Raw genomic sequence first — 71,778 nt, 5'->3', positions numbered from 1 at the left:
CATGTCTGTACATGCTAGGCTCGTCAACACCCGTTGTATTCGAACGTTAGAATCTATCACACCCGATCATCACGTGGTGCTTCGAAACAACGAACCTTCGCAACGGTGCACAGTTAGGGGGACCACGTCTCTTGAAATTTTAGTGAGGGATCATCTTATTTATGCTACCGTCGTTCTAAGCAAATAAGATGTAAACATGATAAACATCACTTGCAATCAAATAGTGACATGATATGGCCAATATCATTTTGCTCCTTTGATCTCCATCTTCGGGGCACCATGATCATCTTTGTCACCGGCATGACACCATGATCTCCATCATCATGATCTCCATCATTGTGTCTTCATGAAGTTGCCACGCCAACGATTACTTCTACTTCTATGGCTAACGCGCTTAGCAATAAAGTAAAGTAATTTACATGGCGTTAATCAATGACACGCAGGTCATACAAAAAATAAAGACAACTCCTATGGCTCCTGCCGGTTGTCATACTCATCGACATGCAAGTTGTGATTCCTATTACAAGAACATGATCAATCTCATACATCACATATATCATTCATCACATCCTTTTGGCCATATCACATCACATAGCATACCCTGCAAAAACAAGTTAGACGTCCTCTAATTGTTGTTGCATGTTTTACGTGGCTGCTATGGGTTTCTAGCAAGAACGTTTCTTACCTACGTAAGACCACAACGTGATATGCCAATTTCTATTTACCCTTCATAAGGACCCTTTTCATCGAATCCGTTCCGACTAAAGTGGGAGAGACAGACACCCGCTAGCCACCTTATGCATCCAGTGCATGTCAGTCGGTGGAACCTGTCTCACGTAAGCGTACGTGTAAGGTCGGTCCAGGCCGCTTCATCCCACAATGCCGCCGAAACAAGATAAGACTAGTAGCGGCAAGAAGAATTGGCAACATCTACGCCCACAACTACTTTGTGTTCTACTCGTGCATAGAAACTACGCATAGACCTAGCTCATGATGCCACTGTTGGGGAACGTAGCAGAAATTCAAAATTTTCTACGCATCACCAAAATTAATCTATGGAGTAATCTAGCAACGAGGGGAAGGAGAGTGCATCTACATACCCTTGTAGATCGCGATGCGGAAGCGTTGCAAGAACGCGGATGAAGGAGTCGTACTCGTAGCGATTCAGATCGCGGTTGATTCCGATCTAAGCGCCGAACCACAGCGCCTCCTTGTTCAACACACGTGCAGCCCGGTGACGTCTCCCACGCCTTGATCCAGCAAGGAGAGAGGGAGAGGTTGGGGAAGACTCCATCCAGCAGCAGCACGACGGCGTGGTGGTGATGGAGGAGCGTGGCAATCCCGCAGGGCTTCGCCAAGCACCGCGGGAGAGGAGGAGGAGGGAGAGGGGTAGGGCTGCGCCGAAAAGGGAGACGTTCTCATGTCTTGGGCAGCCCCAAACCTCAACTATATATAGGGGGGAAGGGGGCTGCGCCCCCCTCTAGGGTTCCCACCCCAAGAGGAGGCGGCCAGCCCTAGATCCCATCCAAGGGGGGCGGCCAAGGGGAGGAGAGGGGGGGCGCCACTAGGGTGGGCCTTAAGGCCCATCTGGACCTAGGGTTTGCCCCCTCCACTCTCCCATGCGCCTTGGGCCTTGGTGGGGGGGCGCACCAGCCCACCTGGGGCTGGTCCCCTCCCACACTTGGCCCACGCAGCCTTCTGGGGCTGGTGGCCCCACTTGGTGGACCCCCGGGACCCTCTCGGTGGTCCCGGTACATTACCGATATCACCCGAAACTTTTCCGGTGACCAAAACAGGACTTCCCATATATAAATCTTTACCTCCGGACCATTCCGGAACTCCTTGTGACGTCCAGGATCTCATCCGGGACTCCAAACAACATTCGGTAACCACGTACATACTTTCCCTATAACCCTAGCGTCATCGAACCTTAAGTGTGTAGACCCTACGGGTTCGGGAACCATGCAGACATGACCGGGACGTTCTCCGGTCAATAACCAACAGCGGGATCTGGATACCCATGTTGGCTCCCACATGTTCCACGATGATCTCATCGGATGAACCACGATGTCGGGGATTCAATCAATCCCGTATGCAATTCCCTTTGTCTATCGGTATGTTACTTGCCCGAGATTCGATCGTCGGTATCCCGATACCTTGTTCAATCTCGTTACCGGCAAGTCTCTTTACTCGTTCCGTAACTCACATCATCCCGTGATCAACTCCTTGGTCACATTGTGCACATTATGATGATGTCCTACCGAGTGGGCCCAGAGATACCTCTCCGTTTACACGGAGTGACAAATCCCAGTCTCGATTCGTGCCAACCCAACAGACACTTTCGGAGATACCTGTAGTGCACCTTTATAGTTACCCAGTTACGTTGTGACGTTTGGTACACCCAAAGCATTCCTACGGTATCCGGGAGTTGCACAATCTCATGGTCTAAGGAAATGATACTTGACATTAGAAAAGCTCTGAGCAAACGAACTACACGATCTTGTGCTAGGCTTAGGATTGGGTCTTGTCCATCACATCATTCTCCTAATGATGTGATCCCGTTATCAACGACATCCAATGTCCATGGTCAGGAAACCGTAACCATCTATTGATCAACGAGCTAGTCAACTAGAGGCTTACTAGGGACATGGTGTTGTCTATGTATCCACACGTGTATCTGAGTTTCCTATCAATACAATTCTAGCATGGATAATAAACGATTATCATGAACAAGGAAATATGATAATAACCAATTTATTATTGCCTCTAGGGCATATTTCCAACACCCTCTCCATTAGGGTCAGCGGACGCCGAAGCCGGCAAAGGTGCGGCTGGCGGCGGAGGAGCCGGCGTCGTAGAAGCCGGTGACGCAGCCGTTGAAGAGGCCGAGCGGAGGCCGACGAGGCCGGTAAGGCCGGCGCAGAGGCCGGCGAGCCTGGTGAAGCCGACGAGGCCAGTGAGGCCGGCGAGCCCGGGGAGGCAGCGGGCGGCGGCCATAGCGCCGCACGGCCGAGGGGCGCACCACGCCATGGCAAGGAGCTAGGGCAGACAGGGTCGGCCAGAGAGGGGTCGTGCGCCGATGAAGACGCCAGCTGTTGTTCCTGTTTAAACGAGAAACAAAACTCGTCAAAATAAACATGCGGAGATGTGATGACACAGTGAGAAAATGGATCATAGCATCTATAGCCCTTTGTGTTAGCTGGGTAACCAAGGAAGACACACGGGAGGGAACGAGGAGCAAGTTTATGAGGGAAGGTGGCGGCAATACTAGGGTAACAAAGACAACTGAAAATACGAAGACCGTCATATGAGGGTGGAGACCCAAAGAGAAGGTGGTGTGGTGTAAAATTCCAGCGAGTGCGACATGGACGAAGGTTAATAAGGAGGGTGGCGGTAGCGAGAGCGTCGGGCCAGAAGTGAGGAGGCATGTAGGCATGGAAGAGGAGGGTGCAGACGCAATCGTTAAGAGTGCGAAGGATGCGTTCAGCCTGATCGTTCTGCTGTGAAGTGTAAGGACATGTGAGCCGGAAAATTGTGCCATGCGTGGAGAGAAGATTGCGGATGGTAGTGTTGTCGAATTCTTTCCCATTATCAGTTTGCAAGGCAAGGATTGAACGACTAAATTGTGTAGACACGTAAGAGTAGAAGGCGGTAAGTGTGGCAGCAACATGAGACTTCTTACGCAATGGAAAGGTCCACACAAAATGAAAGTAGTCATCCAGGATAACAAGATAATATGAAAAAACAGTATTACTAGCAATGGGAGAGGTCCAGACATCACTATGGATTAACTCAAAAGGTAACGATGCAACTGTGGATGAAGCACTAAAAGGGAGGCGCACATGTTTGCCTAGACGGCATGCGTGACAAGAGTGCGCATCCGTTTTATTACATGTAAAAGAAAAATCCGTAATTATTTGACGAAGTGCTGTGGAGCTAGGATGACCAAGACGGGCGTGCCAAAGATCGACGCCAGCGGAAAGAGGGATCGGTCCAACATGTGTGGATGATGGTGGCTAGTTACATATCGCCGGGGCTGTCACGGCGGTGAAGAACCATTCGGGTGAGGGCGTCCTTAACAGAAAAACCAACTTCGTCAAATTCCACAGTTACAGAGTTATCACGAGAAAACTTACGAACATAGACTAATTCTGAATAAGTTCATGAGACACAAGAACATTATTGAGATAAAGTGGTCTAGAGGTGGAGGGAAAGCTAGTGGAACCAACATGAGTGATAGGAAGACCTGCACCATTATCGACAATGATAAGAGAAGAAGTGTGGATATGAGACACGGATGAGAGATTACCCGGATAAGCGGCCATGTGCGAAGATGCACCGGTCTCCATGAACCAGTCACCACCACCGGAATATGAACTGGGCGGGGGCTGTTGGTGAAGCGCAGTGAGCAGGGCCGGGTCATAGGAGACCGGTGTGGTGGGGTAGCCCGAGTAGCCAGTGGATCTAGCGCTAGGGTTTGGCCCGCCATAGCCAACCGGAGCGGTGGAGTAGTAGGGTTGCGGGACGACAGGGCTCGGCTGCTGCCCGGCGAAGAAGGTCTGGTGGCCGGACGGCCCGGGCGCTAGAAGACTCGGAGCGGGCGGGCGTGGCATTGGCATGTTGTAGGCATGCACAAACCCAGACCAGGGGTTGTGGCCGCCCCCTCCCTCCCAGGGCGGCGTCAGCTGATGCGGCTGAGGAGGCCCGGCGCGCTGCTGCTGCTGGCCGTTGCCGCGGCCGCGGCGCCGTTGGCGCTGCTGCCGTGGCTGTTGTTGGGGAGGAGCCACGGGAGCGGCGGGAGCCGAGGGCCGCGGCTGGTACAGGGCGCCATAGGTGCCGGTCGGTGCAGGAGGAGCCGCTGGCCGGGGCTGGTAGGGCGCCGTGAAGCCAGGAGGCGCGCCCGTGGGTTGTGCAGGGCCACCGCGCGAGTAGCCGGCGGCGAAGGCAGTGTGGACGGTGCGGGAGCGAAGATGCTTCAGCCGGCGTTCCTCGAGACAGAGACACGCCACCCCCCGCTCGATGGTAGGGTTCGCCATGAGTGTGAGGTTGGAGGCGGCGTTGCCAAGGTCCTCATTGAGGCCGGCGATGAGGGTGGAGAGGAGCAGCTCGTCGCCCACCTTGAAGCCGATGTCGTTGATCTCATCGGAGAGGGTCTTGAGGCGCATGTAGTAGTCGTCGACGGAGGAGTCGTTTTGATGACAACCGAAGAACTCTTGCTACAGGAAGATGATCCATTGGAGCTTCCTGTCGGTGAAGAGGCCGACGATCTTGTTCCACACCGTGCATGCATCATCCTTGTCGCGAACGACGGTGTGGAAGATGTCCTTGGACACGGTGAGGAAGAGCCACCGGATGATGGTGGCATCGATCGCCAGCCAGTCGGCGTCGCGGTTCAGGACGAACAGGTTGGCGGTGCCGTCGATGTGATCCTGCAGGTTATACTCACGAAAGAGGAGATTGAAGTATGTCTTCCATGCATAAAAATTCGCCTCTTTGTGGGAGAGGATAAAGGGAACGTGACGTTCGATAGGAACATCACGGATGTAGGCAGGGTCGGGGAGGGAGGTGGTGGAACCGGCGGAGGATTCGAAGGTGTTCGGCCGAGAACCGGCGGAGGAGTCGAGTGGAGGGAGCCGTTGAAGAGATCGGACCCGGACGTGGCAAGGGGTCGGCCGGCGTGGGGTTAGGGTTTTGGGTGCAGCGAGCGGCTAGAGGAAAGCAGCGAGGCGCGGCCTAGGCTTTTTAGGGTTGGGGCGGGCGGGTTTAGCGGCAAGGCTGCGGGGCAAGTTGGGACGGGTGAAGGTAGGCAGCGGAGCGCGGCAGAAGAGGGCGGCGTGGGTGGGATCGCGAAGCAGGAGGGAGGCTACGGCGGCGGGTATGACGCCTAGATAATCAAGCTACAGTAATCTTCTACTAATGAGGCCACGTCATCACTGTTACTGTTGTTAAGCTCGCGATGATTCAAATCATGTTCGAATTCAAATTCGAAATCAAATCAAACTATAAAAGTTTTCAATTGTCAAAACTAAAATGTTCTGGGGTTGGCAATTAAATCATAAGTAATATTGGTGGAGAAACCATCTTATAAAATAATTAAATGTCCTGAAACTTTTAAAACATGGCAAACTAGTAATTTAAAATGATTTTCTAATTTGTGAAAAATCCAAAACATTTCAAAAGCCTCCCAAACTTTTTGTGGCAGGGCTCAATTTTTCCTAGTATTTGTTTTGTCCACCTCCACATATTTGCAAAGTCATTTGGTGGCGTATTTAAATGCAATTGGAGGCTGTTAAAAGAAAACAATATAAAATAAAAGCAAAAGATAAAGATAAAAGGAATAGAAAGACCCCCTGGCTCCTCCTGGGCCTCGGCCCACTCCCACCTAGCCAGCTCACCTAACTCCGTCGATCGCCTCCTTTCCCTGTACAGCCGACCGGGGCGCTCCCGTTCGTCCCCGTCGGACCAGGCGCACCTCCCCGCGCTGCCACGCCGACGGGGAGGGATAAGGACGCCGCTCCCCGCCTCCTCGGTCCCCACTCCCCCTACTCACCTCGCCCTCTGCCTCCCTCTCCTCCTCCCTCTCACCTAGATCCCCTTTTCCTCCACCACACCCGACGCCGTCGTCGCCGTGCCGCCGTCGCACACGCGGCCACCGCCTGCCTCGCACTGCTGCGTCGTATCCAGAGGGACCGCAATCGTCTACTACGTCGTCTCCAGCAACGAGTCGACACCGAGGACCCCTACAGCGACGGGATCGAGGACATCTTCCACCTTCGGTCGCCGTGGATCTCCGTCGGGGATCATCGTCTTCGAGCCTTCCCCGAGCTCACTGCCCAGCCCGTCGTCCTCACTGTGAGCCGCTACGCCGGTTGCGCGCCTCCCTTTTCGCTTTGGCCATCCCCATCGTTGAGTCTATCGAGCTCCGCCCGTAGTCGTCGCCCCGCTCATCATCGCCGCCGTCGCTCGCGTCACCACCGTAGCTAGAGCGCTTGCCCGCCACAACCGAGCACCGCACCCGTCGGCCCTCGCCCGCTTCCTGCCGTGCCTGCCGCAGCTGCGCTGCTGATGCTGCCCTGCATCTGCTCTGCTGCTGAACTGTTGTTGCTGCGCTATGCTGCAACCTAGCGCTCTGCCTCCCCTCGCCTTGCTCGCCGCGCGCTCAGCTCACGCACCCGCGTCTCCGGCCCTTGCCGCGTCGCTCGCCCACGCTGCCCACACCGGCAACCGCAGCTCCCCGCGCGCCCGCAGCCTCGCGCCGGCCTCGCACCACGCGACTGCTGCTGCGCGTGCACTCCCTGGCCTCGCCACGCTCCTCTACCACCGCTGTCGCCGCCCGCGTCGCCAAGGACCGCCGCCCCCCTCTTCCCCTGCGCTCGCCCGCGTCCGCTCCAAGCCCGCTGTCGCCCGCTCCCGCCCGGCTACCCTCGCGTGCTCCGGCATCGCGCCGGCGCCCAGCCGCGCCCGCTCGGCCCTCGCTCGGGTCGGGCGCTCCCTCCCCTACGCCCGTTAAACCACCCGCCCCGTTAGGCCCCTGGGCCTCTGACGGCGGGGCCCCACGCCCTTTTCTGTAAATAGAAAAACAAAAAAAGATAATAAATATATAAATTAATTAACTTAATTAAAGTTTGTTTAATTAACTTAACCTGCTAATTAACTACCGAATCTGTAATTAGCTAGATATGTCAATGACAGGAGCCCCCCCTCGTTGACCAGTCAAACGTTGACTGGTCAACTGGGCCCCCCTGGCCCACCTATCAGCCTCTGTTACACTTCTGTGTATGCAGAGCTGGGTGCACCTAGCATTTAGTCTTTAATTTCGAAATAATAATAAATCCAGAAATTGTTTAAATCTTTGAAAAATCATAGAAAATAATCCGTAACTCGGATGAAAAAGTTTTATACATGAAAGTTGCTCAGAACGACGAGACGAATCCGGATACACCCTCCGTTCGTCTGTCACTCATCCCTAGCATAGCAAACATGCAACATTTCCCCTCCGATTCGTCTGTCCGAAAATGCCTAACTCTGGGAAAACTTTCCGGATGTTATTTCCCTTCGCCGGTATCGTGTAGCACCGCGTTAGAACACCCCTAGCCCTGCGTGTTATCGTTGTCATGCATATGTGTTGCATCTGTTTGCATTATATTTACTGTTTCTTCCCCCTCTTCTCTCTGGTAGACCCCGAGACCGCTGTTGATGTCCCTGTGATCGACTACGTCGACGACGACCCTTCGTCCCTTTCAGCGGAGCTTCCAGGCAAGCCCCCCCTTTGATCATCCCGATATCGCCCATTCCATTCTCTCATGCTTGCATTAGATTTTGCTACTGTTATTGATTGCTCCTATTCTGATGCATAGCCTGCTTTTGTACCTGCTATTGTTACCTACCTGCTTATCCTAAACTGCTTAGTATAGGTTGGTTAGTGATCCATCAGTGACCTCCACCTTGTCCTTGTTGCCCCTGCTTCATCATCGACGACTTGATCAACGTGATCGAGAACCAGAGCCTGACACCACATGTCGGTGTGGAACGACACCTATGGGATCACAAGAATCCCTACTACGGTTGCCGGGGCGCGGGGTTGCGAGAAGAGCAGGGCTAGTAGACAGCACAAGGATCGTTTACCCAGGTTCGGGCCGCGAGGATGCGTAAAACCCTAGTCCTGCTTTGGTGGGTGTATTTTAGAGAGTTCTTGAGCTCTCGAACTAGCTGTGATCAGTGCGTGGTTCGAAAGAGCCGAATCCCTCTCCAGTATGCCATGGGCCTCCTTTTATAGTCGAAAGGGGCTGCCACAGTGGCACACAGGAGGTGGAAAGGCGTATAGTGCCCTGAGCTTATCGCTCATATTACAGGACAAGACGCATTTAATGCGTAGCTTAGGTGTCCCCTTGCTTTATCGGGGACGGGGGCGAGGCCCGTCCCGTCCGTCACCGCTCCTTCTCGCTTCGACACGCGCCCTGGCCAGTGAGGCATGCGGTGCCATGTAGGCAGGCAGGCAGCTGGGGTGGCGCGATGGTGGAGCCTTCACGAAGATCTGCATGCCGCCACACAGGCGCTTGACGAGTTGGCCCGGGAGCTGCATGTTGCCACGCAGGTGCCTGCTCAGCTGGTTGAGCTGGCAGCTGCATCCGAACGACGGCAGAAACTTGGTTGGCGCAGGCCTGGCGGTGGCCTGCTGGCATTCTTGGCGAGGGCCTTGCCGCGGCGCGCTGTCGTCCCCGGCAAGGACCTTGCCGGGGGTCTGGTGGCCTTCCTCGGCAAGGATCTTGCCGAGGATCGTCGTCTTCTAAACCTCATCTGATCTTGAATATGTCTTCACAAAGATCTGCATGCCACCACAGAGGTGCCTTCCCGAGCCCTGGCCCCACGTGGATGATGGTGTTGGGGACCGTGGGCTCAAGGGTGGCTTGCTCTGTTGGTGTGGGGCGAGCCGCCCCGGTAAGGGTCTTGCCGGGGCTGCCCCGGCAAGGGTCTTGCCGGGGGAACCTGCTTCGTCCCTCTGCTCTTTGTGGTCTTGGCCTTGGCGTCGCTCTAATTATCTTGGGCTTCGGTCTTACCTTGGCTCACCTCCCCTGTTCTGCTTGGTGTGACCGCGGGCGCGGCTCCGACTGCCCGTGCACAGGTAAAGGGGTACAAAAGTGCACCCCTCTTTTTTGTACACCGACACCACACATCACATCACGCCCCTTTTTGTTGCTCGACTCTGCAAAGTTACCATCGAGTGCCGAGGGTGAACCTCATACATCACTCCTGATGAGATCTCTGTAGTGTAGCTATTCGGTCGTGGTCATCGAGGGTGATTTCCTCTTTCACCATTCTCGATATGGCTCTGTCATGCAACACCTCAAGTGTGAACCTCGAGGGTGGTCCCTCTTACGTTCACCTTGATGATTACATTGAGTGGAATCCACCGGGGGTGATTCCTCGGGTTTTCCCCTTGATGTCTGGACACACGGTTACCTTGACTTTACTTGAGACATTGGTGGAAGTCGGGCGGGCCCGGAGAGCACCCGAGGAGTTGTTACAGTGGCGGCTTGCTGTTTAGCGGTATCACCCAGGAAGGGGTGATAGCTCCGGACTTGTCCCGACAGCCGTCACTTCTTTTAATAAAGCACTAACAGGTTTGGGTATTTGTTCTGAGTTGGCCTCTGGCCTTTACGCACTAACCACCACGCGAGAATAGTTATGGGCCTTCGCGTCGCAGTATCAGCCGAAGCTTTGTCAGACATCCAGTTTAGCATTGCGGCATGGCTGGGCCGACACCATCCTGTAGTGGTGGAGCCTGGACCCGCCCTGCACGTAACGACCCGGAGTGCAGCGGGCGATGGGCCCAGACCCCGGAGTGCTTAGGATGTAGAACGGCGGGGACCTCTCTGCTGAGCCTAGGTAGGGCTACGACATGTTGATCTTCCGAGGCCGGGCATTGACCCAGAAAAGTGTGTCCGGCCAGAGTGATCGAGCGTGTTGGAAAACGCGGTGCACCCCTGCAGGGAAGACATATATTCGAATACCGTGTCCACGGTAATGGACGTTCAGACTTATATCCTGATCTTTTACAACTAGAAATGGATACTTGAGATATGTTGCTCCGGGATTGCTTTCTCGCACGGAGTCGAGGAAGGATCTCTGGGCATTAATGTTACAACATGCTTGTTAATTAAACTGCTATTATTTACTCTTCTACATGCTGCAAGATGCTTGGAGCTGCTTGAAGATGCTAGTCTTTGATAGGCTAGGCCTTCCCCTCTATTCTTGCATTCTGCAGTTCAGTCCACAGATACAACCCTTCCCTTTGATACCAATGCATACTTAGGCCTTGTACAATGAGAGGTGCTTAGAGAGATGCTTAGAAAAATAAACCAGATTTTTCTGAAGCACCGGTGCCTATTTCTACAGGAGAGACGCTTAGTTAAGCATCTATCCTGTACAAATAAGCATCGGTGCTTAAGAAAAGCCTGGTTTATTTCTCTAAGCACCTCCTCTAAGCACCTCTCATTGTACAAGGCCTTAGTATAGATCTGATGCTTGCGAGTACTTTGGATGAGTACTCACGGTTGCTTTGCTTCCCCTTTTCCCCCTTCCTTCTCCTTTCCGGTTGATGCAACCAGATGGTGGATCCCTGGAGCCAGATTCCACCGCTGACGGATACTGCTACTTGGAGACCGCCGCCGACTAGGAGTAGTTAGGAGGTCCCAGGCAGGAGGCCTTGCCTCTTCGATCGTTGCTTCTTTTGTGCTTGCCTTCTTAAGGCAGTCTTGTCTAACTTATGTCTGTACTCAGATATTGTTGCTTCCGCTGACTCTTGTGCTTTCGAGCTTGTATTCGAGCCCTCGAGGCCCCTGGCTTGTAATATGAAGCTTGTATTATTTTATTTGTGTCTAGAGTTGTGTGGTGATATCGTCCTGTGAGTCCCTGATCTTGATCATACGCATTTGCGTGTATGATTAATGTACGATTGAATCGGGGGCGTCACAGCGGGAGAGCCATCGACGCAGGGTAGCGATGGGGGGCTAGCGGCGGCGTCGGCTGGGTAGCGACGGCGGCGCGGCGCGTCTAGGGCTAGGAGGATCGAAGGGAGGCTGATACCATGTAGAAGATATGTGCAACTCACGATATATTGATCGGGTGCATATGCACATATATATAAGTACATGTCGGCGTTCTGGGAACAGGGGTCCTCAGACTTGCCTGTCTGCGGCCCGCGGCATGGCTAAGCCAGCAGGCCGTACGGCCCATCTTCATCGACAAGGCATCCGAGACCCTCGCGAGGGGCCAAGCCTCGCGAGGCGGACGACGCAAGACTCCTCAGGAGTGGCCTGGCCAGGCAGGCTCACGAGGAGCGGAGATATCAAGGCGGGGCAAACCTCACGAGGCTCTCGTGACGTGAGCCATGATGATCGGCACCAGGCGGGCGCCAGTGCGCGCAGCGTCATTGTTTCCTCTTTGGTGTTAAGGACCCCACCAGGCCGATTGGGCGCAACCCCCACTCATCAAAGGAAGGCATGCTCGCGGCAAATGCGGCTTTGTTCTCGCAGCGGTACAGCAGGCAGCTATTCCTGGGCATGTCGTCCGGCAGAGGCACACCCGACAGGATCGTGAGCACCGTTTGCCGCATCGCAAGAGGAAGCCCCTTCTCCTGAAACCTCATATGATCCTGGCTGCTGAGCAAGTCCCACATCGGGCGGGAGTGGCGCTGAAGCGGAGCGACTCGACGCTTGATGAACTCCTTCACCACCATAGGCGCATTCACGCCGCGGTCCTTCAACCTCCTCAGCCTAGCCCAGACAGGGGCAAGGCGGGGGCTCGCGAGCTTCTGATGGCCCCAGCCGGAGTTTGGAACAGCAGGTCCCGTCGGAACTTGGAGCAGAGGGCTGAGCACGCCGGCGTCAACAAACACCCACTGTATGCGGAACTCACTCGTGGATGGAGGAAGCTTGAAGTCAATCCCCGCGCCCGCAGTCGCGGCCACGACTTGGAATCCCACGCACCCCGAGCTCTGCCGGGGACCGGTCAGATGCAATGAGAAGAAATGGCGAAGCAGGGCCACGGAAGGAGCGATGCCCACCATGGCCTCACACAAGAAGGCGAAGACGGCAAGGAGGGTCACAGATTGAGGGTCGAGATGAAGCATGTGGATCTGATAATGCTCGAGCACCGCGTTGAAGAAGGCGGAGAAGGGAGGAATCATGCCAGCCCAGAGGGCATCAATGAAGATCGGGACCTCAGTGGCTGCCCGATCCATGCGAGTGCGGGACGCGGGCCAAGCCACCGTCTCTCCCCACTCGTTGAAGCTGGAGGCAAGCGTGGGACGCACCTTGTCCATGGCCTCGTCGTTGAGCACCCGAGGCCGACCGAGCGCAGGCTCAAAGGGCGGAGGCGCGGTTGGCAAAGACAGAGGTTTCTCCCCCTTTTCAGCCTGTTTTGGCGCCATGGCGATGAAGCAGGCAGAGCGCAAGTCAGATTGGAAGGGCAAAGCAGGGCCTCGAGGAAGCAGGGAGATTGGAGGAGCCGGGCGTGGGCGAAGGAAGAATAACTGTGCGAGAGGCGGGGGCTGCATAGCCAGGCGGATTCAAGGGCAGCGTGGGGAAGCGGAGACGCCCACGTCCAATCAACCGCCACGCGTCAGCCGAGGCCGCAGGCTTTGGGGACCCGCTGTGCTTCGAACTTGACCCTTGGCTTCGCCGCGAAGCCAAGCCCGAGCGCACCTTGGGCCCGGGGGCTACTGTCAGCGTTCTGGGAACGGGGGTCCCCAGACTTGCCTGCCTGCGGCCCGCGGCATGGCTAAGCCAGCAGGCCGTACGACCCATCTTCATCGACAAGGCATTCGAGACCCTCGCGAGGGGCCAAGCCTCGCGAGGCGGACGACGCAAGACCTCCTCAGGAGTGGCCTGGCCAGGCAGGCTCACGAGGAGCGGAGATATCAAGGCGGGGCAAACCTCATGAGGCTCTCATGACGTGAGCCATGACGATCGGCACCAGGCGGGCGCCAGCGCGCACAGCGTCCTTGTTTCCTCTTTGGTGTTAAGGAGGCTAGCGCAGGTGAGGAGTACCGAGGCATCAGGCAAAGGTTGCTATATTGGTGCAACGAGACCAAGACCAGCAGGACGGCAAGACGGAGGTCATCGTGGAGCCCAAGACGGCGTCACCACCAGAGCCTTTTACAGGCGAAGACCACTTTTCTCAGGCTAGCTTGTACTAGTTGTCCCCCTTTAAATTTGCCCGCCGTTGTTGTCTCCCTTCCCGCTCAATATTTGGGAAGAGGACCAGGGCCCCTATAAATAGGTCTAGCCACCATAGTAGTAGGCATCTCATCTTGGACTGGATCCACTCCATCCTCGACGCACAAGCTAGTAGAGCACAAGAACACCTCAACCTCAGGAGGCTGTTCTTTCCTCTGTACTGTTCATCATCAGCCCAAGAGGCAATCCACCACCACCACACTGGAGTAGGGTATTACACCACAACGGTGGCCCAAACCAGTATAAATCCCGTGTCTCTTTGTGTTGTGAGTTCGTCGAGTTCGTCCGCGAGATCTTAGCGAGCTAGGGCGTAGATCGGTGGGAGGGAAAGGCTTCGCCCGCACCCCAGTGTTCGAACCTTAAGGGTTTGCCGGAACCCCACATCCGACAGTACATAAGGGAGCCACGTCCTCAACTATACAAGGAAGGAGGAGGGCTTGTTGTACAAGAAATACACATGCAATATCTACACCTCAACAGAATTTTTTCCATTGGATAGGCTAATGGTTTCTTTTTCTTTGAAAATACTCCCTCCGTAAATAAATATAAGAGCATTTAGACAACTATTTTAGTAGTCTAAACGCTCTTATATTTGTTTACGGAGGGAGTACAAAGGATTGGTTCATATTCTATACAGGAATAGGCCTCTATTCGTTCAAAGCAAAGGGCTCAAAAAAATCCTACAAAATTCATGTAAACCAAAGGGGATTTTTTTCCAAAATGGCAGAATTCCTGCTTTCATTAAGAAGAAGAGAGCTGCTCAGTTAATTAGGAAAAACCGAGCAAAAACCAGATTGCCTACTTAATAATGTAGAACCGGGCGAGAACCATGACAACCGCTGAGCGGCACACATAAGAAACCCCACGCACACCACTCCAAAGAGGGTCTCGTTGAAACAGCACACAGGCGTCATCGACATCACTCCTCCAGAGGCACCATCACCATCTCTAAACTCTGAGCAAACGACTTGGACTTCGCCATAGGCGATCATCGACCCAACCCACACCGTAGCGGACGTGTGAAGATGAATGAAGATTCGTGCCAAAACTCAGCCACTGCGATCCAGAGAGCGCAACTCCGACTCTGAAGGAAAAAACCAGGCACAGCTGGCGCCACAAAAGATGCCGAATGAGCCACCTGCAGCCGGTCATCGTATACCACAGGTCCCGCCATCGCAGCTTCGACTCCACATCAACAAACAAACCGAGACAATCTCACGGACATGCCGGAGAAGACCTGACTACCGCAACCATTGCCGCGTCGCCAACATCGCCCTCAACATCATCTTTGTCGTAGAAGTCTGGACGCCACAACCGTCACCAACCACCGGTCCTACTTTCAGCTTCGTGGTTGTTCCTTTACCTGTTGTATCCAGCCTTAGGTGTGTTGTGTGGTGGTATGGTGTGGTGTTGAGTTGTTTGCGATGATTGTAATCGGTGATGGTTGCTTTATAATACAAAGCGGGGGAAACCCTTTTTTGGTAATTTAGATATACGATGTTTCATGCTTTGTTGTTACTATTCCAGTTCAGCGAAGTTTAGCCCGGATTTCTCATATTTGGGAACAGTTTTGGGGACATGGAGAAGGGCATGAGAATCGAGAAGAACTGTTTGCAAACCAAAACTGATACTTAGCCGGCACATTCAACTTGAGAAATGAGAAATTATAAACTTCTTCAACTTGACAAACAGCAACAACAGAGCTCAGAGTTAAGATATGTACCTCTGTGGACATGGAAAACACACCACAAACACATCAAGATCTCAAAATAAGAGCTGTTCATCAAGATGAAAAAAAGAAGTTCCTAATGCACCATGCTGGTTACGATGTTTAACTCTGAACTGAAGTCGGGAAAGTTAACAAAGCATAAGGAACTACGTATTACATTTGTGCTTTCTGAGGAGTTACTCGTTATGCCTGGGCCGACTCGGATTCAGACATTAGTGCTACTAGTTGAATGCCCGTGCGTTGCCATGGGCTAACAGGTGATCTATCGCAAGGCCATTCAGCTTCAACGCTTCAGTCATTGAGTCATTTGTTACCGCGCTATAAATCCTCCTATGTTTTCTTCAAGTTCGTAGAATTGTCGTAGTCATTCGCATCCACCTACATACTAATTTCTATCATCCCTAACCTACGAACAAACAAATGAATATATCATGAGTCGCTCTGCTTCAGCTATTACATTTTCACCTTGCTCCAAATCCATATGCCTTCTGTCTAACTCGCCAAATTACCATAGTCATTCCCATCGTCCCTGACTTCAAATGGCTTGCAGCATTGTCATCCACTCCCTCTGACAAATTCAACAATCCCTAAAACAATTTAGCAATGTCATACATCAGAAATTGCAAAGTCCTCTCCTTTTTTAGCATTGCATTAGAGCTCATAGTTTCACTCGTATGAATCCTCCTACCTCAAGGTTAGAATAAAGACTTTGATGATGAGATTTATGTATTTATTCATAACACAATTAATTAAAAATATAAGAACTGTGATTGCTTTTCACTAAAATAAGGCACCAACTGAGTCCCGCTCGATCGAGAGAATCGTTGCGGGCAGCAATGCCAAACATGGCTTGAAGTTGGGACGGCAACATATGGCTCTCAGGTATAATTACACCCGAATTTGTTTTTTAAAATAGTAATTTGTAAGAAAGTCAAAAAAAATCTGAAACTGGGTGTGGTCAGACGGGAGATGAAGCTTGAGGTGCGGGTGCGGCCGGGTCGCGGTGCGTCCGTGTGGGGAGGTGCGGCATGAGGTGCCCGGCGGCTTGGTTCTGTCGTCTTGAGGATGTGCAGCGGCGTGGTCGGCGGCTGCTGCTCGGGCAGTGCGGCAGCCCGGGTGGAGGCAACGCAGTGTTGAGGTGCTGGGCGCGCGGGGCGGCGCGGATCTGCAGCTCGGAGGTCGCGAAGGGTGAGGGTGGTTAGATCCAGCCGGATTTGACATCGGTGGCTCGATGGAGGGCTTGCTGATGCATGATGTGCGGAGCTCGAGAGGTTGACCCGGGCGAAAGCTTGTCTCCGGCGTGTCCGGAACCGGCGATGGCGACGCTTTCAGGCGTCGTTTCCTTCTTGTTGGCATCCTCGAGGTACTCTCAGCTCCAATCTTCGCAGCTTCAGGGGAAACCTTAGATCCATGGGATCGGACGATGACGGTGCTCTAGCATCGTATCCCCTCTCGAGGGCTTCGTCTTTGGAGCTAGGCATCATCCAGCGGGACCGATGGAAGTTGGTGGAGTTGGCGTCGAGGCTTCTGCGGCAACGATGATGGGTGTGTGCGATGTCGGAGCCGCGACAATGGTTGCGATAGTCGGCTCTTCTTCGGCGTGTTCGTGGGCAGATTACCTCGGGTTGTTTTGTTGCGGTGAAGTCGGAGCTGTGGCGGCGGGGCCCGTGTGGCGACGATGACAGGCAACAGGTGGTCTGTTCGGTGGTCTTCCGCGGCGCCAACCTTGCCTAGTTCTCCTTCGGAGCTATCTTTCAGAGTCGGAGTTGTGCTGTCCTTGGCGCGGGTGGCTGAGTTTGGCGCGGGGCTTCTTGTGTTTCACATAGCCTCTACGATGTGGGTTGGGTCTACATTTGTCTTCGGAGAAGTCGGAGTCGCTTGCTCGGAGATTAGGGAGGGTGATGACGCCTGTTGGGGAGAAGTGATGACGATGACACCGGTGTGTGATGTTGACGAGACTCTCTATGTGAGGTGGGTGTGTGATTATGAGTGTGCCGCTCAGCGGTTTGTGACGGTTTTTGCCCGGTTTTCCGTTTATTAACCGGGCAACTCTCTTCTTCTTTATTAATGAGATGAGGCAAAGCTTTTGCCTCCGTTTCGGAAAAAAAAATCTGAAACTTTTTGTGAACAAAGTAGATTTATTGTTGCGCTCGTATAAAAACTTTCATGAAGAAATGACTTTCATGTTGTTGTGGGCATAAAAAAATGAATTTGTCGCTATATACACTGTACTGTTCACTCTATTTGTCAGAGAATATATATCAATTTTGTCAGGATTTTTTAGGGAATGTTTTGTTGCAGAACATTTTTGTACGCCAGAAAGTTTGTTAGGAAAAGTTTTGGAATGTTTTGACTTTTTCTGAAATTTTTAAAAATAAGATACGTAACCAGGTGTAATTACCACCATGTTCGAAAGCGTATTTTCCCTTAAAGTTGCCAATACAAACCTCACAGTCCAAGGAAGAATACACCAACCATGCGCATATGATGATGGTGTCCGCCCCGACCACAACTGCTGCACAACCTCCTCTGGCAGCCATCAGCAGTGTACCATGCCCACCTCGAAGCTCTCGTCAAGCTCATACCGCACTTGGCTCTTGGACCAGAACACTGCCGTGGGGTTGGGGTGGCTCACGTCAACATAGATAATTGATGTCTTACACACCTTGATCCAAAAGTTTGTACCCATCCATTGGCAGTGAATGCAAAACCAGTGAGCTACTCACAGAATACTCAACCATATTGTTTCTCTATCAAATACATATCAACCCAACTAAATGTACAATCAAACATTGTCAATTACAAGAAAATAACATGGATTTTCTCAACCATGACACAAAGTTTTGTTAACACTAAGCATTAATGGCACTGGTGCGCTCCTCGGAGATCATTAACTCTTTTTTATTTTTCAGTGTTAGAAAAAACATAACTACCAACAAAACAGCCATCCTCTTCTTCCCGACACAAGAGCTACACAAATCTGACAAGAAGCTAAAACTCTTGCATCGATCAGTAATGGTAGTTACAACCTAATGGGTTTTTATACTGGACTTAAGACAACTGCAATTTAATTTAATTTGAAAAAAGAATCACATATAAGATAATTACTTTCCTATGGATCGCTCAGAATATAATGGGGATAGTCCGATGCTTACCACTCGCACACCCGCTTGCCCCGCTCAGAATCTGGACTGGCTGGCAGACTGGCATCACTCCACGCTCGCCATGTACAAATGATGTATATATGTTTCCATCCTGTAATACAGGATGGGTGCTCGATACACTGTTCAGTTTTGACATGTTCAATGTTCATGCAATTGACTTTGGTAAGAAACATATTTGACTTACGGTTTTAACTTTTAACAGAAAGGAACACCAAAAATAGAATCACACAACTAACTGAATTTTCTTGGCACGAACCACATATTTACATAGCAATAGAGATTCAGATTCAAGTTGTAGCCTTGAACATAATCTTTGATGGGCTCGCCCCTCCTGACCATTGACAGAACTTGTTCATAAGGTGGAAGGCTGCAGCTACTGCTGCACATACATTTACAAGATACAGAGCATATATTATCTCTCCGCCATTGTCTATGTCGAGATCATAGCCCGTGTTGGCAAAGAAGATCCTTGAGATAACGACTCAGGACTCTAGATATGCATGCACAGTCTGGAATTGAACACTGAACACCTAATAATCTGTGCAATATGAGTTCAGTATTAACTTGTGGAATTGCAAAGTTGAACGGCTGGCAACTTACCTGACTTGTCAGTTTTCATTTCAAAATTCTTGTGATCTTATGGATCAAAAGTGTAGGTACCAACCAACATCGCATAAAGGAAGGCCCCACATCCACACATCATCTATTGCCATCCAAAGACAAATTAGTAGTGCTTCAGCAAATAAAACATAAAATATTTAAACAGTTGCGCCTAAAGACTATGCACAAATCATGCCAACAAAAGGTGGATGTAAGATTCAGAAAGCAAGTAAAGCTTTTATGGCCTAGCAAAATGAAATAATTAGGCAACATATGGCAGAGTATGCATGAGACAGTTTAAAGCAGAAAGAGAATGGATTATACCTTGCGACCATATTGATGAGAAATATATGCCAGAGTCCCAACAGTTGATGTTGGTTCGGAATGATGAACCCATGTGGAAGCCCATTAACATACAGTTGCAAGATATACACTTTTCAGTTAACCTTCAGTAATTATTTTGCTGATAGTGGAACCCGGTCCATTGATTGGATCGTAAGGAACAAACAAAAATAAATAAATTATTTTGCTGGGTTCATTCTTGCTCACGATAGTCACGATTCGTCAAAACAAATGTCTGCATTCACATGAGAGCTATACACTACAACCCTGTGTGTATGCAAATATTTATATTTTCTTCTCACGTTCGGCCCAGCTAACCATGTCATACTAATGCATATCCATGGTGGCAAGAAGAAACGATATTCATATTAGGAAGGTCATAAATAGACATGCATGTGGTGTCCTTCAAAAACATTAGCCATGTTTCCATCAGAACAGGGAATAAAAACATCACCTACGACAGAAACAAGATAGTCCAGGGCTTCGTTTTGGGTGGAGTGTTTTTTGGAAGAGGTGTAGTTCACCATCAGATAAAGGCATCCTTATGCACATACGCTATGTTAGGGAACTTTGTATTCGATGCAGTTAATCTTTTTCACCATCATAGATTTCACCTATACCAATACATATCCGAGTGTGCCTGGGAAACCAAGAGCTTTCATCACTAATGTTGTTCTTCTACATGTATAAGTACAGTGTGTTGCTACAGAAGAAAGAAAAATCAAATCGCAATGACAAACAACATGGTAGAGATAACTGGCATCGTTCTCTGGCTCTGTTATGCAAAAGGTTTTGAGTGGATTAACAGAGCAGGCTCCTGACATGATAAAATTACGCATAAGTAAAAATGTTTAGAAGCCCTCCAATTGATCATTGAAAATCTCCCTTTGAAGATGTCAAGTGTATGTATGTGGAATTTTTGCTCTGTTTCTCCACTCCCAAAATATTACTGCATGCAGGCCAAGTTATTGTGGGGATTAATGCTAACCTTGGTTTCCTCTGATTCAAAGAGTCAAACTCTTCAGGATTACTATGCACTTTGGATTCAGAACCAACAAGGCTACATGGAGAATCGCCAACAAGATCCAAACTGAAAGCCAACAAGATCCAAACTGAAAGCTTCCCGGCATACCAGTGACCACCGCCAAAATTTACCGAATCTTATAATGGAGAGGACAATTTATTAGTGGAGTGGATTTGGATGCGCCACTGATGCGTGCACCGCACAGTCACAGTCACCACCAATAGTTAATGCGATTCTACAGGGAACAAGCAAGAGAGCAATCATGTGAACAAGCAGGAGATCGAGCAATCACGTAAGGTACGAGCCAATGATCGTTACTTACTTTTGATGCCATCAGCTTGCTCCCTGATGATTGAAGTGATGTTGACCATTGTGGCCCTCGCCGCCTCGTCGTGCATCATCTCGAACCTGCGGTCAATGGTCCCTGCAAGCCGGCGATGGTGGTGGCATACGTTGATTTCTTCTCGTTCGCCATTGTCGCCGCATGCAGCACCAAAAGATGGGTTGGCGTCGCCATCAGATGGGCTCAATAAGGGGATCGGCCCAGGCTGTTGCGGTGGCGGAGGCGAGCAGATCGTACAAGGGCGGCATGCACGACGGCGACCGAGACGGGCGTCAGACGACAATGGAGATGGGCAGTTCATCGGGGCATACGAGTGTGGGGGCGGCGGCGGCGGAGTGTGGGGGCGGTGGCGGCGGCGGTGATTTTTCTCACGAGATCGAGAGGAGGGATCGGGAGCGAGAGGTGGGGGAGACTGCGAGAGGGGACGTGGGACGGGAGTGGGTCGTGATCGTTTTTTTTAAATCGCGTTGAGGAAGGCTGCGAGGGAACGTGGGTTGCTCCTGTGATCTTTTCTAGCGAGATCGTACGAGGGAGGTCTAGAGACTAGTTGGAAAGATGCCTCCGATCAGCCTTGGATCCATTTAGTGCGCGTTTTGGCTATGTCGCCTCGGCCGACTCGGATTCAAATTGCTTGCCGCCACATCTCTGTCTCCCGCGTCCTTGTTTTTTTGCTGGCCCCGTTCCCCAATTCCCGATCAATCTGACATCGCCTCCGATCAGCCTCCCTCGACCCATCTTCTTCTCTCTCCCGACGCCGGATCGGTTGATCGTTGCTCTGCCGTCTCTGCCGTGACCATGGGTGGCACCACGGCGCTCCCGCCGTCTCTGCTCCCGGGACGCAGCGCCGCCGCCGACCTCCACCCCTGCTCCTCCCGCGTGCGCGTAAACCCTGCCCTGATGGCGAACCCCGCCGCTGATGCCAAGAGGCCGAAGCGGCCCATGCCCGTGCGCGACGGGCAGCCACTGGCGAAGCGCCTACACGGTGCCTGCTCCGGGGGCCAGCTCCTCCATGCCGCGGTCGCCGCCAAGATCAACAGCAGCAGCCTTCCGTGTCCCGGCACCACCAGCAGCGGCGAGGATCCGAGAAGCCCGACGGCGACCAAGAACCCCGTGGCCAGCTCGCCGGAGACCGCGACGCAACCGAGCATGCGCGAACTGATCCAGAACGCCCGCCTCGCCATGGCTCGTGCTGCCGCCCAAGGAGAAGAGGCCGGCCGTCGGCGTGACATCGAGCGCAGCCGGGCGGAGGCCCGGCGGAAGGTGGAGCAGATGGTGGACACCGTGCAGTTCAACGACCCGTGGATCGATCCCTCCGACGTGACCAAGTCCCCCGAGGAGCTGCTCCGAGCAAGGCAGGAAGCATGGCGTTATCAGGCTCAACTCATTGCGATGGCTCATCAACGGGACATGCATGGAGGCGTTGCTCAAGCGATGCTCAAGTGATGGAAGCAAAGGGAAGAAGAAATCATCAGCAGTGTAGTGCAGGCTTGCTGCTTGGTAGTCTTACATCAGAGGAAGCAAAGCAGAGGAAGCAGAGTCGGCATTGGTACTCTTATTAATTAGCTGAGAAAAATAGAGGAAGCAAAGTGTGTAATCTAGTTTGCAAGTGTGTAGGAGTATTTCACCGGCATGTTTTCCAGTAGCGCGAGTGAGATTCTTAATTTGGCCACTAGTTACTGTGCATTATGATCACAATTGATCAATTAATGCAAGGGTTTTGTTTCATGTAAAAACATTGGATCAGATCAGTATGATGCATGCAAGCATCTGCCACTAGATCTCTTTCTATGTTTCCATCTGTTGTATGTTCCCTCCTAATAACAAATTTTATTCTTGATCGAGGAAGATTACTTCTGTGCTTGAACTATTCCTCAAATGATAGCTACTTTTCAGGAGAAGAACACATATGTGTGCTCGGTCTAGAAAAAGTTTACACCTCACAATGCAGAATTTATTTGTCGCAGGCGCCGAAAAGCATGTTTTCTGAAATCCTGAATCCTGATGCATACCTGCATCATTGTTGCCAATAGCTCATGTGTATACTTCCTGTCTGAACTTTGCATAATGTCCATCCATGATTTTACATATGGATGGCACACACATTGTAGAAAAGGTGCAATAGATATGACCATCACGACCCAGATATGACTAGCAGCCATATGCGAACTTACAACAGAATGTGGCGATGTTGAAGAGAACATGTACTGTAAAGCTAACACTTCGAAACAGGGAGAAATAACATGATATATTACAATTGTTCATCCCGTAGGTTAGCCCAATCTCACTGTTTATTAATGCAATGGCCAACCACAAGTAGCTAGTCTGGTTTCACAACAACTTTCTCACACAAACTTCTCCTATCAATGCATCAAGACACAAGGCTTTTTTCTCAAAAAAAAAAAAAGGTTCCCTTGAATACCTAAATCTACAAACAAATTATGGCTCCATAAGCATAAAATCAACAGATAACTTAAATTTTTTTTGTCAGCACAGCTTTACAGATAAATACCACTAACCAAATGTTCACAAGAAATGCCGGGCAGTGGGCACACGAGAAGCGCCGAGTAGGATCTTGGAAGCGTAGGCATTAGAGGGATTAACCTGAAGCTCACAGGCATTCCTCTCTAAAGTTTGCAACTGCATCCAGAATAGTGATCTCAGAATCTCACCTGGATCAAACAAGTTTCTGAGATCATAGATGGCAGGCCAGAACTTGAGAACCATCAAACTCAACTCGACAAGCAGCAATCACAGAGTTGAAGAGTTAAGACCTGTAGTTGCACATACTTACAAAAGAATGCATCGGTATTCATTGTTTTCCTGGTCGAAGATTATATGTGTGTACCATCCCCAATAGCAGTCAGAAGCCATTATCCCCAAAATTGCAACCTGTCATGTCAGAAGACCATTGGTGTGATCTCAGTCATGGTTGTTAAACAGTCTTTGACCTCTGCTTGTGTTGTGCAATCTTACTAACACACTAGCATTATGATCTCTTTGTGGTATACGCTTTGATTCTTTTTAGAGCATTTGTGATGTGCTTCCTCTGTATTCATCCTTGCACTTTGAGCTAAGGTTTACCAGTGAAGGAAGCATTGGGGATAATATTCTGAGATGCTCCTTTCTGTTTCATGTTTTCTCTTTAAGCTCTTGTTCCCCAAATGATTGAGTAAGTTCTTGGCCCCTAATTTTTTTTTAATTCCTCAAGTAAATAAAACCATGTCTTCGCAATCTTTCTTCAAGTCTGTATGACATGTAAGAAATGTGTTTCAAATTACGTGTTAGATTTCCTCAGCTACTCTACTTGAAAAGATTATGAGTCGTAAATTTGTTCTTCTTCACTCCATCTTCACAGTTTCTTTTTTCAGTTTAAGTTTGTTCTGTCTTCCAGTAGTTCCTCTTTTCTGCTGTGTTTAAGTCATGTACTCAGTCATATCCAGTATATTTACTCAGTTTTGTCCAGTGTTCTTCAGTTTATCAATTTCTCTTGAGTCATATTCAGTGTAATTGTTTAGTCATATTTATTTATTATTTTTCAATCATTTTCATTGATATTTAGTTAGTCATATTCATTGCTATTTCTTCAGTTGCTCAATATTTCTTCAGTCATATTCATTGAGATTTAGTTAGTCTTTTTTTTTGAAAATGGAGGCGTATCCCCGGCCTCTGCATCATAATGATGCATGCAGCCATGAGATTTAGTTAGTCATATCCTATCCTATGAACAAAGGAGGCTTAAGAAACACAAAAATAAACATTTTATATGTGCTAGCTAAGAGGGTCATTTTGCAGACCGAGCTTGCAAATGGGAGGATATATTCAGTGAACAACACATTACAAAAGATGAAACTTTGTAGGAAAATCTGAAATATCAGCACAAATCATAATACCATTTCCAGCACAATTAAGTCCTACAAGTAACTTAATTAATTACATCCAGAATGCAGTTGGACGCTTGTATAGTTCATTCATCTCATGTGCGTCTGTCATCTCATAGGCGTGTGCCCTTCGCCTGGTAGCTCTCAGCTCTCCATCTTTATCGTAATTGAGACCGAACGTAGTGATATGGTACACACGGTGGGCCGCGTACTCATCCTCGTCCTGGTCGTCGGCCGAGACACACTCGAGCAGGCAGTAGCTGTCGTGTGTCGTCCCCCATGAAGAGGAGCGTGGCGCCTAGGTGCCTCTCGCGGTCTGCGTGGAACAGCCGGTCCTTCCCCAGCTTCCACGCCGGCATGGTCTGGAGGGCACCGGCGGCGACGACGGGCACGGCGTCGCAGGAGCAGACATGGCCGAAGCCGCCCTCATGGATGCAGAGCCCCATCCAGGCATCCAGGTCCCGATCAAAGTATGCTTCGCCGCTGAAAGGCATGGCCCAGTTGCCCCGGCACGTCCACTCGAGGCTCCTGGTGTTCAGCGAGAACGTTCTCCGCCTGGCGGAGACGAAGAGCGTCCGCCCGTCCGGGTGCACGGCCAACGATTTGACGTCTGGCGACTGGAACGATGGGAGGTGCGCCGGCAGGAAGGTCCAGGCCCATGCCTTGCACTCGTCGCCGTTGGGCGGCGGCTGGGCGTCGAGGACGGCCAGGGAGGACTCGACTATCATGTACAGCGCGCCGGCGACGGATGCCAGCAAGGGCGGGCCGCAGATCTTGCGGCCGTTGGGGTGGGCGCAGAGGGTGATCCCCGACGTCTCGACGTCGTAGACGGGGAAGTCGGCGGCGCCGTAGGCCGGCATGGCGAGTATCTTGGTGCCGTGCGCGCCGAAGAACGCCAGACGGCCGTGGTGGCCCTCGAACCGCGCCACGGCAGGCTCGGGCAGCTGCTCCGGCTCCCGGCCCGCCGCCTCCGCCTGCGGGCTGAAGGTGCCGACGTCTATCTTGCGGACGCTGTATCCTCTCTCACAGTCATCCACCACCAGATACACATGGCGGCGCCGCGGCTGCCGCCGGCGGTCGCGGTGGTTCCCTCGCTTTGCGGTGGTGTTGTGCCCGCATGGCTGAAGCGGCAGCGGGCGCTTCGGCATGTCGTCCCTTGCTCCTGACGGCGAGTTTGATTCAGTTCCCCTTGCTCCTGACGGCGAGTTTGACATCCTCAAACTCAGGCCAGTAGCCCTTCACCGAATCGGAGACGGGGGTATTATTATTTTTTTCCATGCCATAGCCGGCACTGTGGTGGACTGGTGGTAACGCGGGCGGGACGAAGCGTCTTGCGTTCAGGGTAATGTTGGAGTTTTTTTTTTTTGGTGTTTTTTATACCGGGTTTTCCGTTTTTCTTCATTTCTTCATCGGCATTTTGGTTTTTATGCGTTTCTTCGCTGTTTATTTTCTTTTTTTCTTTCCTTTTTTTTCCCTTTTCCAACACTTGTCTAGTTTCTTTCAATGCACATTGTACATAATATACGTGTGAACCGTTTTTTGATACACAGTGACCATATTCCAAAAACATGATGTACATTTTCTTCAAATACTTTAAGAAAATTGAACACATGTTAAACATTTTCCAAATACATGTTGATTTTTTAATAGTATGATATTTTAAACTATGGGATTGTTTTTTTACATTGTATAAACCTTTTTTTTAATGTCACAATTTTTTTTCACGTGTGAATATTTCTTTAAAATGTCACATATTTCTGAATTGTACTTAACATTATTTTTATACTCCATGACCATTTTTCTACATTGTATAAACATTTTTTTAAATGTCGCGACACATTTGATTGAAACACATGAACACTCTTTTTAAATGTTAGGTACATCACTAGATAATAGACCGTGTGTTGCAACGGGATATAAATATTCTGGTATGTTAACCCGTGATTTACCAGCTCATATTAATGTGATTGTGTAAATAAATATTTACCAAACCCTGCTTGTGATTTACCTACCCGTATTTTAGGATTTTATTTTGTAATCACTTATTGGTTTATCAAAGAAACATAATTTTATTTGGCGAATCAAACACGGGACAATTAAGGAAGATTTCAAAGGAATGATACTTAGGGAAACGATGGATGATTGGATAAAGCACTCTGCTTGACAGAAAAAAAAGACTATTATTTTTTAAGTAGTAGATATATGTTTTTTAATTACATGAACATTTTATACTGTGTAAAAATGTTTAAAAAATTCATAAACATTTTTTCCAAAACACATGAGCATTTTCAAAATGGTACGTACATTTTTTAATGCTATTGACATTTTATTTGAAGTATGTCATTTTTTTCACATTGTATAAACATTTTTTTGAACACGTAATGAGCATTTTCTATATTTAATGAGATTTTTTTGAAATATAGGTAAATCTAATAAAGGAAAATAAAATAAAATAAAAACAGGCGCTGGACACGAGCGCTCCTCCCGTGTTGGGCCGACCAATTTAGAGGGCTCCGTAGGCGAGTACTCCTTCGGGGTCACTATAAGCGGCATATAGCGAAGCCCTGTCTTCGCGCCACCCATAACATTTTTTTAGAGAAATGTTTGATAGCTTACACTAAAAACAGTAAGAATTCTAATAGGAAGCAAACATCCGCTCCTAGCACACCTTGGCGCGTGAACGGTCATATGCGTCGGGAGGCTCTCGCGACCGAATGACGCCGTTCGTGCTGGGATGCTCCTGTGAACTATGTTGTGTGTATGACGAAGACCCGCCCTCATTGGAGTTCTTAGGCGTGTTTGGTTGCTCGCACCGTTTTTGTCTTTTCGGGCTTCCTCAGACCGGTAGAGCCTGTTTGCGGTGATACGAGTTGTGGACCATGTTTTATATGTTGTTTGGTTGTACGCATCGACTCTCCTCGCATGGGAGTAGAAACTCAAGCATGGCGTTTGATTGCATGTTGGTGCTCCCCATAAGCAACGAACGATTGTTTAGTTAAGTGTGCACTGGTGGTTACCTCTTGTTCACATGGTGAAGTTACCTCACACCACCACACTTGGAACAACTTTGTGAAATGGGTAGGATTATTGGCCTGTGTTTTACACATTGTTTCATTGCCCACAATGCCTCTCCTCGCATGGGAGCAAAAATGCAAGCATGACGTTTGGTTGCATCTCTATGCTCCTAAAATGCAACGTTTGGTTGTTCGGTTACGTATGCGCAGACGGTTACTCTCACCTCTTGTCCATATGATAAACTTACACTACTGGAATCAGCTAATTTGCCATCTGCCAGCTCTTTGTCGTCTGCTAGCTGACGCAAAGAAGCTCTTTGCCTTCAACTGCCTAAAAGCAGACGGCAAAGAAGCTCTTTGCCATCCGCGAGCTCTTTGCCATCCGCTGGCAGACGGCAAAGAGAGAGGTGGCCCCCACCCCCCGCCCGTTTGGAAAAAACTTAACGCCCCAGCAAAGAGGCAAAAAGGCGGACGGCAAAAAGGAGAGTAACTAACGGCCCGTACCCCCCCCCCCCCCGCCCGTTACTCTCTGTTCTCCCCCTCTCTTTCCTCCCCGACGCGCCCCGCCACCACATCCCATCCCACCACATCCCACCCCACCGCCGCCGCCCCGTCGCCCCGCCACCCGTCGCCCCCCCACCCGCCGCCTGGCGCCGCCCCGTCGCCCCCTTCGCCCCGTCGCCCCCCACCCCTCCGCCCGGCCAGCGCCACCCCGCCGCCCCTCCGTCGGCGAGCGCCCCTCCATCGGCGAGCGCCCCACCCCTGCCGCAGGTGAGCCCCACCCCTCTTCTCCTTTTTTTCTGTTTTTTCTGTTTTTTAGTTTAGATTACTTTTAGTTTAGTTTTTTCGTCTGGTCAACCCGCCTGCCCACGCGTAGATATTTAGTAGTCCAACCGACCCGGCCGGCCACTGCGCACACGGTCTATCCACTCGCCCGCGATCAACGCAGCTGCATGGGATCTCGTCTTCCGCGCGCCGCCTCGTCCCATCTTGCGCCGCTGCCACCGTCGGAGACCGCGCCGCGCCGTCGGAGCCCGCGCCGCTGCCGCACGGCAGCACTGCCACGGCCCGTCGCCTCCCTGCCGCAGTTTAATGCCCCGCTCCGCCCCGCCACGGCGTCGTCGGAGACCGCGCCTGCCGCACGCCACCGCTGCCGCGTCCCGTCGCCTCCCTGCCACATTAATTCCCGGCGCTATAAAACCCGCCCTGCGCGGCGAGTTTGGTCACACCGCCCGTCCATCCCTCCTCTCCCTCTTCACACGCGCGTTCTCTTCATCGATCTGCGCGGGATGGCGTCCAGCGACTCGGACTCCGACGGCGCGGCACCGGGCGGCGTCTGGCCTTCGAGCCTCACACAAGGGCAGACGGAAGATCTCTTCCGGTTCGGGCTGTTCGTGCCGCCGGCGGCGAAGGTGCCGCGGCCGTGGAGGATCTCCGCCGACGGCTACCCCACGCAGGGCCCGCCGGCGACGAACGCTGAGCTGAGCGCGCACCCCGGTGGGCGGTTCAACCGTAAGAACCGCCGCCGGTTTTGGAAGGGCAAGCGGTTCAACGACGTTATCGGCGCCTTCAAGCGCGCCGCCCGTGGGCTCCCCGTCGGCGACATCACAGGCGAAGCCGGGCCCTCCGGCTTGCGCGGGCACGGGCGCGCCCCGCCTCCTGGCCCCGCCCCACCAGCCCCGGCCGAGGCTGTGATCCCGCCGGAGGTGGCGGCGCTCCGACAGGATGGCGACCCGGAGGACACGCCCGGACTGCTCGCGGCCCTACCGCGGTCAGCGGAAGAAGCCGCCGCGGCGGCGACGCGGGAGGCCGAGGAAGCCTCCGAGATTGCGGCCGCAATCCAGGCGGCCGAGGCGATGGCGGCGATGGCGGAGGAGGAAGAGGATTCGGACGACGTCCCGGTGGACTGGGACGACGTCGCGAACCGGTCCAGCAGCGACGATGACGGCGGCAACGGCCCGGCTGTGATTGACCTCGATAGCGACGCCGAGTAGTTTTTTTTATGTTGTTTAGGTAATTTGTCTTGAAAAAAAAACAAACAAACTGTTATTGCCGTCAGCGGCGGACGGCAAAGGCACTAGAAAGTTTGCCGTCAGCGGCGGACGGTAAAGGCCTGCCGTTAGCCACTTAACGGACTGACAGCGCAATTTTTGCCGTCCGCTCTCTTTGCCGTCCGCGGCAGACGGCAAAGAGCCAGCCGCCAGGAAGCAGACGGCAAAGTAGCTGTTTACCGTAGCCTACTTTGCCGGAGCCTTTTGCCGTCCGTGGCTGACGGCAAAGGTCTTTGCCGTACGCCGTTCATGTCTTTGCCGTCCGCCGTGGCAGACGGCAAAATAGCTGATTCCTGTAGTGTTACATCACACCATCACACTAGGAACAACTTCCTGAAACGGTGGCCACAAAATATGCACGCATGACCACATTCACATGGCAAGCACACATGGGCACATTATAGTACAATACAAAAGGGAGATATAGATCTATAAATTTATGTCCGTTGAAACAAAAAAACTTAAGCTACGAAAATTGTGCAAAATGGCGAGATGAAGCCACTCCTCAAACAAACTTTTAAATGGCCGGTCCTGTGCGGTGAATTTGATAAAATTCGTCCAAAAAATTCAAACATAAACATAATTGAAGATCAACAATCAATAAAACTAGTAACTGATCACAGGAATGGAACCACAACATCAGTGCACGTCTTTTTCGTGTAGAGCTTATCTCAAGTCGAAACACCATTATATAGATTAAAATGGATTATCTGAAGAAGATAAGGAAGGCGAAGAGAACATACCGTGCAAAGGGTACATACCATTCACACCGTCAAAGTCACCACCTAGGAACGTAAGCCATTTTTTGCGCTGGCTGGAGCATGGCTCCCTTTGAACCGTCAATTTGAGAGTCGCTCCAGGGTCAGGCTATGGACGGTGAGTGTTCCTTGTGGATTAGGCTCGCGACTGCTTTGAGTTTAGTGTGGGCCACTTTCTCCAAGCAGCCCAGATTTGTCTCGTCAGAGTTTCGTGGGCAACCAAACGCTCCAGTTGTAATCGATGTTTCTCAAAAAATTATGCAATTGAGATCTATCATATAGTGTGAACTCTTTGGTATAGGTCCATCATATATGTATGTATGACGCCTCTACCTATACCTGCTGCATGTTGAACTAACTTTAGGCATGAAATGTTAATGCATTGTCATTTGCATACTGAAAGTGTGAATCAATAACACATTTGTTGGGTCTATATATTGAGCTACTATCTAGCACCAATCCAGGTATATGTTTTGTCAATGTAGTCATGTAAAAAAATGCCATATTTTATTTATGTGATCTGTAATTGAATTAGGATATTAGAGGACAACTGGTATATTAGACCAAGCTCGCATGTGACGTCCACAAACCCCTAGCCTTGATGCCGATGAGTCCACCCGTACAACATTGAAGCTATCTAATTTACGATGATGAGTCTGCGAGTACAACCTATGATGGTAAACTCAGACTTCTTAGCTGGTTTATGTATGTGAGCGATGTCCGTCAAAGTGGGCCAGCTGGCAGACGCACCTGGACATTGCTAACATCATCACACGTGACAAATACATGCCACATCAGGTGATCCATATTACTTTCAACGTGGCGATGCAGAATTCTAATGATCTATACTTGGATGACAATCCTTTTTTTTTGTTGATAATTGCAGTCACCCGCCTGATTTGGGATAGAGAGTCATATGCCCATCTAATCAAGCCGAGGTTATAAACATGATCTTTTCGAAAGCATGATCTAAAAAAAATGTGATCTGGGAGAAAAAAATAGACGAGCAACAGGACTAGCGAGGAGAAAAAAATCAGAAAAAAGCAAAGAAGAACCGTGCAGGTTTAGCAAGCGGTTGGGACGCGCGGGGGCGTCGTTCGTACCTGCGACTAAAAACATCAGGTTCCCTCGATATTGATACAGTATAAGTATGACTTTTGTGCGATGAAGTGGGCTCGGATCCATTTTACAAGGTGGTGTGTGTGTGGTGATGCGTGAATGACCTAGACTGACCCCGGCCGTCATGTTGGTCAGCTCCCCCTCGCTGACAGCACTGGCACCCTGGCATGAAATGCGGCATTGACCTCGTGCTCCAGGACTCAGGCAACTGCCGTCCCGGGGCAGTCTCCATGGGGGCACTCGGATATGGACTTGTCTCGTGGCCGCTTCGGCTTGTACATGAACACAAACGACCTCCTGAAACTTGCCTGTGTTCTACATATTGTTGGGTTGCATCTCTATGTTCCCAAAATGCAACGTTTGGTTGTTTGGTTACACATGCGCAGATGGTTACTCTCACCTTTTGTATACATGATGAATTTACATCACACCATCACACTTGGAACAACTTTCTGAAACGGTGGCCACACAACAGGCACGCATGAACACATTCACATGACAAGCACACATGAACACGTTATAGTACAAATACAACAGGGAGATATATATCTATCCATATATGTTCGTCGAAACAAAAAAACTTAAGCCACAATAATTGTGCAAAACGGCAAGATGAAGCCACTCGTCAAACCAAATTTTAAATGGCCAGTCATGTGCGGCAAAATTGATAAAATTCGTCACAAGAATAAAATCACAACATCAATGCGCATCTTTTTCGTGTAGAGCTTATCTCAATCGAAACACCATTGTATAGATTAAAATGGATTACCTGACGAAGATCAAGGAAGGCGAAGAGAACATACCATTCACACCGTCAAAGTCACCACCTAGGAACGTAAGTCATTTTTTGCGCTAGCTGGAGCATGGCTCCCTTGAAACCGTCAATTCGAGAGTCCCTCCAGGGTCTGGCTATGGGCCGTGAGTGTTCCTCCTGGATTAGGCTCTCGACTGCTTTGAGTTTAGTGTGGGCCACTTTCTCCATGCAGCCCAAGTAACCAAGCAACCCAGATTTGTCCCGTCAGAGTTCGTGGGCAACCAAACGCTGGTTTATGCATGTGAGCGATGTCCGTCAAAGTGGGCTTGCTAGCGCCCACATTGCTAACATCGTCATCACACGTGACAAATAGATGCCACATCAGGTGATCCATATAATTTTCAACATGGCGATGCAGAATTGTAACGATCTATCTATACTTAGATGACGATCCTTTTTCCTGGACTTTGGTTGTCGCTAATTGCAGTGACCCACCTGAATTGTAATGATCTAGACTTAGATGACAGAATTGTACGATTTTTGTGCGATGGCGTGGGGCTCGGTCCATTTTACAAGGTCGTGTGTGTACTGTGATGCGCGAAAGGCCCAGTCTTAGACCCGGCCGGCATTGACCTCGTGCTCCAGGACACAGGCAACCGTCGTGTGGAAGAGCTTTGGGCATCCGACCGATACGCTCCTCCCGTCCCGGGGCAGTCCATGGCCATGGGGGCACTCGGATACGGACTTGTCTCGTGGCCTCTTCGGCCTGTACGTGAACACAAACGACCTCCTGAAACTTGCCACTGGTAGTCTGGACTCTGGAGACTCGTACAACGCGTACTAGGAGAGCGGCTCTTTTCCCTTGACTCGCCGACGCATTTCTACTACCGTATCGAGGACGGTCCGGTGCACAACCACAACCAATACAAGGGTTCATACACCTTTCTTCTTCTTCTTTTTTGCGAAAATGATTTAGATCTATTATTAAAGTTCATCGAAAGTACACAACACTTCAAACATAATAAAAATTACATCGAGATTCCGAGACCACCAAACGCCCACTATCACCGTCAGAACGAGCCGCTGTCGCCGCTCCCCTATCGGAGCCGGCTTGACCTTGTCGATGACAGCCGGGAAGTCTTCGTGCACGTGCCCCTAAGGACCATCGCCCTGGAGCCGCAGTCGCCGTCGTTGAACCCTTGAATAGATCTGAAACACCTGACACCAAATCTCGTCACATTAAGGGAAACCCTAACCTCACCGTCCAAGGAGATGGCAGGAATCTACGCCGGAGCTCCGTCGACTACGTCCAAATGAACGAACTCGAGGAGAATCGGAGCCCGAAAAACAAACTCAAAGAAGAAGCGCCGCCATCCGTCCAATCGCCGCACCTGCAAGGACTAAAAAAAAACTTAACCTAAATTACTAAGCGGGCAGAGGCACCGGAATTCTCCTCCCTGCCAGCGGCCGCCGTTGAAACCTGGAGAGGAGAGTTCACTCTAGCCGCCAAGGGTTAGAGGAGGGAAAGAGAAACCCTAGATGGTGATATTACGTTCACCTTTCTTCTTCAAGAATACGCAGATTGCAGCGTAAAGATACAACATCCTCATCAGGGCGCCAACGACCAGAGCAAGGACACCAAAACACCAGGAAACAACGGCAAAAGAGGGCTAGCTACCCGCTAAGAAATATTGCGAATTCGTCAACAATCTGCACACAAAGACCATCGACACAACGCTGCTGGGAAGCATTGCCAAACACGGGCGCATTCCTCTGCTTCCATAAACTGCAGCATACAAGCATAACTGATCGGTGGTGCTTCCATAAACTCCAGTCAAAGCCTCGCCGAGCGTTTTTAACATGGTCCCTCTGACCTTACGTTTTCACATGAGAGGTGAGTGTATAGTACTCCCTTCCATTTCTCCAACAAGTATTTTCAAATGAAGAGAGTAGATCTTAACCGTTGATTTTATTTAGCGGGTCTGAATAACTCTAACCTTCTTACCTCTCATGTGAAAAGAAGAGGTGAGGACTACGTTAAAATTGCTCTCGCCTTTTTCCTTAACTGAGACCGGCCTGCTCCTTGTCCACCACCAATCCTCAAGTGTGTCCATGATCAGTGGTGGCACGTTTGGAATGGCGACAAGACCAAAGCACTTCCGCCAAACCCGACAAAACCTAGCTTAGTCCAACCAAGATCAGTTGATACACTTTCTTTACATCAGACACTAGAAGATACTACTCCGTACACACAGCAAACACATCCAAAGCTGTAACGAGAGTAAGGTGAATTTAACATGGGAAATGAGTTGTTGATACTCCCTTCATAAAGAAATATAAGAATGATTAGATCACTAAAGTATTGGTCTAAACACTTTCTTTATGGAGGGAGTACTTGATATTACCTTATACAGTCAATAAAGTGATCCATCTGCAAGCGTACGTACTGGGCAAAAACGTGAGAGGAAATGTTCAGCTTCCTTTCACTTTCAGTCAGCAAATTTGAAATGTTCAGCTTCTTTTCGGTCAGCAAATTGCGCGGTCGATCGATGGCTTATATTAAGCTAATCGGTACCCTAAACTTCACGGCAGCTGTCAGTTACACTGAGTTGACTGAGAACTTACCATTTTGACGGAAGGTGCAGCAGAATTCCTCGTGGCCTTTTGACAAATTGACATTCGCCAACCACCCAAGGAAAGCATGCCATACGAGGCACCAAGACTTGCTGGATCGTATCATGTTTATTTACACCACAATGGCACGCTGATCATGCAAGAAGCTAATTAGAAGCCAGCAAGAAGCTAATCCCAAATGAAGCCATTAGGCGCATCGTTACCTTTTGTTCTCCACCTTGCTTCCTTCCTCGCGCTCTTGCTCCACCAGCCTCATCTGCTTGCAGCGCAGAGGCTCACAACCGGATCGACACTCAGCCCCCCTGGCTACATCACCTCCCCGTCAGGGGAATTTGCCTTCGGCTTCCGGGCCCTCGACTCTGACCCCAGCCAGTTCCTCCTTGCTGTCTGGTTCAACTTCAACTTCACCCAGGCGCCCGACCCTGCACAGGAGAAGGTGGTGTGGTATGCCAAGAACCTGAGTTCAGGCTCGGCCGTGATGGCCACGGAGTTGTCCGTGTTCAGCATCGGTCCACAGCTCTCCCTCACTGACAACACCGGTAGCATAATATGGACAAACCCAGACCCTAGCCTACAAGCCGGCTCAATTCTCGCGCTGCAAGACTCGGGCAACCTCCAGTTACTCGCTACCGGGGGAATGCCCATCACCTGGGAGAGCTTCCAGCACCCAACTGACACACTCCTCCCGGGTCAATCGTTGGGCTCTGGAAAGGCTCTTCTGTCCAGGCGCTCCGACATGGTCTTCTTCCCCGGCCGCTACAGCCTGCAGGTGCAAGGCGATGGTAACATCGTCTTGTACCTCACGAACCTTGCCACCGGCAACCTGGATTCGCACAACGCATATTGGAGCACTAACACCTACCAGCCGGACAACCAGGCCGGCAACATGACTATTTTCTTTGACTCATCGGGCCATCTGTACTATCAGAGCAATGACAGCACTGTGGTTGACCTGATACCCCCCCATCCAAAGTCTAGGTTTGGTTACCACCAGCACGCATCACTCGATCCAGATGGCATCTTCCGCATGTACACCCGACCGAAGAACGCCATGGGAAGGAGAAACTTGTCGTGGGCAGTCACGGGACAGTTCCCAACCGAAGGTTGCAAGATAAAAACCTCTATGCAAGGTTTGTGTGGCCCCAACTCATACTGTGTGTATGGTCCTAACGACCGCCTCGATTGTGAGTGCCCAAGCGGCTACTCCTATGTCGATTCTCAGCTCAGGTACATGGGCTGCACACAGGGGTTCATGTCGCAGAGTTGTGACGGGAAGAACCGCTCCGCCGAGTTTGGGGTTGTCAAGCTCCCGAACACCACTTGGGGAAACTCGCCATATGAAGGATATTCGCACACCACAGAGGATCAGTGTGCAGACTCTTGCCTAAATGACTGCCTCTGCGCCGCTGCTATGTATGATGACAGTTATTGTGCCAAGATGGTGTCATTGGCAGGATATGGACGGCAAGGAGGAGACGTCGTCATGAAGGCATTGATAAAGGTACGGACGAGCAGTCCCTTGGAGCTGGCGCCACCGAGGATATTGCCTTATGTATTACTCGGTTGCTCGGGGTTCGTGTTGCTATCCGCAATAAGTAGTCTCATGTTACATTGGTACCTTAGGAAGAAGAACGCCAACCATGACTTTGTGAGGGCTTACACTGCAAAAGAGCTTTACAGAGCCACCAATGGCTTTTGTAAGTTGCTAGGCAGAGGTGGCTTTGGCGAGGTCTACCATGGGGTGTTAAAGTCGCTACACTCTCCTGACATAGCAGTGAAGAAGCTCATCAGCTCCAATGGTTACAGCGAGAGGGAGTTCGCGAATGAGGTACAGTCCATCGGCCAGATCCACCACAGGAACCTAGTCCGCATGGTTGGTTACTGCAAAGAGCAGGAGCAACGGATGTTGGTGTTCGAGTTCATGCCAGGTGGTTCCCTTCGGAGCTTCCTTTTCCAGCCTAAGCGACCAATGTGGAGTTGGCGTGCCGAGGCAGCACTCGGTATTGCCAAGGGCCTAGAGTACTTACACGAAGGATGCAATTATCCAGTCATTCATTGTGACATCAAGCCTGACAATATATTGTTAGATGACAAGAAAAATCCAAAGATTACTGATTTTGGGATTGCAAAGCTTCTTAGTGACCAGCAGATGCACACCACGGTGACTAACATCAGGGGCACAAGGGGCTATATTGCCCCCGAGTGGTTCCAAAGTGATAGGCGCATTGACACCAAGGTTGATGTTTACAGCTTCGGCGTTGTGCTACTAGAGATGATATGCTGCCGGAAGTGCCAGGAGCCAGTGACTGGGCTGGATGGTGACGATTCAGTCACACTGTTTTGGTGGGCTGGTCAGTTGGTCTGTCATGGCAAGATTGAGGTTTTGTTGCATAATGAAGACGACACCATTGAGGATTTGGTCAGAGTGGAGAGGTTCATGCGTGTTGCACTCAGGTGCATTGAGCAGAATCCTTCGCTCCGTCCGACAATGCACCAGGTGGTGCAGATGCTGGAGGGCGTGGTTGAGGTCGACACTGTACCTGCTCCTACAAGCTCCGACTGTTCATCGCCGTTGACCTCTTCGGTCGACGGGAGCACTCTGTTGCCAGGTGGTGCTAATCTTGAGATAGAGTGATATTCTGATAGGCTGCAGTTTCGAAATGATTTTTTTTACGTTTCATGAATGGTAATTGTTTCACCATTGTGTAACTCTAGATGGTGTAGCTAGACATCAATCATGCCTTGTAGCTATTACATGTCTTCTATTAAGTATTACTTCATTGTGCTCCACCTATGCAATAATCCTTTGGTTTGAGCACTAATTCATCTTGATTTTTTTTTATCTTTTTGAAGTCCCAGGATATTTTTCCTGGGTTCAAATTAAGTGTGTATAATGGTTTAGGAAAACATACCACATGGCGAAAGCAGCAGCAGCAAGATTTGGCTGAAAATTATGTCAGCAATTCATTCAGTTCTACCTGCCAGAGAGGAAAGTATTAGTAAACTAAAACTGAACTTGGTTGGGCATTTCCCATAAGAGCAATGAGTCATAATTCAGGGAAACCCATCTGGGTGTTTCATAGATATTCGGCCAAAGATCAACTAATATAAGTTCATAAATCAGAGGCAAAGAAATGCTTATCACTCATTTGTCGAACAGATACTAACAGAACAATGGTAAGGTGAATGAATAATAACCTTGGAGTTGAGGTGAGTATAATAACAAGAAAGAAAGGCATGAAGGGTGAATAAATAAACGCATTTGCATGCAAATTTCATTGTCCATGTGCGTCCTTGGTGTGCCTTTGTCACATTGGCAGTACCAAGTCACTTCAAAGCACCGTGACGTGGAAAAGAACTTAATCAAGATTGATGCCAAACCACATGTTAGGGAACAATGATCAATTTGATTCGATTAATAAGTTTAGTTACCGAAGATCATATTTACTCTGTTAGTAATATAATAGATTCCAGATTCCGGTTATGTAGGCCTTAGCCAGTTGGCCTACAAGATAACAGCTGCAAAATATTAGCAGATGGCACAAATATGAACGGTGACAATTGAAGATGTACTTTTAGGATAAGTTACAATCCAATGTTCAAAATTCATGTATGCATTTGTCTTCAGCTAGTCATAAATCATGGAAAGTAACAACATCCTTTGCAGGCCAATAAGATAACATTGACTGCATATTTTTTAGGTCCTCTATCAAGAAATTTACCACTCCAATAAGAGCCTGAACTATAGACAAGGCTATACAAAAGTTCATCAGTAAGACAAAACCTCAAACTTTATTCTGATCGAGTTTTAGCCTCCGCCTTGAAGAAAAAAAAAGGAAAAAAATATCCCTGTTCTGAGATAAGACTGGAACATCAGCCCTTGATGTTGCCTAGCCAAAAAAGCATGGGGAACTGCGCAGCCACGAGGAATAGAAGAAAGTAGTGGTTCCTGCTAGGATGCCTCTCATAAGTCCTCGATACACCCTGCAGAACCCTCTTCATCGTCTTAACCAGGAACACTCCAGTGCAGATACAGAACCACGGCAGCACAAAATAGTATGAGTAGCTCCAGAAGATGCGGACAAGCATCGCAAGTGAGGTACCGGCAAACCCATAGCCAGCATATGCCACAATGTCAAGCAACGGCGATTCACCACTTCCAAGTGAGTAAAGTAGAGCTTTAATGAGGATGACTTGCATAAACCAACCGAGTAACCCTTTTGTGAACTGTATAGTCAGTGCCACCGGGGTAAACCTGCATTCAGGAACAATGTTATTAATCAGACAAGCACCACTGAAGCATTAAGGATATCCTGAACATTAAGGAGCACTGTTTTCCTCTAGAGAAATAAAATAGTGCATCACAAAAGTTAATCTCTACCCTTCAACCTTTCGCTAGTATCTGCATTTTATTTCTTATCTTAAACTAACAAACAGAACCACTTGCCTTACAGCACTCACTATAATGAAGTGACACATATATACAACCAAGTGATACATACATTATACCGCTCATAGAGTCATACTGCACATTTCTTCTAGAGTCCTACAAGTACAACAATCAAAAGTTGTCCTGGGTGTGCAGTTACCTTCCAAGAACACCCAAGGCATATCCAGCAACTACAATGTAGGTGGCAAAAGCCATGAGAGGGATGTACAGATCTGGAGCATTGATGTCTTGAACTGGAGGTTTGTACGACAGCCTTCCTCCCACTGGCTCAGTTATCCTAGTCCAGTGTCCCTGAAGGAAGAGAAACAATATAAGGATTGAATGAGACCTCAAAATCTGCAGGTACGACATGAAAGAGGTTCTTGAGAAAAAGGAGGCAGTCAGTCCTTACCCGATGCAGAAAAGGAAACAAGACAACCTTCAGCTTGTTCCTCACATACTGATTGTTCACTTGAAAGTAATATTGTGGATTGGACAAATATTGAGTGATCTGTATGTGCAATCAAGCAAAACTTACATTGAATAGTTTTATTTGAAAATCAAACAGGTACATCTATGAATGAAATGCACCCATGGCTTACATTGCTTTGCATAAAGTCAGAGCTTGAACCTAAAAACTTCTCACTGTACGCTCCTAGTCCACTTCGGATGAGTCCAGGTCCAGCTCCATACAAAGCACTTTGAAAAGGATCCGCCTGTGAAGTAGTAGGCCTGCCTGCCAATCCTCCCAGATCAATGTTCATTTCTGCCATCAGGGCTGAAAAAACAAAGATTGTTCAAACCAATAGTCAGACAACAAGATATCAATTGTGAATGGTCATGTCATCTACAAACTACGTACCACTTTAACTGCATCCCTTAGAATCCTGACAATATAGCCCACCATTGCTCTTATATACAAAGAAAAACCCTACGAAACTGATTTCATAATGTCCATCCATGATTTATATGACACAAACATTGTAGAAAAAGTATAATAGATGGATCACCACGACCCAGATATGACTAGCAGCCATATGCCAACTTACAACAGAATGTGACGATGTTGAAGAGAACATGTACTGTAAAGCTAATTTGAAAGAGAGGGAAAAATAGCATGATATCTTATCATCGTTCGTCAGCCCGTAGGCTAGCCCAATCGCAGTGTCTAGTAATGATGCAATGGGCAACCACAAGTAGCTAGTCTAGTTTCACCACACCTTCTTTTTCACACAAACTTCTTCTATCAATGCATTGAGAGTTTGAGACACAGGGCCTTTTCTCTCAACAAAAAAAAGCTTCCCTCGAATACCTAAAACTATGAACAAATTATGGCATCCATAAGCATAGATCTAAGATAACTTAATTTGAATGTTGTGAGCACAGCTTTACAGATAAATACCACTAACCAAATGTTTACAAGAAATGCCGAGCACCCGATAAGAGTAGGAAGCCTAGACATTAGAAGGATCAACTTGAACCTCACATGCGTTCCTCTCTAAAGTTTGCAACTGCTGCGTGCCGACGGTGCTGCTGCCCTAGTCCCGGCTCCTCTTCTTCATTGTGCAGGACATGCTTCACGGTGCCGTGGTGAGACAGCGTGGGAAGCTTCGTGACCGGGTTGGCGCAGGGTAGGGGTCTGTTTGGTGGCGAGCTCCGGAGTGCCTGAGGTGAAGGTTGGGATCGGGAGAAATCCCTGTTGGCTAGGCCGACACCGACGCGGTGGTGCATGAGGGTGCCGCCAGACCTTCCTGGAGGGCGTCGGGGCTACCCTTCCTCTCTCCTCACCGCGTACCGGGGGAAACCCTTGGCAGCAACGTCGTCATCGTCATGTTCCTTCTTGGAGGTGTTGATTGGTAACGGTGCTTCGGAGGCTCGGAGCTTGGTGGGCGATCTTTGGTGGATGCAGCGGCCACAAGGCTTCTTCATGTTTTTGTCGATCCACCGTTGTCGGCATTTGTTTCTCTTGTATTTTCTCTTTCATTTCTTTTGGGTGTGATTGTGCTGCTTCCGCCTCAGCTGCTTTTTACTCAAACGAAATAAATACCCCAGATTTCAAATGCAGAGCCTCGTCAGGAAGCCAATAATTTGAAAACAAATCCTGGATTACATCTTGTAACTCGAGTTGAAGCATGTGTAAGTCTAACGGCCCAACATAATATCGCCCCTTATGCTAGTCCGGCAACCAGAGCCGCAGTTCAATCCCCAGTCTCTAGTGTCAGATCAGATCCCACCGAAACGCCCGCACAGGACACTAACCACAGAAATCTATAAACACCAATAGCGCTACTAAGCATCTTCAAACATCGGCAAGGAGCGCAATTAATTCGTACTTACGTCAAGAACAGATTCGAACCAGATCGCCGCCCCTACTGGTGGAACAAGATCCAGCTTCCCGTTTGGAGGGAGGGGGTGATAATTTGCAGGAATGCGGCAAAGATCTGAGAGCAAGAACTCGAACTGAATCAATGGCTAACGGAATTTTTTTTTAGTTACCTGCGGTGATGCTTTGCTACGGATTTGCTCGCGCGTGCTCGAGGAAGGGATTTCTCGGCGAGGGAAACGGGGGAATATTTTTTCCGCGGCGTCCTCTGCCTTGTACGAAATAAAAAATGTTTTTCCCCAGTGAACTGGGCCTGCGTATTTGGTTAGAAGAACATGTCCAGCGGTCTAACCAGTTTTCGAGCTCCTAATTATTTTTTCTCAAGGAACCTACAATAGCACTGTCTTTTCATCTCAGACGAAAAAGAGGGTTCATATAATAGGTTTCATGTTTTTGTGAAAAACATGGCAAAAACCCCTAAGTGACCAACGGAAATAGTACAAATCAACCAATACCGGCCGCCACATGGGCCCGGTCAAAAGTCACGGCCGCTTCTTCTACACTATCTGAAAGGAGCGCAACCGTCGTATTTTCAACGGCACTCGTCTCACCCACGCGCAGGCCGACGCTCGCCACGGATGGCCCGAGCTTCTTGCGGCTTATAAATCTCCAGAGCGATGAACTCTTGTGTCTCTGCCTGCCGTTGTGCTCCTTGCTTCAGGGGACGCGCGTCAAGGCACACTTCCAAGTGATGCCCGAACACCTCTCTCGGCACACCGGTCAGGTCGGATGCTTTCCAGGTGAAAGCCCCCGAGCCCGCCTAAAGGGAGGCGCCGGGCACGCCTTCCTATGCAGGAGGAGGGCAAGCTCCGACGGCGAGGGAAGGGCCCTGTTTGCTTTGATGGAAACTTATCTTTTATTAGTTTCCTTCCATTCAACCTGGGAAGGGACTATTAAATATGGACGAAGATAGTGTGGAGGAAGAACCCTGCTATACACACGACAGTACATAGACGATTTCTGAATGATGCGGAAGTTCATGCCATCTGATGCATGCAGCAGCACTACTCCACCGTTTGATATAAGTGTTGGGTGCATGTCGTGTGTGTACTGTCGTCTGCACGGCAATTTCGGTGGAGGAAGGACACAAGGTACTCCTCCGGTGTCAATGAGTTGCATGATCTCGTGGTCATACGAACATATACTTGACATGCAGAAAACGATAGCAACAAATTTGATACGATTATATGCTACGTTATAGTTTGGGTTGATGTGATCCCGTTATCAAATGACAAGTCATGTCTATGACCAGGAAACCATAGCCATCTTTGATCAACGAGCTAGTTCTGTAGAGGTTCACTAGGGACATGTTGTTGTCTATGTATCCACACATGTATTTGAGTTTCCAATCAATACAATTATAGCATGGATAGTAAATGATTATCATGAACAAGGACATATAATAATAAACACTTTATTATTGCCTCTAGGGTATATTTCCAACACAATCTGCATCCACTCCTGGATTACCTTCCAAGCTCCACGCCGACGCTGGAGCAAACGCCGTGGCAACAGCGGAGCCCGAGAACACAGGTCCACCACGAGGATGCCGCCGCCGCCAAGCCATCCTTGCTTGAACAGACTGGTTTCCAAATCCATGCCCAACCATAGGACCGATGGCCTCGTCGGGGAAGGATCCAAAGAATCTTTATTCAACGCTGTCATCGTCGCCGTCGAAGCCAAGACGATGAACAACCTAAAAACCTAGACTACAAAAGGGAGTAAAAACGATCCACGTGCGTGGATCCGGCGACCCCCCTCACCACCGACGACCTCGGTCGTCGGCGGAGGGGAGCCGCCGGACGACGGCGCTGAAAGATGGCCTCTCCTGGCGGCGGCTAGGGTTCCATCCACCAGGGACCAGAGAAAAACGATCTAATCTGATCACCACAACCATTGGACACTTCTCATTTAAATAGCACGAACAATATATGAAATGGTATGGCCATGCAATTTATTTATCATTTAGATTGTTATTTATTTTTAAAAAATTGTGAATTTAAAGAAAGTTTATCGATTTTGAGAAATATTTCATCATTTTTAAATAAAAGTGCACAAACTTAAAAAGTTTACCGATTCTTATTATAAAAAGTTCATCGTTTTCAAAAAAAAGTTCACCAGTTTTCAAAAAAGTTCATCAATTTTGGAAAAAAGTTCGTCGACTTTGACAAAAAAGTTCATCAAGTTTGAAAAATAGTTCATCGATTTTGAAAAAAAAATCACAAATTTGAAGAAAAAATTCATCAATCTTGAAAAAGGTTCATCGAATTTGGAAAAGTTAATCAAATTTGAAAAAGTTCATTGAATTGAAAAAAAATCATCGAATTTAAAAAACGTCAATTTTTTTTAAAATGTGGATGGATTGGAAAAAAATCATCAAATGCGGAAGAAGAAAAAAACATGAAAATAAAACAGAAAAAGGAAAAAGGAAAAACATGCGCAAAATAAAAATAAAGAACTCGACTAACAATGCATGGCAAGCGTGACCGCTTCATCGGTGACTGTTGTCCTTCTGTCCTCACAGATGAGAAGCACGATATATGCGCTCTGCTCGGTTACATCCATGGTTTCTATAGGGAGGCGCTCGATTGGCTTGGTTGCTCAGGAAAGGGCCTACAAGCATGGATGATCTCACCAGCCTATCACTGGATCGTCTTTGTGGTAAGAAGAAGAAGAATAAGAAGGGAAAGAGAAGCGAGCAGACAACATAGACCACAGAGGCACTTGCCAAGCTGCCTCGGGATGGCTTACGCAAGTGTCACCACTGCAGCCTCCTCAGGGGTGGATAATGTTATGGCCTCAAGGATCCTATCTCCAACATTATCCTCAACACCATCTAGTATGGCTCCATGTTTCCTACGCCCCAAAAGTTTGAGCTGCAATTTAAGGTGGATATGATATGCACATACATGCTCACACGCCTTGAGTGTTGTTCTCTTTACGGCCTTGTTGCCTTCCTTCACACCTGTCCCCCTCTATCTCAGAGCACGATGCAATCTGGTATTTGTTCAGGAGCGATGATGTCCACAAGGCCGTCCGTGAGGCAATGAAGCATGATCATTCTATGTCTGGCACTTACCAAGACGCCTATAGGCAAGCAGTGGTTGTTTCATGGCCCTCGTGAAATTTGCCGCATCTTCTTTGAACACGGAGTCCACCAAGTTTTTAGCTAGTACTCCCCTCGTCCCATAATATAAGAGTGTTTTTACACTAGTATATTGCAGGGCACACTCACTAACAACATAGTTGAATGCCTCATCATGGCTCTGCCACATAAATACCCACCTACCAAGTCCGAGGAGCGGGCTCACCAAGTGACCTAGGCGCCCTCAAACTCACATGTCTTGAGAAAATACCAAAAAAGGTTCATTTCAGAGTTCCGGAAAAAAAATTAGGCGCGACCAAAACTTATTTGTCAAAAAGGTCAAGGCGGCATTGAGCGCCTACTCTCAGCAAAAAGGTGTTGGTACATTTGCTTATGTTTTCTGTTTTCTTCTTTCTGAATTCTAACATGCACCAATTACTTTCATTTGGTCAAAACCTTTTTTCACATATTGGTTGCCCTCTTCTGCATTGTTACTTATAGGTGCACTATAAACTTCTGTGACGCCCCCGATTCAATCGTACACTAATCATGCACGCAAACGTGTACGATCAAGAACAGGGACTCACGGAGATATCACAACACAACTCTAAAACATAAATAAGTCATACAAGCATCATAATACAAGCCAGGGGCCTTGAGGGCTCGAATACAAGTGCTCGATCATAGACGAGTCAGCGGAAGCAACAATATCTGAGTACAGACATAAGTTAAACAAGTTTGCCTTAAGAAGGCTAGCACAAACTGGGATACAGATTGAAAGAGGCGCAGGCCTCCTGCCTGGGATCCTCCTAAACTACTCCTGGTCGTCGTCAGCGGCCTGCACGTAGTAGTAGGCACCTCCGGTGTAGTAGGAGTCGTCGTCGACGGTGGCGTCTGGCTTCTGGGCTCCGGCATCTGGTTGCGACAACCAGAAAGAAAGAAAAGAGGGAGAAGAGGGAGAAAGCAACCGTGAGTACTCATCCAAAGTACTCGCAAGCAAGGATCTACACTACATATGCATGGGTATCTGTGTAAAGGGGCAATATCGGTGGCCTAAACTGCAGAATGCCAGAATAAGAGGGGGATAGCTAGCCCTGTCGAAGACTACGCTTCTGGCAGCCTCCATCTTGCAGCATGTAGAAGAGAGTAGATGGTAAGTTCACCAAGTATCATCGTATAGCATAATCCTACCCGGCGATCCTCCACTTGTCGCCTTGTGTGAGAGCGATCATCGGGTTATATCTGGCACTTGGAAGGGTGTGTTTTATTAAGTATCCGGTTCTAGTTGTCATAAGGTCAAGGCACAACTCCAAGTCGTCCTGTTACCGAAGATCACGGCTATTCGAATAGATAAACTTCCCTGCAGGGGTGCACCACATAACCCAACACGCTCGATCCCATTTGGCCGGACACACTTTCCTGGGTCATGCCTGGCCTCGGAAGATCAAGACGTCGCAGCCCCACCTAGGCACAACAGAGAGGTTAGCACGCCGGCTAAATCCTATGGCGCAGGGGTCTGGGCCCATCGCCCATTGCACACCTACACGTTGCGTGGGCGGCCGGAAGCAGACCTAGCCTAGCAGGCGTTCTAGTCCAATCCGGCGCGCCGCTCAGTCGCTGACATCACGAAGGCTTCGGCTAATACCACGACGCCGAGTGCCCATAACTGTTCCCGCGTAGTTGGTTAGTGCGTATAGGCCAATGGCCAGACTCAGATCAAATACCAAGATCTCGTTAAGCGTGTTAAGTATCCGCGAACGCCGACCAGGGCCAGGCCCACCTCTCTCCTAGGTGGTCTCAACCTGCCCTGTCGCTCCGCCACAAAGTAACAGTCGGGGGTCGTCGGGAACCCAGGCCCACCTCTACCGGGATGGAGCCACCTGTCCTTTCAGCCCCCTCATCAGAATCACTTGCGGGTACTCAACGAGCTGACCCGACTTTAGTCACCACATGTGTCATGTATATAAAATATATAGTATATACCCGTGATCACCTCCCTAGTGATCACGGCCCAATAGTATAGCATGGCAGACGGACAAGAATGTAGGGCCACTGATGGAAAACTAGCATCCTATACTAAGTATTTAGGATAGCAGGTAAGGGTAACAACTTTAGCAACAATGACAGGCTATGCATCAGAATAGGATTAACCGAAAGTAGTAACATGCTACACTACTCTAATGCAAGCAGTATAGAGAAGGAATAGGCGATATCTGGTGATCAAGGGGGGGGGCTTTCCTGGAAGCTCAGCCGAGAAGGAGGGGTCGTCAACACCGTAGTCGTACTGGGTAGCAGCGGTGTCGGTCTCGGTGTCGAACGAGAGAAGAGGGGGAAGAAACAATAAATATAATGCAAACATAAGCATGACGATGCATGACATGACAATGCGCGGTGTAGGTGTACCCTAACGCGGTAGGAGGTGATACCGGCGAAGGGGGGAAACATCCGGGAAATTATCCCCAGAGTTTCGTGTTTTTGGACAAATGAACCGGAGAGGAAAAGTTGCGTGTTCGTTATGCTAGGGATGTGTGGTGGACGAACGGGCTGCGTATCCGGATTCGTCTCGTCGTTCTGAGCAACTTTCATGTACAAAGTATTTTCATCTGAGCTACGGTTTATTTTATATTTATTTTAAAAGATTTAAATCAGTTTTTAGCATTTATTTAATTGTTTTAATCCAACATTATCCAGAACAGTGCACGCTGACGTCAACATGACGTCAGCAGTCAACAGGGGTGTTGACTGGTCAAACTGACGTGTGGGTCCCGTTCATCATTGACTAGACTAACTAATCATGATTAATTAGTTTAATTAGTCGTTTAGTTTAATTAATCAAAATTAATTAAGTTAATTAATTCTTTAATTAATTAATTAATTAACTAATTAAATTATTATTCATTTATTTTTTTATTTTTATTATTATTTTCAATTTCCATTTTTTAAACGTTCTGTGGGTTGGGCCCCACATGTCTGTGACCCAGAGGGGCCTTAACGGGCGTTGGGTATGGGCAAACGGGTGCGGCCAGCAGGGGCGCACCCGACTAGGCGCTGCGGGCGCCCGACCCGTATGAGGGCCGAGCGGGCGACGGCGCGTCGCCGGAGGTGGCGGCAGCCACAGCGGAGCGAGCGGCACGGTGAGCGAGGGGGCCGGGGCGGAGCCAGGCGCGCGCCGGGGCGCCGTTCAGGCGCAGCGCGGGGAGGAGGAGGAGAGGACGGGGCCGGTCAGCGCGTGGAGGCGCGCGGGGCTGCAGCTGCAGCAGCAAGCACCGGGGGGGCGAGACGAGCACGGGCTACAGCGACGAGCGGCACGGCCACAGGAGCAGAGAGGAATGGAGGGGAAAGAGGAGGCCGAGGGCCTCACCGGGGGCGTAGGGCACGGGGCAACGAGGGTCGAGGAGGGGGACGGGGACGACGTCGATGTGGTGACGAGGAGGTAGTCCGGCGGGGAGGAGGAAGCAGTCCGGCGAGGTGGCCGTCGACGAGGCAGGCCACGGCGGTGGCGTTCCGGGCGGCGGCGGCAGTTCGATCCCCCGATCCAATCGGGGGGCGCAAAGGAGGGAAGAAGGGAGGCGACGGCAGCAGTGCGGCGCTGGCGACGGGCGCCGTCGTCGAGGTCGCGGGGCGATCCCGATCCAGATCGTGGGGGGAGGGGGCGAGTGGGGGCGAGGGGAGTGGGAAGTGGGGCGACTGGGGAGGGACCGCTAGGGTTCGGTCGCCCCAGGGGTGATGTAGGCGCCAGCTAAGCCGGCCTGTTTGGCACTGAGGCCATCTGGGCCATGGCCCAGTGGGGGTGTTCTCCTTTTTTTTCTGGTTAGTTTTAGTTTTAGTTCTTTTATTTATTTTCGTTATTTCCTTTTCTGTTTATATTTTAGGATCTAATTATTTTAGTTTTGAAAAAAAAACATCCTTAGCACCTAGATTAGCATATCAAGTTAGACCGGTGCCTTAGAAAATATTATATTAACTATAAAAGGTATTTACTTAATTGTTTTACCTACCGTTTTAATTATTTTAGAGCCTTTAAACATTTTATAAAAGTGAGGTTTCTACACCATAATTACCCTTGCATTATTTGGCACAACTCGAACATTTTAGTTTTAAAGTTTGAAAACTTTTACCGTTTGATTTGATTTTGAACGTGAATTTGAATCAGTTTCGAACTAACGCGAGATTAGCAACAGTAACCGAGGTGAGGTGGCATCATTAGTAGATGGTTACTGTATCTTGATTATCCGGGCGTCACAATTCTCCTCCACTACAAGAAATCTCGTCCCGAGATTTAAGAGGGGTGTAAGGGGGAAAGTTTTGGTTACGAAATTCTAACGGATCTTCACGTCTTTGGTTGCTCTTCTCAAAGAGGTCGATCCATTACATTGACATCTTTATTTCTCTGCTTCAGGTCATCATGGTGAAGTCGTCCTTTTCTTCAGGAACTCCAACGTACCTACGAATAGGTAAGGGGCAGCTCGGCTACGACAGAATGCTTATGAGGGAAACAATCTGGGGTTAACCCATGAATGAGCATAAGAGTATCTCTCGAGTTGAACCAATAAAATACGTCGAGAGTAAGGTACAAAGGTACAATAAGAGGTCCTAAGCGGATAGATAGTTGCTCGAAGTCTGAACCAGAGTGAGAAAGAGGTTCGGAGCAATGAGAGTAAGTATTGCGTCTGATACCAGAATAGATCACTAGGAAGGTGGCTCGCAAATTATATACGAAACGGAGCGGAAGGGATAACTTCGAAACAGGGATGTTCAGGAGAGTCAGGTTTCGATCCTGTGGAACTGTGGGTTATGGGCCCACCATGTGGTTTAAAAGTAGGAAGGGCGATGACGTCTTGCACGATCATGTAAGTAAGGCATGTCAGAGGATAGCCCGTCAGTTATGTCGGCAACATCGGTACCAAGGGCGAGGGACGAAGAGAACCAATTCCTGCTCGTTGAACGAGGCGGACAAATAGGCAAAGTTCTTATCCATCGGTGGTTACCGGAATGTTTTCAACAATAGTAACATGGTCTTACTGACAGAGTTGTACGTCGAGGTGTTTACATAAGCAGGAGAATATCACTGCTTAGATCATATAGATCACAAGCAACGTTAAACCAACCAATGGAAAGGAAAATATGACTATCAGATTAAACAGATCAATGGAAAGGAAAATGTGTTTAAACACATATTTCAAGGGTATGTCCTTCCGAAGGTCAAGCAGAGCATGATATCCATGTTAGGATATAATGTAGAAAACTCTTTAGGTAGGGGAGAGAAATTTCATGACATTACCCATACAGCGGTGTTTGGATAATTAAGCAGGAAACATTTAGCATTGGGCTTCAAATGTTCTTGTTGAAAATCGGAGTACCATAGGCATGCTTCGAGATAGCATTGGCATGGTCATCAGGTGAAGATCAGACTTTGGAAACACAAAGGATCCATCAAGAATAACTTGTAGAATAAGTCTTACAATTTCCTCATGGAAGAATGGATAACCTTGCTGAAAAGGAATCTGTAACAATAGGGCCTCCGGCCAGGTGTGCTAGGCACAACATCACCTTATCGGGTCACATAAAGACCAATGTTATAACTCTTGGAAATATGCTCCAACCATCATATCTAACCGAGATTAAGATCTGATTGGTGTTAGTATAACTCAGACTCATGATGTCTAAGAAGGAAGGGGTGCAACACAATTTGACAAGATGGCGTTGCAAGATCCTCGGGAAATGAATTATGGAAGCAAGTTCTGAATCATGAATTCATCATTAAACCAAGGAGAAGAAGAGGATGTGGCTGATGGACTCAGCGACAATACATCGAGATTTCCAAAGAGATGGATTTCCACAATCATGTGAACAAGTAGATAACATTAGTCAGATCAAATGATACAATGATGTATGCTCGAGGAAACATACACAATTAAACATTGGTTGAAAAGGTGCACCCAAAATATGGGCCAAGTAGCACGATCAATGTTAGGATGGTGAATCAATAACCAAAAAGTCTTAGAATGAAACTATCGACCATTCACTTCAAGGCAAGAGGGTTGCTGGAAGTTTTGAATTCACACATCATAGTTCAATTATCGGTATTCCCGTTAGAAACAACACGGCGAACAAGAAATAATGGTGGTGGTGAGAAGTATCACTATGTATCAAGGATTCTCAAGACATGGTGAAATTCCCACGACATTCTTGACATAAAAGATGGTAATATTCCAAGGTAAGGAAGAAGAATTGTTGGATAGCAATGAACTCAAGGTATACCACCAAACACGAACAAGTTTGTGTTGAACTGAAGGCAATAAAGTGGTCGATGATAACACAAATCATCGAGAGGAAAAGGTGGTATTTCTCATCAAGAATTCGATAGATATCTTGGAAGAGCTCAGGAGGTTGATGATGTTCACGACACATTTGTCGCGAGATTTCATGAAGATGTAATCGATCGTCGATGATATCAAGTCAAAGGAATGATGAAGCGAAAGGTTATTGGAACCACAGTTACGACACAAACTCAAAATTAAGCTTGCTGTTCAAGGCGAAATGATACGACGAGGAAGAATGGCGTAAGGTTATCTCATCGTCGAAAATTATGCTCTGGGAAGAAGGACCAGGTAGCACAGTTAAAATTTAGCACAATGATATAGCCGATCAGGCTAGGAATGACTTGAAGGATTATTAAACTCGTAAGAAATGAAAATTACTTAGAGTTATTGAATCGGAGTGCGGAATCGATTCACTTATCGGTGTTCTCGAGTGAAATAACTCAGAACCCGGGGGAAATCTGAAATCGGTGAGAAGCAATAATAGATGAAGACTCGTAGGAAGCAACACAGTTCGTTGATATTCTTGAGATACTGGAGGGATTACTCGAAGGAAGATTGACATAGGGGTTGCGGAGATGTATTGATCCGCAGAAGACAAGTGTTTTCACTTGCTTGAGAAATGGGATCAAGTAGAAAATATGGTCGGAACCACGATTACAAAGGATCAATTCACAGATACCAGATGATATTATATCAAGGCAATAGTTATTATTACAAGAAGGTTCCATGATAGGATCTACATCGTGTCCATGGGCATGAACACAAGTTCAAGGTCGACTCCCACTTCTTCAATGTATATCCTTCCATTCACCTCTCGCTTTTCGAAAATGACATTAGTTGTTGAAAGTTTTACCTGGTGCAATACCAGATAAGTATGACCCGTGAAATCTTTCGGGTTCACATAGATAAGGGAAGGCATTGGTTCAACCCATCGGGGCATCTTAGGAACCTATACCAGAAATTTTGGAGTAAATAATACAAGCTCGAAAGTAGAGCATGGTTGACAAAGCAGAGGATACAATTTACCAAAGGCATTTTATACCCGCGGAAAGGCTCACAAGGTTAATGAATATGAAGGACAATGTCGAATGAAATCCAACAATGAATCTGGTGATCCACAACGGAGCTGATGTGAGTATCGGTACTCAATCAGAGGAAGAAAGAATGCAAGGGCATCAGATTATAGAACATCTGAATAATTCGATGCTTAGATAACAAAGGAATTATGATTTCCAAAACGAAGGATCAGAAGCAGACGCTCTTAATCAAGGATGGATAAGTTGAATAAACCAGAGGCACAATCGACGACAAATAGTTTGGTCAAGAACCAGCTCATGTTCAAAATGACGTTTGAGCCGGAAAGATATTTAGAAGGGTCAATTGATGATTGTGTGCATTCGCACACATGTTGAATCAATAGGATCAAAATGACGGCGTCAAAAGATACAAATGAATATTGCTAGTCATATGGGAGCATCCATAATGTAAGCATACAAGTATTTGCAGAACAATAGTTTGAAGAGGATCCTCAGAAGGTCGGACAGTATTTCAGAGTATCTTATGAAGCATACGAACAACTGGGGATGAATGGATACTCGATAAGTGCGAGGAATTATCCATATGGTATTTCGATGGTACGAGATTATAAAGCGACGGGCACAGAGTCTAGAGAGAACTTCGGAGAGTATCTTCGAAATCTTCTGGTGAAGCAGTCGATCATCTGGAATGAAGCGGCTCTCCGGCGGGAAGTGGGTACGAGAACCTAGAGTTAGAGTTAGCAAAATCGTTTAACCCGAATGGAAGAGATATCAGAGTCCCAGAGTATAGACAAGGAATAAAAGATCCTAATACCACCCAATGGCGACGTGGGCCCATAGGCCACACAGCCATGTTAGTAAAGGTTTTGCAATGACTAGACTCAACTTCGGCCAAGGAGTTGGAAAGGGGATTCCTACAGGCAGTCGGCTCTGATACCAACTTGTGACGCCCCCGATTCAATCGTACACTAATCATGCACGCAAACGTGTACGATCAAGATCAGGGACTCACGGGAAGATATCACAACACAACTCTAAAACATAAATAAGTCATACAAGCATCATAATACAAGCCAGGGGCCTTGAGGGCTCGAATACAAGTGCTCGATCATAGACGAGGCAGCGGAAGCAACAATATCTAAGTACAGACACAAGTTAAAAAAGTTTGCCTTAAGAAGGCTAGCACAAACTGGGATATAGATTGAAAGAGGCGCATGCCTCCTGCCTGGGATCCTCCTAAACTACTCCTGGTCGTCATCAGCGGCCTGCACGTAGTAGTAGGCACCTCCGGTGTAGTAGGAGTCGTCGTCGACGGTGGCGTCTGGCTCCTGGGCTCCGGCATCTGGTTGCGACAACCAGAAAGAAAGGAAAGAGGGAAAAGAGGGAGAAAGCAACCGTGAGTACTCATCCAAAGTACTCGCAAGCAAGGATCTACACTACATATGCATGGGTATCTGTGTAAAGGGGCAATATCGATGGACTGAACTGTAGAATGCCAGAATAAGAGGGGGATAGCTAGTCCTGTCGAAGACTACGCTTCTGGCAGCCTCCATCTTGCAACATGTAGAAGAGAGTAGATGGTAAGTTCACCAAGTATCATTGTATAGCATAATCCTACCCGGCGATCCTCCACTTGTCGCCTTGTGTGAGAGCGATCATCGGGTTATATCTGGCACTTGGAAGGGTGTGTTTTATTAAGTATCCGGTTCTAGTTGTCATAAGGTCAAGGCACAACTCCAAGTCGTCCTGTTACCGAAGATCACGGCTATTCGAATAGATAAACTTCCCTGCAGGGGTGCACCACATAACCCAACACGCTCGATCCCATTTGGCCGGACACACTTTCCTGGGTCATGCCTGGCCTCGGAAGATCAAGACGTCGCAGCCCCACCTAGGCACAACAGAGAGGTTAGCACGCCGGCTAAATCCTATGGCGCAGGGGTCTGGGCCCATCGCCCATTGCACACCTACACGTTGCGTGGGCGGCCGGAAGCAGACCTAGCCTAGCAGGCGTTCTAGTCCAATCCGGCGCGCCGCTCAGTCGCTGACATCACGAAGGCTTCGGCTAATACCACGACGCCGAGTGCCCATAACTGTTCCCGCGTAGTTGGTTAGTGCGTATAGGCCAATGGCCAGACTCAGATCAAATACCAAGATCTCGTTAAGCGTGTTAAGTATCCGCGAACGCCGACCAGGGCCAGGCCCACCTCTCTCCTAGGTGGTCTCAACCTGCCCTGTCGCTCCGCCACAAAGTAACAGTCGGGGGTCGTCGGGAACCCAGGCCCACCTCTACCGGGATGGAGCCACCTGTCCTTTCAGCCCCCTCATCAAAATCACTTGCGGGTACTCAACGAGCTGACCCGACTTTAGTCACCACATGTGTCATGTATATAAAATATATAGTATATACCCGTGATCACCTCCCTAGTGATCACGGCCCAATAGTATAGCATGGCAGACGGACAAGAATGTAGGGCCACTGATGGAAAACTAGCATCCTATACTAAGTATTTAGGATAGCAGGTAAGGGTAACAACTTTAGCAACAATGACAGGCTATGCATCAGAATAGGATTAACCGAAAGTAGTAACATGCTACACTACTCTAATGCAAGCAGTATAGAGAAGGAATAGGCGATATCTGGTGATCAAGGGGGGGGGGCTTTCCTGGAAGCTCAGCCGAGAAGGAGGGGTCGTCAACACCGTAGTCATACTGGGTAGCAGCGGTGTCGGTCTCGGTGTCGAACGAGAGAAGAGGGGGAAGAAACAATAAATATAATGCAAACATAAGCATGACGATGCATGACATGACAATGCGCGGTGTAGGTGTACCCTAACGCGGTAGGAGGTGATACCGGCGAAGGGGGGAAACATCCGGGAAATTATCCCCAGAGTTTCGTGTTTTTGGACAAATGAACCGGAGAGGAAAAGTTGCGTGTTCGTTATGCTAGGGATGTGTGGTGGACGAACGGGCTGCGTATCCGGATTCGTCTCGTCGTTCTGAGCAACTTTCATGTACAAAGTATTTTCATCTGAGCTACGGTTTATTTTATATTTATTTTAAAAGATTTAAATCAGTTTTTAGCATTTATTTAATTGTTTTAATCCAACATTATCCAGAACAGTGCACGCTGACGTCAACATGACGTCAGCAGTCAACAGGGGTGTTGACTGGTCAAACTGACGTGTGGGTCCCGTTCATCATTGACTAGACTAACTAATCATGATTAATTAGTTTAATTAGTCGTTTAGTTTAATTAATCAAAATTAATTAAGTTAATTAATCCTTTAATTAATTAACTAATTAAATTATTATTCATTTATTTTATTATTATTATTATTATTTTCAATTTCCATTTTTTTAAACGTTCTGTGGGCTGGGCCCCACATGTCTGTGACCCAGAGGGGCCTTAACGGGCGTTGGGTATGGGCAAATGGGTGCGGCCAGCAGGGGCGCACCCTACTAGGCGCTGCGGGCGCCCGACCCGTATGAGGGCCGAGCGGGCGACGACGCGTCGCCGGAGGTGGCGGCAGCCACAGCGGAGTGAGCGGCACGGTGAGCGAGGGGCCGGGGCGGAGCCAGGCGCGCGCCGGCGCGCCGTTCAGGCGCAACGTGGGGAGGTGGAGGAGAGGACGGGGCCGGTCAGCGCGTGGAGGCGGGCGGGGCAGCAGCAAGCACCGGGGGCGAGACGAGCACGGGCTACGGCGACGAGCGGCATGGCCACAGGAGCAGAGAGGAATGGAGGGGAAAGAGGAGGCCGAGGGCCTCACCGGGGGCGTAGGGCACGGGGCAACGAGGGTCGAGGAGGGGGGCGGGGACACCGTCGATGTGGTGACGAGGAGGCAGTCCGGCGGGGAGGAGGAGGCAGTCCGGCGAGGTGGCCGTCGACAAGGCAGGCCGCGGCGGTGGCGTTTCGGGCGGCGGCGGCGGTTCCATCCCCCGATCCAATCGGGGGGGGCGCAAAGGAGGGAAGAGGGGAGGCGACGGCAGCAGTGCGGCGCCGGCGACGGGCGCCGTCGTCGAGGTCGCGGGGGCGGCGCGGGATTGGGGCAATCCCGATCCAGATCGTGGGGGGGGCGAGTGGGGGCGAGGGGAGTGGGGAGTGGGGCGACTGGGGAGGGACCGCTAGGGTTCGGTCGCCCCAGGGGTGATGTAGGCTTCGGCTGGGCCGGCCTGTTTGGCACCGAGGCCATCTGGGCCATGGCCCAGCGGGGGGGGGGGGGGGGGGGTTTCTCCTTTTTTTCTGGTTAGTTTTAGTTTTAGTTATTTTATTTATTTTCGTTATTTCCTTTTCTGTTTATATTTTAGGATCTAATTATTTTAGTTTTGAAAAGAAACATCCTTAGCACCTAGATTAGCATATCAAATTAGACCAGTGCCTTAGAAAATATTATATTAACTATAAAAGGTATTTACTTAATTGTTTTACCTACCGTTTTAATTATTTTAGAGCCTTTAAACATTTTATAAAAGTGAGGGTTCTACACCATAATTATCCTTGCATTATTTGGCACAACTCGAACATTTTAGTTTTAAAGTTTGAAAACTTTTACCGTTTGATTTGATTTTGAACGTGAATTTGAATCAGTTTCGAACTAACGCGAGATTAGCAACAGTAACCGAGGTAAGGTGGCATCATTAGTAGATGGTTACTGTAGCTTGATTATCCGGGCGTCACAAATTCGTATCATTTGAGGTGTGAATCCTAGTGTACCCGGCGGATCAAGTGTTGCTCTTTTTAAGAAGAGGTTCCCATTTGAGTACTTCCACACGAACTTCTTGGCAACAGCCAAGGGACCAAATTTCTTTGTTGCAGATCCAAAATTGTTATATGTTTTCTTTATAATCTAATTCCTTTCTTTGTTTTGATGCAAGTTTGATGTTTTTTTGTGAGTTTATTGGGGCAAAGATTGTGCATCCATATGATGAACAATATTGTGGGCACTGCGAAGGTTTCAATATCATAGCTCAGGGAAAACATGGCACTCCGAATGATCTTCTTATTAGTTCCTACAATTATTCTGATATGATGGCCACACTAACAGAAGATTTTATCTATTTCTATCACAATATGGACTCAGAGTTTGGAGAGATGAATCATATTAGTTCCTACAATTTAAGGGTTGAATCTTCTGATATGTTTCTGGTTTGTATGATAGAACATAGGAGTAACGTATATTAGCTTGATATGATATCTCTGAGTTGATGTATGATCTACCTTGGTCCATATCGCTCGAAAAGCAGGTTTATTAAGACCATGATAGATATTAACTCAATCCGAGTTTATTAGCCCCCGTCGTATTTTGGGTCAATTTTTTACCACACATTTAGGCCTCCTTTGGTTTGAAGGAATTTCATAGGAATTCTAGAGGATAGGATTCTTATAGGATTTTTTTCCTTTAGAGCCCTTTGCTTCATAGAAATGGATTCTTATTCCTACATAGGATTGGTTCCTATCCTTCACATTTCATAGGAAAATAAAAATGAGCCTAGACTCAATGGAAAAAATTCCTTGGTGTCAACTAAATGACATCTCGTTTCCTATTCCTACTCATAGGATTTAAGATACATGTTATCTCATTTCCTACAAAATTCCTATTCCTACGATAATCCTATCCTATGAACTAAAAGAGGCCTTAACTAGCAAAATATTAATGCATATCATAAAAATTATATTAGCGGATTCGTATTTGAATGTAGTTTCCAATGATATTATGTTCACTTTTGGTTTGATGGAAACTTATATTTTATTAGTTTCCTTCCATTCAACCTGGGAAGGGACTATTAAACATGGACCAAGATTGTGTGGAGGAAGAACCCTGCTATACACACGACAGTACAGAGACGTTTTTCTGAACGATGCTGAAGTTCACGCCATCTGATGCACGCAGCAGCACTGCTCCACCGTTTGATATATGAAAAGTCTAACGCCCACACGCGTGGGCGTCTGGCAACTCGCCCACACGCATGGATCCTCGTCCAACCAATTCTGTACGAATCTTGGCGCGTTCTAGCAGTTTTTGTGTGCCACGTAGGACTAAGTTGGTGTGTGGGCATTCATTCCGTCGCCCACACGTCCTTTTTTCACCACACGGGGGGCTGGTGTGTGGGCGTTTAGCAATTCGCCCACACACTAGTTTCACGTACGCAGAAGGGGCTGGTGTGTGGGCGTTTATCACTTCGCCCACACGCCCGTCTCCTAGCCCACACCCAAAGCTGGCAGTTGCCATATGTTTCTGCAGGTACATGGCAACTGCCCTAGCTTTGCTTGTAAGCAGATGGCAACTCTTCTTTTACCCGAGTTGCCATGTGTTTTTGCATGGTACATGGCAACTGCCGTAGTGTGCACGTAAGCAGATGGCAACTCTTTCTTTTACATGGCAACTGCCCTAGCGTGCTTGTGAGCACATGGCAACTCTCTCTTTTACCCGAACATGTTTTTTTGCCATGCCTTTTTGTAGTGCTACATGGCAATTGCCTAGTGTTAGTGGGTGGCAACTCCTAAAGTTTTAAAATTATGGCAACTGCAGTAGATCAGACCATACATGGCAACTGCAGTTGAGCAACCATGGCAACTGTAGTTGTCCGACATGGCAACCGAAGTTCAGCGACATGGCAACTGCAGTTAAACGAACATGGACGAGGGTCTGGACCATGGCAACTGCGGGACGCGCGGTGACTGTCACGCGGACGTGCGGGACCACGAGATACGAGGCCTGACGTACGGGGCGTGTGGACGTTATCTATTTCGCCCACACGCACGCGTGTGAGAGGGATCGGGAGGGGGAAAAAAGGTGTGTGGGCATTACTTTTTTTACCCACACGTAGGTGTGTGGGCTGTTTCTCTTATACACCACACAAAATGTGTGGGCAGACCCTCTAACACCCACACGTGTGACATTTATCGGCGTCCTTGATATAAGTGTTGGCTGCATGTCGTGTGTGTACCGTCGTGTGCACAACAATTTCGGTGGAGGAAGGACATTGTCAAAAACTCTATGCATCGTCCTTGCAAGGGTTCTATTTACCCGTGTAATTAAGTAGTAGGTCCTTGATTGCCTGCCAACATGAAAATGCCAGAAGTTCCCACTAAAACAAACAGCTGGCCTTAATTAAATATCTTCGAGCTTTCGGGCAATTAGGAGGCGATGGTGTACTTTCTGCTAGAATCGACGGAAACCATGAAAAAATCTGCACATCTCAAGTCCTCCTCACGGCCTGAGCTTTGATGGCCCGTCGTCATCTTTATTTGTTGTGCCTACGCCACAAGGAACCATTAAAGCTTGGCAATTTGGGACAAGACAGGCACACAACAAACTGTTTAGTACTACTACAACCTCGGTCGTGGAAGAAGAGTGAAGGCTGAGCGATGTCTATGAAACCTAAGCCACAACCAAAATTCTGTCACGCGGTTTCCTCATTATCCAACTCGTTTAATTCTACGTAGAAGAAACGTCCTTATTGATAGCTGCATGTACCATGTACATGTAGCATGTGTCACCGTCAAAGCGGATGAATCTTGCTCGGGTCACATTCAGCGTGCGTGTATGAAGTGGAGTATGCTTGGAGATCGCCCAAACCAAACCAATTTAGTCGTTGTGAACTGCCGTCGCGTGGCCATGAAACAAAATCATCAATCTCCAAAAGCGTGGGTCGGTCAGTTGAGGCGTCGACGCCAACCGCAAGCTCGATCGCCCCGGAGTGAAGCTCAAGCTTAAGCATGCCATTGCCAATCAATCGGCTGCGATGCGATTCCGTTCCTACTAAGAAGATGTTTAACGTGCGCGCCATATCATGTTAAGATTTTTAGAAACTAACTAACCAGTAGAATCGACGCTTGGCCTGACGTGCACGCAAAACCATCCGAAGCTCCTCGCACACGCAGTGAACCAGTGGAAACATATACTAGTACTCCTACTGTGGTAGGAGTAGTGTTCGAGCAGAGCAGTATATAAAGGAGCCAGCTCCGGCCAGCTTAGGCACACTACTCCTACTTTCTTAGCAGCCAGAGAAGAAGCAAAAGGAAATGGCTACGCTCAGAGGCAGAGGCCTGGCGCTCGCGTTCCTCGCGAGCCTCCTCCTCGCCGCAGTTCCTTCCATGGCCTCCTCCGACGACTTCCTCCAGTGCGTGCGGGACAAGATCGCCGGCGAGCTGGTGTACACGCAGTGCTCCAGCAGCTTCGCCGGCGTGCTGGTCAACTACATCAAGAACGCCAAGTTCGTCAACACCACGGCCAAGCCGCTGTGCATCGTCACGCCCACCGACGCGTCGCACGTGCAGGCCGCCATCCGGTGCGGCCGCGGCCACGGCGTGCGCCTCCGCGTGCGCAGCGGCGGGCACGACTACGAGGGCCTGTCGTACCGGTCGGCGCGGCAGGAGGTGTTCGGCCTGCTCGACCTCGCGGCGCTCCGGGCCGTCAGCGTCGACGAGGCGGCGTCCACGGCGTGGGTCGAGTCCGGCGCCACCATCGGGGAGCTCTACTACGCCGTCGCCAAGAACAACCCCCGCCTCGCGTTCCCGTCCGGCGAGTGCCCCACCATCGGCGTGGGCGGCCACTTCAGCGGTGGAGGGATTGGCATGATGATGCGCAAGTACGGGCTCTCCATCGACAGGGTGGTGGACGCCAAGCTGGTGAACGCCAACGGGGATCTCCTCGACAGGGCCGGCATGGGGGAGGACCTGTTCTGGGCCATCCGCGGCGGCGGCGGCGGCAACTTCGGCGTGGTGCTCTCGTGGAAGGTGCAGCTGGTGCCAGTCCCGGCCACGGTGACAGTGTTCAACATCGCCAAGACGCTGGAGCAGGGCGCCATCGACATCCTCACGAAATGGCAGGACGTGGCGCCGGCGCTCCCCAGCGAGCTCACGATCACGGTGATGGTGACGGGGCAGCAGGCCGTGTTCCGGGCGCTGTACCTCGGCGAGTGCGGCTCGCTCGCCTCGACGATGCGCGACCGCTTCCCGGAGCTGAACATGACGAGCGCCGACTGCCAGCCCATGACGTGGCTGCAGTCGGCGGCGCTGTCCTTCTTCAGCTTCACCAACAGCAAGCCGGTGGAGGACGTGCTCCTGCCGAGACCCGCCAGCCCGACCACCTTCAGCAAGGGCAAGTCCGACTACGTCCGGCGCGCCATCCCCAAGGCGGTGTGGAAGGAGATCTACGCCAGCTGGTTCACGATGAAGGGCGCCGGGGTGATCGTGCTGGAGCCGCACGGCGGGTTCATGTGCGGCGTGCCCGAGGACGCCACCCCGTACCCGCACCGGCGCGGGGTGCTGTACGTGATCCAGTACATCGCGTACTGGATGAGCGCCGACGGCGGGCCGGCGGCGACGAGCTGGCTGGACGGGTTCTACGGGTTCATGGCGCACCACGTGACGAAGCACCCGAGGGAGGCGTACGTCAACTTCCGGGACCTGGACATCGGGCAGAACGCGCTGGAGGACGACTTCGGCGCCGCCGAGAACGCCAGGTTCTGGGGCCAGCGCTACTTCCTCAGCAACTACGAGAAGCTCGCCAAGGTGAAGGCCGCCGTTGATCCCACCAACTACTTCAGGAACGAGCAGAGCATCCCGCCCATGGCCAACCAGCCACGCGAGTGAGCAGAGAAGGGTTGCACGCCAAGGCAAGGCATCCATCGGATCAACAAACTAAATCATTCATGGCCGACGATGGTTTACTTTGCTGGGTAAAGAATGCTGCTACTGTCAGTTGTATTGGATTGGATCCTTCGTGACGACTACTGGTTCAGACGGTTTACTTTCCTGGTTAAGAAGTGTCGGTTGTATTTTTTATCCTTGTTCTGATGTCTAGTTGTCTACTAGTACTACAGTTGAGACAGTGTACTTTCCTGCAAGAAACAATTGTCGGTGAGGGTGTGATGCTTCTTGAGATGTTAATGGCCATTCGTGGCATGTAGCGTGTTTGTGTTATTGTTCATTAATTGCACCAGTACTAATTGTCTGGTCTTTTAATATCCGACCGACCACTCGATTTTCTGTTTCTGTCTTTACTTTTAGGGAAACACTAATGTTCACACGTGTGGGCGTTTCCCAACTCGTCCACACGTCTGGATCGTCGTTCACTGTCTTTTGCACGAATCTTGACACAAAAAGGTGAATTTGGTGTGCCACGTAGGACGAGGCTGGTGTGTGGGCGTTGGAGAGTTTGCCCACACGCCCGCGCCACACTGTTTGCCAGTTGCGCTGTGTGGGCGAACTAGTTTCTGCCCACACAGTCACCACCTAGTTCATGCGCGTGTGGGCGAACTGCTTTTCGCCACACGACACTCCTACGTTGTGGATGGCAACTGCAGTTACGCGAACATGGCAACTAGGTAAACACACATGGCAACTGTGGTTCTTTGCTAGACGGCAACTGCAGTTGCGCGTACGTGGCAACCAGATAAACACACATGGCAACTGTGATTAACAATACATGGCAACTATGGTTGGACCACACGTGGCAACTAGGTAAACACACATGGCAACTACTGTTTGACCATATGTGGCAAATAGTTAATCACACACGGCAACTACGGTTTGATTACACGCGGCAACTACCATAAATTAGACATAGCAACTATAGTTAACCAAAACAGATAGAGTTGCCATGCTTTTACAACTACACTTGCCATCCTAAATAACTACATCTGCCAACCAGGATGGCAACTAAATCGTCATCCCGCGGGGCACCTAAGGTAGCTGCGCCAGGACGTGTGGGCATTTTTGCTTCGTGCCACACGCATGGGGTGGAGATGAGTAGTACTTGTTGGGCGTGTGGCACGAAGTAGCCGCGTCCACACGTGTGGACAATTTTAATGTCCGCCCACACACAGCCCGTGTGGGCTACCTCCTACTCACACCACACACGGTGTGTGGGCGCATGTCGAATATACCACACGTGTGATGGATATCGGCGTCCTACTTTTATAGTTTGAACACTGGAGGGTCCCGAAGGAGCATGGGTTTCATTAATCTCTTGATTAAGAAAATGACAGAAATGCTAAATGTATGCCAATTCCTAGCAAAAAAACTGAACACGTCAGGATTTGCCATGCTTGCGGAAGAGAACTGCCACGACATGTAATTTGTTATAAAAAAGTTGATTTGCCATGTTTAATGCTAAAAGTCTGGTAATTCGTAGCAAAAAAACTGAACACGTCAGAATTTGCCATGCTTGTTGAAGGGATTTGCCAGGCTCGCGACATGTAATTTGTTAAATAAATATTGGTTTGCCATATTTAAATTTTTTGAGATTTATAGTGTTGTTCAAAAAGGATGCGTTTAGCTAGTGGTCATTGGCTTACTAGTAATCCCGAGTGGTTGGCCGGATTTAAAAAATGTTGCTCCCCTCTATTCCATATTAAGAAAAGTACCCTGTGAACAAGTGTGAACACATTTAATTTAGATTTTATTTTTTAAAGGATACGTATAATGAGTGGTCGTTGGCTCACTAGTAATTCGGAGTGACCGGGTGTTGGTCCCGCTAATCCATACTAAGAAAAGATCCATATGAATAAGTGTGAACACAGTTTAATTTAGATCTCATTTTTTAAAAAATGCGTCTAACGAGTGATCGTTGGCTTGCTAGTAATTCAGAGTGGTTAAGTGTTGGTCCCATAATCCCTACTAGAAAAGTACCCATATAAATATGTGCGAACACATTTAATTTAGATTTTAAAATTTTCTAAAAGGATGTGTCTAGTGAGTGCTCGTTGGCACGCTAGTAATCCTGAGTGTCTGACCAGATTCGAAAAGTGTTGGTCCGCTAATTCATATTAGGAAAGGTATCTATTGAACAAGCGTGAATACATTTATTTCATATTTTTATTTTTTAAAGCCGTAACTTTTGAATTGAAAACTGAAATTAAGATACGTTTTCACCATCGTTGGGGATATCGTTTATCGAGAACTTATCGGTCGACCAATGATAAGGCGTAAATCGGCCAGTTTATCGGCATATCGGCCGATTTATCTTATCGGTCACACACCGGTAAGCGATAAATCAGCCGATTTATCGCAATATCGGAAGATATCTTGAACAGTGGTTTTCATCATTGGAATTCCTGCGACGTGCTCTTCAAAACTATATATCATTGGGCATGCTCAATGAATTTTGTGTGTGCAATTTAGTCCCTATTATGTGCAACTATGTAGCAATCGATGTGCAACTGCCTAGCAGTCAATGTGCAACTTTCCTATGCTGGTGGATGTGTTGTTTTCACATAAGGTCGTGGTTGCAGTTGGTCTCTGCGCCAATTGGCGCAAAACCTATGGACTCCAAAGACATAAAATTACAAATCAGTCCCTTGTTTCTGCATGGAGGTTGGGGCTGTGTGCTGGCCATCCGCCAACTCCAACAACTAATAACAGAGAAGAGGGTGGACTCCAAACCGTTGCAACACTACCTTCTAATAGTCTTCAAAGCCAAGATGAAGAAGATGCGATCACGCCGATGCAGATATGTCCGCTCCATGAGGCCGCCTTCGGCTAACAGAGTTGTTGACAACATTGTCAATGATGATGAACTTCTCTTCGAATGCTGGATCCTAGTGCTCCACTTGTTCTCCTTGATGTCTCCACCACCATTGTGGTGGCCAGCGTAGAGAACTGAGCGAGTGCAAACCTCCAACTCGGGGACAAGGGGTAGGATCTCAGGTCCAGTATGATATCCACTTCCAATGGCTATTTCCCCATCCACCATGACCGTAGAGGAAATCACACAGAAAAGAATAGCTAGCACCAGATCTGGTTTATTCAGAAAAGAAAACCACCTACTATAAACACAGTACGGGTTTGGCCTCTCTCCTCTCTCTTCTGGCAACTGGAGCTGCGGGAGAAGGGAGATAAAGAGGCCAAAGATGACGTGGTCGAGGGGGAGGGGGGCTCAGAGGAAGATGTGGAGGTCAGGAAAGAGCCGAATGACATAGCGGCAAATCTCATATCGTTTTTATTTTATTTTCAACCTACCACTTCACAATAGAGTCTGCATGAGGTGGAGAACCTAGGTTATTTAAAATGGTGCACGTTAATTAAAAATAAAAAACATTGCAATTGAAGGAAATATGCCCTGGGGGCAATAATAAAGTTGTTATTTTATATTTCCTTATTCATGATAAAGGTCTATTATTCATGTTAGAATTGTATTGATCGAAAACTTAAATACATGTGTGAATACATAAACAAATACCGTGTCCCTAGTAAGCCTCTACTAGACTAGCTCGTTGATCAAAGATGGTTGAGGTTTCCTAACCATAGGCATGTGTTGTCATTTGATAACAGGATCCCATCATTAGGAGAATGATGTGATGGACAAGACCCATCTGTTAGCTTAGCATAATGATCGTTAAGTTTTATTGCTATTGCTTTCTTAATGTCAAATACATATTTCTTCGACTATGAGATTATGCAACTCCCGGATATCGGAGGAATACCTTGTGTGCTATCAAACGTCACAACGTAACTGGGTGATCATAAAGATGCTCTACAGGTATCTCCGAAGGTGTTTGTTGAGTTGGCATAGATCGAGATTAGGATTTGTCACTCCGAGTATCGGAGAGGTATCTCTGGGCCCTCTCGGTAATACACATAATAAGCATGCAAGCAAATGACTAAAGGAGTTAGTCACAAGGTGATGTATTACGGAACGAGTAAAGAAACTAGCCGGTAACAAGATTGAACTAGGTATGAAGATACCGACGATCGAATCTTGGGCAAGTAACATACCGATGGACAAAGGGAATTACGTGTGTTGTCATAACGGTTCGATTGATAAAGATCTTCGTAGAATATGTAGGAGACAATATGGGCATCCAAGTTCCGCTATTAGTTATTGACCGGAGAGGTGCCTCGGTCATGTCTACATAGTTCTCGAACCCGTAGGGTCTGCACGCTTAACTTCGTTGACGATATAGTGTTATATGAGTTATATGTTTTGGTGACTGAATGTTGTTCGGAGTCCCGGATGAGATCACAGACATGGCGAGGAGTCTCAAAATATTCGACAAGTAAAGATTGATATATAGGACAATAGTATTTGGACACCAGAAGTGTTTTGGGACGTACCGGGAAGGAATCGGGTCACCAGAAGGGGTTCCGGGCACCCCCCGGCAAGTTATCGGCCTTATGGGCCAAAGGAGGGGACAGACCAGCCCACAAAGGGGCTGGTGCGCCCCTCCCTTGTTTGGTCAGCCCTAGGGAAGGAAAAGGGGAGGGCTAGCCCCTCCAGCCTTTCCCTCTCATGGGAGAAAGGAAAGTGGGGGGGGGGGGACCCTCCCCTGCCTTTCCCCGCACTCCAAATAAGGAAAGGGGGGCGTGGCTTGGGAGGGACCCCAAGTAGGATTCCTCCTACTTGGGCGTCTCCTTTTGCTTCTCCTCCCTCCCTCCCACCTATATATATGTGGGTGGGGGCACCTAGCACACAACAGACAATTGCCTAGCCGTGTGCGGCGCCCCCCTCCACCGTTTACACCCCCGGTCATATTTTTGTAGTGCTTAGGTGAAGCCCTGCGGAGATCACTTCACCATCATCGTCACCATGCCATCGTGCTGCTAGAACTCATCTACTACCTCGCCGTCTTGCTGGATCAAGAAGGCGGAGGACATCACCGAGCTGAACGTGTGCAGAACACGGAGGTGTCGTATGTTCGATACTTGATCGGTTGGAGCGCGAAGAAGTTCGACTACATCAACCGCGTTGTTAAACGCTTCCACTTACGGTCTACGAGGGTATGTAGGCACACTCTCCCCCTTGTTGATACGCATCTCCATGGATAGATCATTGCGTGTGCGTTGAATTTTTTTTGTTTTCCATGCAACGATTCCCTATAGTGGCATCTGAGCCAGGTCTATGCGTAGATGATATGCACAAGTAGAACACAAAGAGTTGTGGGAGGTGATAGTCATACTGCTTACTACCAACGCCTTATTTTGATTTGGCGGTATTGTGGGATGAAGCGGCCCGGACCAACCTTACATGTCCACGCACATGAGACCGGTTCCACCGACAGACATGCAACTAGTTTTGCATAAAGGTGGCTGGCGGGTGTCTGTTTCTCCTACTTTAGTTGAATCGAATTTGACTACGGCCGGTCCTTGAAGAAGGTGAAAACAACAAACTTGATGAATCACCGTTGTGGTTTTATGCGTAGGTAAGAACGATTCTTGCTAGAAGCCCGTAGCACCCACGTAAAACTTGCAACAACAAAGTAGAGGACGTCTAACTTGTTTTTGCAGGGCATGTTGTGATGTGATATGGTCAAGATATGATGTGATATATGTTGATGTATGAGATGATCATGTTTTATAATATCGACAACCGGCAGGAGCCTTAGGGTTGTCTCTTTATTGTATGAAGTGCAAGCGCCATGTAATTGCTTTACTTTATCACTATGCGTTAGCGATAGTTGTAGAAGCAATAGTTGGCGTGACGACCTTGACGCATAGACGCTACGATGGAGATCAAGGTGTCATCGATACAGAACTCCCCCACCCGCCCCCGCATCGCTCCCTTGGGGCGACTCGGACAGCCCCCAACCCTAGCCCGCCGTCGGCTGATGTCTACTACGCAACTTTATTCTTGTAGACACGTGTTGGACCTCCAAGCGTAGAGTTTTGTAGGACAGTAGCAATTTTCCCTCAAGTGGATGACCTAAGGTTTATCAATCCGTGAGAGGTGTAGGATGAAGATGGTCTCCCTCAAACGACCCTGCAACCAAATACAAGAAATCTCTTGTGTCCCCAACACACCCAATACAATGGCAAATTGTATAGGTGCACTAGTTTGGCGAAGAGATGGTGATAAAAGTGTAATATTGATGGTAGAAATATATTTTTATAATCTGAATAAATAAAAACAGCAAGGTAGCAATTAGTAAACGGGCACAAAAACGGTATTGCAATGCTTGAAAATGAGGCCTAGGGTCCATACTTTCTCTAGTGCAACCTCTCAGCAATGCTAACATAGTTGGATCATATGATTATCCCTCAAAGTGCAATAAAGAATCACTCCCGAGTTCCTATTAGCAGAGAACAAAAGATATAAATTGTTTGTAGGATACGAAACCACCTCAAAGCTATTCTTTCCGTTCGATCTATCCTAGAGTTCGTACTAAAATAACGCAAGCTATTCTTTCCGATCGATCTAATCAAGAGTTCGTACTAAAATAACACCAAAGAAAATTCATATTCATAATACTCAATCCACACAAAGAACTACAAAGAGACCCTGAAGTTTGTATCGAAGAAAAGATAATAAAAACGTGCATCAACCGCTATGCATAAATTACCCCAACGTCACCTCGGGAATCCGCAAGTTGAGTGCCATAACCTACATCAAGTGAATCAATATGATACCCCAATTGTCACCTCAAGTATTCATATCGCAAGACATACATCATGTGTTCTCATCTCTGAATATTCAATCCGACAAGACAAAACTTCAAAGGGTAAAGACTCAATTCATCACAACAAGGAGTATAGAGGGGAGACACATCATATGATCCATCTATATTAACAAAGCCCATGATATAGATCACGAGAGAGAGAGAGAGGGATTAAACACATAACTACTGGTACAAACCCTCAGCCTCGAGGGTGGACTACTCCCTCCTCATCGTGGTGGCCGCAGGGATGATGAAGATGGCCACAAGAGATGATTCCCCCTCTGGCAGGGTGCCGGAACGGAGCTAGATTGGTTTTCGGTGGATATAGAGCCTTGCGGCAGCGAAACTTCTGGTCTAGGTTAACCCCGAAGGGTTTCGGAATATTTGGGAATTTATAGTGCAAAGAAGGGGTGCGGGAGGCCACCGAGGTGGGCACAACCCACCTGGGCGTGCCAGGGGGGCCTGGCACGCCCTGGTGGGTTGTGCCCCCCTCGGGGCACCCCCCAGGTGCTGCTCTAGCCCAATGGATGTCTTCTGGCCCATAAAAAATCTCCGTGAAGTTTCGTTGCGTTCGGACTCCGTTTGGTATTGATTTCCTGCGATGTAAAAGACAAGCAAAAAATAGCAACTGGCACTGGGCACTGGGTCAATAGGTTAGTCCCAAAAAATGATATAAAGTTGATATAAAATGATTGTAAAACATCCAAGAATGATAAAATAACAGAATGAATACTTCATAAATTGTAGATACGTTGGAGATGTATCAGCATCCCCAAGCTTAATGCCTACTCGTCCTCGAGTAGGTAAATGATAAAAGAAATAATTTATGAAGTGTGAATGCTAGCAAAGTGCATAAGTTTGATCAATGAAAATTTCAATCACTTTTCCTAGCATCATAACAACAATTCTTTCTTATAAAACTTCTCATGTTATAGTGGCAACCAATTCACATGTTAAGGTTCAAACAATGAACTCTCTTGAAACTCAACAACCTATGTTCTTAGTCACCAAGCAATTGGAATTCAACTTATTCAACAGAGTTTAAGTAAGAGCTCCACATACTCAACCATCATATAGTCTTCTATGATTGCTAACACTCATCGCATACACATGAGCAAAACGTTTCAACCGGACACATAGAAAGATAGGGGCTTATTGTTTTGCCTCCCAACGTATTCACCTCAAGGGTGATGTCAACAATAATAACTCATGCTACCCATATTCAATTGGACATATGTGCCTAGATCTTTCCTCACCACACGGTGCTTGCCAAAAGAGAAAAATAAAAAGGAATAGAGAGAAAAACTTTGACTCTTTGCATAAAAGTAAATACTGAAAAGTAAAAGATAGGCCCTTCGCAGAAGGAAGCAGAGGTTGCCATGCGCTTATTTGTTTGTATGCTCAACCCATTAGTGCAAAAAAACGTCATGTTATATTGCCCCTTATGATGGCAACCTTTATTATGCAGTCCGTCGCTTTTATTGCTTTGCCGTCACAAGTTCGTACAACGCTCAATTTTCTCTTACACTAAATGATCTAACACTTTTAGAAGCAATTTTTATTGTCTTATTGCACCGATGACAACTTACTTGAAGGATCTTGCTCAATCCTTAGGTAGGTATGGTGGACTCTTGAAAGTAAGATTTGGGTTTAAGGTTTTTTGGATGCATAAGTAGTATCTCTACTTAGTGCGGAATTTTTGGCTAGCAAAGATGGGGGGCAAGCACCACATGTTGAAGGATCTATGACAATATAACTTCTATGTGAATATGAACAAACATAAATCATTATGTTGTCTTCCTTGTACAACGTCAACAATTTTGGCATATAATATTTTGATGGGGGCTCACAATCACAAAATATTTCTAGGATAGTGTATTTGCATGTGAAAGTTCTCTTCCTTATACTAATTATTCGTGAATTGCTTGTATGACCAAAATTGTGATTGTCAAGCTTCAAAAGGTTTCACTTTCTAAACCCAATGTGAAGCTACCACTAGGCATGATAAGATATCAACTTCATGACATTCAATTAATTCAACAATTTACTCATAGGATATAAGTGAAGCACAAGAGTAAATGACAAACTACTCCAAAAAGATATAAGTGAAGATCATGCGAGTACTTAGGTAAATAGGTAGCTAATTGTGGACTCTCTCTTATTTAAAACTTTCAGATCTTAGTATTTTATTAAAACATCAAGCAAAAACAAAATAAAATGACATTCTAAGAATAGCCCACATCATGTGGAGAAGCAAAAAATTAGGCTCAACCGATACTAACCGCTGATTGTTGAAGAAGAAAGGTGGGATGCCTACTGGGGCATCCCCAAGCTTAGATGCTTGAGACTTCTTGTAATATTATCTTGGGGTGCCTTGGGCATACCCAAGCTTGGGCTTTTGTGTCTCCTTAACTCCCCTCATATCACGGTTTTCCTAAATCTCAAAACCTTCATCCACACAAAACTAAACAAGAACTCATGAGATAAGTTAGTATAAACCAATGCAAAAGCCTTAACATTCTCTACTGTAGCAAATCACTAAAATTATTATTCAACATTGCATACTAAATGCCTCTGCATATTTAATACTCCTATCCTCAAATAGATTCATTAAACAAGCAAGCATATGCAAACAATGCAAACATAACAGCAATCTGCCAAAACAGTACAGTCTGTAAAGAATGCAAGAGTATCAATACTTATTCAACTCCAAACATTATGAAATTCTACCACACTGTAGAAAATTTATCAGAGCTTATTATGAAAAAAGTTTCAACATTTTATCACATTCTGACTTTTTTAGGGAATTTTTGCAACAGCAGTAAACTTTCTGTTTTCAAACAGCAACATGTAGACTTGTAAAATAAGCATAGTAAAGGCTATCAATGCCACTTTTATTGAAATAAAAGATGCAAAAAATTATTCTAAATAACAGCAAGCAAATCCTATCAAAATAAAATGACACTCCAAGCAAAACACATATCATGTGACG

At 48.4% G+C, this 71,778-nt stretch overlaps 3 protein-coding genes, 1 non-coding gene and 1 pseudogene across 8 annotated transcripts; 4 read left to right on the top strand and 1 right to left on the bottom strand.

Moving 5' to 3' along the window:
* The first annotated feature begins 23,964 nt into the window (after positions 1–23,964).
* On the top strand, positions 23,965–24,061 carry LOC120970168 (small nucleolar RNA snoR26). Its single transcript, XR_005764907.1, has one exon. It is a non-coding gene; the product is annotated as a small nucleolar RNA snoR26 (small nucleolar RNA).
* A 9,402-nt stretch (positions 24,062–33,463) lies between these two features.
* Positions 33,464–39,247, top strand: LOC109736740 (G-type lectin S-receptor-like serine/threonine-protein kinase LECRK3). Its single transcript, XM_020295952.4, has one exon. The coding sequence runs from the start codon at positions 35,328–35,330 to the stop codon at positions 37,782–37,784; it is 2,457 nt and encodes an 818-aa protein (XP_020151541.1). The 5' UTR covers positions 33,464–35,327; the 3' UTR covers positions 37,785–39,247.
* On the bottom strand, positions 38,698–44,722 carry LOC109736598 (uncharacterized). 5 transcript variants are annotated; one of them, XM_040394421.3, is made up of 6 exons: positions 42,075–43,133; positions 41,916–41,969; positions 40,181–40,356; positions 39,991–40,089; positions 39,739–39,890; positions 38,698–39,404 (listed from the first exon to the last, which is right to left on the bottom strand). In XM_040394421.3, exons 3-6 carry the CDS (start codon positions 40,349–40,351, stop codon positions 39,023–39,025), a joined length of 804 nt encoding a protein of 267 aa, XP_040250355.1. In that variant the 5' UTR covers positions 40,352–40,356; positions 41,916–41,969; positions 42,075–43,133; the 3' UTR covers positions 38,698–39,022. The 5 variants fall into 5 exon arrangements, with proteins under 5 accessions (XP_040250355.1, XP_020151433.1, XP_040250354.1 ...); XM_020295844.4 differs by lacking the exon at positions 41,916–41,969 and adding an exon at positions 40,441–40,517; XM_040394420.3 differs by lacking the exon at positions 41,916–41,969 and adding an exon at positions 40,441–40,509.
* On the top strand, positions 44,583–57,659 carry LOC109736731 (uncharacterized; annotated as a pseudogene).
* Positions 57,660–60,372: 2,713 nt separating this feature from the next.
* LOC109736590 (berberine bridge enzyme-like Cyn d 4) lies at positions 60,373–62,378 on the top strand. Its single transcript, XM_020295803.4, has one exon. It carries the CDS (start codon positions 60,433–60,435, stop codon positions 62,002–62,004), a length of 1,572 nt encoding a protein of 523 aa, XP_020151392.1. The 5' UTR covers positions 60,373–60,432; the 3' UTR covers positions 62,005–62,378.
* Positions 62,379–71,778: the final 9,400 nt, after the last annotated feature.

The sequence above is a fragment of the Aegilops tauschii genome, chromosome 7, assembly GCF_002575655.3.
Source record: "Aegilops tauschii subsp. strangulata cultivar AL8/78 chromosome 7, Aet v6.0, whole genome shotgun sequence".
NCBI classification, from domain to species: domain Eukaryota; kingdom Viridiplantae; phylum Streptophyta; class Magnoliopsida; order Poales; family Poaceae; genus Aegilops; species Aegilops tauschii.
Note: the sequence above shows the minus strand (reverse complement) of the source record. Positions and strands in the feature narration are given on the sequence as shown.

Excerpts from the sequence above, each read along its gene's own strand:
- LOC109736740 (XM_020295952.4), top strand. The coding sequence starts at position 35,328 with ATGAAGCCATTAGGCGCATCGTTACCTTTTGTTCTCCACCTTGCTTCC.
- LOC109736598 (XM_020295815.4), bottom strand. The coding sequence starts at position 43,570 with ATGGTTGGGCATGGATTTGGAAACCAGTCTGTTCAAGCAAGGATGGCT. Across the intron at positions 40,357-43,431 it reads GTCGGCGTGGAGCTTGGAAG|CCCTGATGGCAGAAATGAAC; the intron begins GTAATCCAGGAG and ends TTGTTTTTTCAG. Across the intron at positions 39,891-39,990 it reads TGTTTCCTTTTCTGCATCGG|GGACACTGGACTAGGATAAC; the intron begins GTAAGGACTGAC and ends CTCTTCCTTCAG.
- LOC109736590 (XM_020295803.4), top strand. The coding sequence starts at position 60,433 with ATGGCTACGCTCAGAGGCAGAGGCCTGGCGCTCGCGTTCCTCGCGAGC.